Source organism: Macaca nemestrina, chromosome 10 (genome assembly GCF_043159975.1).
Source record: "Macaca nemestrina isolate mMacNem1 chromosome 10, mMacNem.hap1, whole genome shotgun sequence".
NCBI lineage: Eukaryota > Metazoa > Chordata > Mammalia > Primates > Cercopithecidae > Macaca > Macaca nemestrina.
This window is the reverse complement of record NC_092134.1, coordinates 64605446-64670155: the sequence shown is the minus strand read 5'-3', so window position 1 is coordinate 64670155 and position 64710 is coordinate 64605446. Positions and strand designations below refer to the sequence as shown.

The 64710-nt window shown below is 41.4% G+C and overlaps 1 protein-coding gene and 2 pseudogenes across 3 annotated transcripts; 2 read left to right on the top strand and 1 right to left on the bottom strand.

Moving 5' to 3' along the window:
- Positions 1–22633: 22633 nt before the first annotated feature.
- Positions 22634–23839, bottom strand: LOC105473406 (SUZ RNA-binding domain-containing pseudogene; annotated as a pseudogene).
- A 2883-nt stretch (positions 23840–26722) lies between these two features.
- Positions 26723–62011, top strand: LOC105473404 (MDM2 proto-oncogene). 3 transcript variants are annotated; one of them, XM_011727209.2, is made up of 11 exons: positions 26723–27038; positions 27747–27831; positions 32386–32460; positions 34731–34864; positions 38148–38197; positions 41976–42043; positions 42170–42266; positions 46681–46841; positions 53889–54044; positions 54732–54809; positions 57327–62011. In XM_011727209.2, the coding sequence occupies exons 1-11, from the start codon at positions 27025–27027 to the stop codon at positions 57900–57902; spliced, it is 1494 nt and encodes a 497-aa protein (XP_011725511.1). In that variant the 5' UTR covers positions 26723–27024; the 3' UTR covers positions 57903–62011. The 3 variants fall into 3 exon arrangements, with proteins under 3 accessions (XP_011725511.1, XP_011725514.1, XP_070927561.1); XM_011727212.3 differs by lacking the exon at positions 26723–27038 and adding an exon at positions 27362–27619; XM_071071460.1 differs by lacking the exons at positions 26723–27038; positions 27747–27831; positions 34731–34864 and having other exon boundaries at positions 32394–32460.
- Positions 59833–62045, top strand: LOC105473405 (probable ribosome biogenesis protein RLP24 pseudogene; annotated as a pseudogene).
- The last annotated feature ends 2665 nt before the right edge of the window (positions 62046–64710 follow it).

Sequence of the window (64710 nt, the reverse complement as noted above, 5' to 3'; positions counted from 1 at the left end):
AAACTAGCTGGGTGTGTTGGCGCGTGCCTGTAGTCCCAGCTACTTGGGAGGCTGAGGCAGAAGAATTGCTTGAACCCAGGAGGTGAAAGTTGCAATGAGCCACTGCACTCCAGACTGCACTCCAGCCCGGGCGACAGAACAAGACTCTGTCTCAGAAAAAAAAACCCAAAAAAATAAAAACCTGGGTCTTTCTCTGTGGCCGACGCTGGAGTGCAGTGGCTTTTTGCGGGCACAATCATAGTGCACTGCAGCCCTGAACTCCTCAGCTCAAGTAATCCTCCTGCCTCAGCCGCCTGAGTAACTGGGACTACAGGTATACCCCACCATGTGTGGCTGTATTTGGTAGATTTTAAATGAAAAGAGTTTTGTTTTCTGTACATGTATTTAAATGTAAAAAGTATTTAAACCATCTTTAAGAAACTTAATGTTGAGAATGTTCTAGAATTGTAAGTCATTAGATTTCAAAATATTGGTATTGAATCAGATGGTCTTGTGGCTTCAGAGAAGTCTCTGAAATCACTACAGGTGATATTAAAACTACAGTGGTAGGACTAGACTAGCTGACCCAAAATATGTGACTGGAACCAGAAAGGATATAAGCATGGTTTGAGAAGGAAAAAAAAAGCTTAACGGGGGAATTGAGGAAGCCATTTGCAAAACTTCACAGGAAAGTTAAATGAATGAATGAATAAAATGTGATTAATAAATATGGGGGCCAGGTACAGTGGCCTGCATCTGCAATCCCAGATTGGATTGGGAGGCCAAGGCAGGGGGTGCACTTGAGGCCAGAAGTTCAAGACCTGAGCAACACAGCAAGACCCCCATCTCTATTAAAAAAATTTATAAAATTAGCCGGGCATGGTGGTAGACACCTGTAGTCCCAGCTACTTGGAAAGATGAGGTAGAGGATTGCCTGAGCCCAGGAGTTTGAGGTTATAGTGAGCCATGACTGTGCCACTGCACTCCAGCCTGGGCAACAAAGTGAGACCCTGACTCTAAAAGTAAAATTAAATTAAATTAAAAATAAGTAGATAAATATGGGTTATGCTGTGAAGCATAGAGGGAGGGACCAAGAGGGACATTTTAAGTCACTTCTCTGACCCCAGTTCCCATTTTAGAAATGTTATTTCTAAAATGCAGGATATCTGGTTATCCCAGACCGGTTATTCTTTTTATTTACATTTGCTTAAAAATTTTATTTTTAAATCTTAACATTTTCTAAAATCATACTTTTTAATTTATTTTGTATTTTTTTGAGACAGGGTCTCACTTTGTCACCCAGGCTGGAGTGCAGTGGCACGAACATGGCTCACTGCAGCCTCGACCTCCCAGGCTCAAGTGATACTCCTGCCTCAGCCTCCCAAGTAGCTGGGACTACAGGCATGCACCACCATAACTGGCTAATTTTAAAAAATATTTTGTGGCCAGGCGCGGTGGCTCATGCCTGTAATCTCAGCACTTTGAGAGGCCAAGGCGGGCGGATCACGAGGTCAGGAGATCGAGACCATCCTGGCCAACATGGGGAAACCCCGTCTCTACTAAAACTACAAAAAATTAGCCGGGCTTGGTGGCGGACGCCTGTAGTCCCAGCTGCTCGGGAGGCTGAGGCAGGAGAATGGCGTGAATCTGGGAGGTGGAGCTTGCAATGAGCCAAGATCGCGCCACTGCACTCCAGCCTGGGTGACAGAGTGAGACTCCGTCTCAAAAAAAAAAAAATAACAAATATTTTGTTTGTAGAGACGGGGTTTCACCGTATTGTCCTGTCTGGTCTTGAAACCTTGAGCTCAAGAGATCTGCCTGCCTTGGCCTCTCAAAGTGCTGGGATTACAAGCGTGAGCCATCCTGCCTGGCCTACTCACACTTTTTTTTAAGAGACGGAGTTTCACTCTTGTTGCCCAGGCTGGAGTGCAATGGCATGATCTGGGCTCACCGCAATTGATGCCTCATTGGTTCAAGCGATTCTCCTGCCTCGGCCTCCCAAGTAGCTGGGATTATAGGCATGCACCACTATGCCTGGTTAATTTTGTGTTTTTAGTAGAGACAGGTTTCTCCATGTTGGTCAGGCTGGTCTCAAACTCCTGACCTCAGGTGATCTGCCCACCTTGGCCTCCCAGTGTTGGGATTACAGGCATGAGCCACCGTGCCCAGCTAGTCACACTTTTTAGTCAAGGTTTTTAAAAATGTCTGCATGCTTTTCTGAGAGCCTTACCTCTCTTGTGATTTGAAGCATTTTCTCCATCAGGCCTAAGGCTGAAGGAATGTAGTTTGCTGCCCTTCAGTCTATGACAGGGAGGTCTGTTTTCTCCAATGCCTACCTTTTAGACAGAACATTGATTCAGAGGGAACAGAGGCAGACCTGGGGCTGATACTGAATCAATGCTACTCACAGCAGTAAGGGGAAAAGTGGGAAAGCCTTGTTTATTCTGTGGTTGGTGTGGATGCCTTTGGGGAAGAAAAATTCAGGATGAGTTTATTAAGAACATTATTTTTGAAAGTATAAGATTTGTGATTGTAATATAAACTTAAATCACTTTGGGAATAAATAATAAAATCTATGTGACACAAATTAATCATTATTCTCATTGTAAATTTGGCAAATTATTTGTAATTAGGAATATCTGTCATATTGGCACTGGGCAATTAATGCTGAATGTTCTCATGCTGAAGATTCTCTCGAAAAGGGGAAAAGCAAGATCCTTTCTTTGTATAAGTACAGTTTGCTGAATAAAACCTTTATAGCTACTGTTATAACAGGATTGTGTCTACATTTTAGCTTGGAGCCCCCATGACTACTCTGTTTTACTAATAATAAACCAATACTGTGCTACAGAGGTGTTTCTTTCATTAATGTGTTGCCCTGCCTTGCCCTGCCTTGCCCTGCCTTGCCCTGCCTTGCCCTGCCTTGCCCTGCCCTGCCCTGCCTTGCCTTGCCTTGCTTTCTTTTTTTGAGACAGGGTCTCACTCCGTTGCCCAAAATGGGGTGCAGTGGCATGATCTCGGTTCACTGCAACCTCTACCTCCCAGGCTCAAGTGATCCTGCCACCTCAACCTCCCAAGTAGCTGGGACCACAGGCATGCGCCACCATGCCAAGTTAATTTTTTGTATTTTTTTGGTAGAGACGGGGTTTCTCCATGTTGCCTAGGCTCGTCTTGAACTCCTGAGCTCAGGCGATCTGCCTGCCTTGGCCTCCCAAAGTGCTGGGATTATAGAAGTGAATCACCATACCCGGCCTCATTACTGTGTTTTCTAAAGTTGTTTCATTCCTGCCTTTCTCCTCGAAGCCCCTCAGCTTCAGATATTCAACAAACTATGATTCTGACCTCTACTCTTTCTTTATTCTCTTAGTAGCTCCGTGAGAGCAAAATACTAGTCTCTCCCCAGTGGGTAAAACAGTGTGGCACATAGTTTAGACACTGTCTTTATCATCTCTAAGCTGATAATTCTCGTATCCAAATCTTCAGTTCTATGCTCTTGACCATAGTTTACTGCTGTTCTTTCAAGTAAAAATGGTGTCCCATGAAAAAAGCAGTATACTGCAGCACAGAATTCAATCTCTAGAAAGATTATTCTTGAGATAACCAACGTATATACTTTGGTGTGTGGAAGTGCTTATATGTGCTTTCCATTGTATCATACAGAATACTAAAAAGATGTGCACCCAAGGATCAAAACTAAATAAAATTAATAACTGTGACTGCTTCTTCAAGGACATTCTTCAGTGAATTTTAAGAAAAACTGGCTTTATAAACTGTTGAGTACATAGTGATGAACAATGACTGCTAATATAGCTGGTGCCATGGCTCTGATTCATGCTAAGGTAACAACAGTTTTACCTACCATTGCTTTTGTGCCATCATGCAAAGGTCCAAAAAGTGCAAAAAGCAAGTAAAATCTTAGTATTGTTGTAAGAGCTCTGAGCCCACGAGACCTTTTTGGGGGTCCATGAACTACACTTTGGGAATGGCTGCCCTAAGTTTTTAGGATGTCATGGTGAAGAAGATCACAAGGTCCCTGCCCTCATGGAGCTTAAGAAGACAAACATTTAACAAGTAGAGAAGGGACTAAGATGACTTCAGAGTATGATCAGGTCCATGAAGAGAATAAACAAGGGGAATGTGATGGATAAACTCGGGGTTGGGGGGCGGCGGGGGCAGCTTTTGAAAGACTTCCTTAAGGAAGTGACATCTGAGCCCAAAGCTCCCGGATGAAAAACTAGTTCTGCCATGCACAAAACTGGGAAGAAGTTTCTGGAAAGATGACACAGCAAGGAAAAAAGTCTGAGGCAGGAATGATCTTGGCATTTGGGAGACAAGAATGAGAGCAATCAGGCTAGATAACAGCAGTATTTTTATGGCCCTTAAAATGCCTTCAAGGCCGGGCGCTGCGGCTCACGCCTGTAATCTCAGCACTTTGGGAGGCCAAGGCAGTTGGATCATCTGAGGTGAGGAGTTCGAGACCAGCCTGGCCAACATGGTGAAACTCCATCTCTACTAAAAATACAAAATTAGCTGGGCATGGTGGTGCATGCCTGTAATCCTAGCTACTCAGAAGGCTGAGGCAGAGGAATTGCTCGAACCTGGGAGGCGGAGGTTGCAGTGAGCTGAGATCGCGCCACTGCACTCCATCCTGGGCAACAAAGCGAGACTCCGTTTCAGAAAAACAAACAAACAAAAAGAACAACAAAAAAAAACTGCCTTCAGTGAGGATTCCATGTTATTATCATTAAAAATGATATTAACATGTTTAATCCTTGCAACAACCCATTTTACAGATGCAGAAACTGGTGTCAGAGCTAGAATACTAAGGCAGTGTGGCCACAGAACCTACACTCATAATCTTTAAAGCCTCTTTCAGAGAAAATCACTCAATGAATTAAAACTGCCTTGTTAATGCATATAAAAGTGTGTGTGTGTGTGTGTGTGTGTGTGACCTTATTTATCCCTCTTTGCCTTAGGTCTGGGGAACTGGAAGCTATCAAAGCCATTCTGACACCTTGATGGAATCTATCACTTGAGGGAGGAACAGTAGCCATAAGCTCAGTGAAAAGGAGTTTGTGAATAATTCCCCTGAAAAGTTTCTCTCTCAATTTGAGCAGTCATAGATGCATTGCTTCTTTTTGAAGCTCTGTCTTATTCTAATTGAGTTATAAACAAAAAACAATGAACTGTGGAACTGAACAGTCCACTCTGTGACAAGTTCCTCTGTATAGGTTGGTCATTGTGTGACTTTTCTAATTTCCATAATGGTCCCAAAAGGGGGTTACAAGGGTATGATGGCTATGGTCAGATCTACATGGAGAGGCAAGGAGGATGTAATTCCCTCTCTAGGAACAAACATCAATCACCCTCAGGGGTGAGGGAACCCAGCTGTCAGCTTTAGTAGGAAAACACAACCTTCTCCCAAACAAGGGCAGTGAGACCACCCACCACGTCACATTCTTGAGGTGTTTGTGCTGATCCTTCCCTTTAATCTTAACATTGTGGAATCGCCACGGCTTTGCTTCCTCTCAGCCCGCTCTCACCCACTCCACTCATTCCAATCCACAGGCACTGGGTGAAGGATGGAATTTAGCTCAAAAGGTTCCCATCGCTTGAGGTCGGGCTTGCTCCTTCGTAGTAGGCATTCCATCATCTGGATTGCAACAGAACTGCAAACCACATTGCTTTCCAAGAGACTAAACCCAAGAGACTAACCCCAGTCCAGGGCGTAGCCACCTGCATCTCAGCCCTAATTACAGACTGTACCTTCTGCTCATGAAGGAGCCCTGCTCTGAACTTCTGGGAATTATATGGTTGCATTAAGGTATGGACACATTCCTTTTCTCTCTCGACAACAAGAAGGGTGCTATATCTGCTTGATCAGTAGTCTACCTCTGACTTTAAAGTCCTTACTAGAGTATAAGCTCCACAAGGGCAGGATCTTGTCTGTTTCTATTTACCTTTGTATCCCCAGTACTGGCACAATGCCTGGTTCTTAGTATGTGTTCAATAATTATCTGTTGAATAAATGATTAAATGAGTGATTTAACCGGACACGAAAACAGGCATATCAGCTGGGCACAGTGGCTCACACCTGTAATCCCAGCACTCTGGGAGGCTAAAATGCGAAGGTCACTTAAGCCCAAAAGTTCAAGGCCAGCCTGGGCAACATGGCAAAAAATACAAAAATTAACTGGGCATGGTGGCATGCACTTGTGGTCCCAGCTACTCAGGAGTTTGAGGTGGGAGGATCACCTGAGCCTGGGGAGGTCAAGGATGCAGTGAGCCATGATTGTGCCACTGTACTACAGCCTGGCTGACACAGTAAGACCTCATCTCAAATAAAATAAAATAAAATAAAATAGGTGTATCAGTATAGTGAAAAAATTAATCATCCATTTGGTCTTTTGTTCACTATTCCACAGATATTTATTGAGCACTGATTATGTCAGGCACTATTTTTCTTTTTCTTTTTTTAAATAGAGTCTTGCTCAGGCTGGAGTGCAGTGGTGTGATCTCAACTCACTGCTACCTCCGCCTCCTGGGTTCAAGTGATTCTCCTGTCTCAGCCTCCCAAGTAGCTGGGATTACAGGTACCTACAACCACGCCCGGCTACTTTTTGTATTTTTAATAGAGACAGGGTTTCACCATGTTGGCCAGGCTGGTCTCAAACTTCTGATGATCTGCCCGCCTTAGCCTCCCAAAGGGCTGGGATTACAGGCATGAGCCACTGCACCCGGCTGTCAGGCACTCTGAGATGCTAGGATACAAAATTCTTAGGCAAAGCAATCTAAGCAAGGGGACTTTCCCAACTAATGAGACTCAAAAAAAATAGCCCTTCATTCAGTCAGGAGCATGAGTTAAGGGCCCCCTGCATAAAGCACCCTGTATTATACTCTGAAAAGTAGGAAGAAGTGGAAAATAGTGCCTTTTACCACAGAACTCTCAATTTACAGGCCAAAGAGCATGGCCAAATTTTAAAAGGTTATGCAAGGACACAGATATGAACAAGAAAATATTAATATACCACCAACTGTACCAAAATGCTGCAGTTCTCTGAGTAATCAAGTGATCATTACTCACGGTATCTCAGTCAGATTTCAGACTAGCAAGATCAGCCTTGCTAGTCTGTCTTTTAGGAACCCAGTTCTTTTCCTTCTAATGCCTCATCCCAGTTTGCAGTTATATATTTATTGGCTTCTTGTATTTCTCCTTTACTATACTGCAAGCTCAAAAAAGGCGAAGGTTATGTATGTTTTAATCAGGCTGTATTTTAAACGCCTTGCACTGTGCCAGTAAATATTCGTTAAATATATGAATTGCTGGGTATGATGGTGTGAGCCTGTGGTGCCAGCTACTTGAAAGGCTGAGGTAGGAGGATCACTTCAGCCCAGGAAGAGTTCAAGGTTGTAGTGCACTACGGTCATGCCTCGAATAGACATTGCACTCCAACCTAGCCAACATAGTGAGACCCCATCTCTACAAGAAAATGAATGAATTAATTAATTAAGGGTCACAGCCAAATTCATGCTTAAAATATTTTGATACTTGGCCAAGAGGATAGTGGTGGTAAATCAATCAACTGGTTGATGGTGACCTTTTTGTTGTTGTTGTGGGGTTTGTTTTTTATTTTCTGAGACAGGGTCTCTGATCACCAGATTGGAGTGCAGTGGCACAATCACAGCTCATTGCAGTTTCAAGCCGCCCTCCTGGGCTCCAGCAATCCTCCTGCCTCAGCCTTCCAAAGCACTGGGATTACAGGCATGAGCCGTCCCGCCTGGCAATGATGTGTGTACTTGTGACATGACGCATAGGATTTACCTTTCCACACTCAGCTAAATAACTGTTTTCAATTTTGCTAGAAAAGTTCTGGTCTAGTTTGGCCTGGTCTTTAGTTTACTTTTCTTTCTTTCTTTTTAACCTTACTTACTTTTTATTTATTTATTTATTTATTTATTTATTTATTTATTTATTTATTTTTTGAGACGGAGTCTTGCTCTGTCGCCCAGGCCAGAGTGCAGTGGCACGATCTCGGCTCACTGCAAGCTCCGCCTCCCGGGTTCAAGTGATTTTCTGCCTCAGCCTCGCGAGCAGCTGGGACTACAGGTGCCCGCCACCACGCCCGGCTAAGTTTTGTATTTTTAGTAGAGATGGGGTTTCACCATATTGGCCAGGCTGGTCTCAAAGTCCTGACCTCGTGATCCATCCACCTCGGCCTCCCAAAGTGCTGGGATTACAGGCATGAGCCACCGCACCCAGCCTAACCTTACTTACTTTTTAACTGTGGCAAAGACTCTAGTCTTCTTTTAAGAATAACTGCAATTTACTTTTTAAAATTACTCTATTAATTTTCTATCATATTTTTATGTGCTGTGTTTTATGGATTATGTGTTTTATGTGCTGAATTTATGTTTTTAAATCACTTTTTAAGTTATCTGCATCACTTTTAAGTAAGGTGGTGAGAGATAAAAACCATGTCGCTTTACTTTTAAAGTGAACGACCGCCTCTAAGCTTGAAAACATCACAGTTAGACTGTGTCATTTTCTGGTCATTAGGTGGAGCCACTGCTATTGCAGGTTTCCTAACCCTAACCCTATTTATAGAGAAATTCCTCTTCAGTCATTTTATAACCAAAGCCTCTTGTAAGTATTTAACATTACATTTTAGCTCAATGAATTTCACTAAATAGGTAAGATCCTGAGAGAATGAAACATATAAAATATGTAGCCAATTCATACACATTTTAACATTCAGAAATGCTGCTTATTAGAATTTGAATTTGTTTCTCAGACTTTTCTGAGAGGTTAGAAGGGCCCTGTTGTGTTTAATCTAAAGACCAGTTCAAACACTAGGGAGGGAACTGTTTATGAGGAAGGAATGACTAACGTCTGAAGGTCAGAGGACTAAAATCCTGGTGATTGAACATGTTGCAACACATGGGTTTTCCCTGTAAAAAAACAAAACAAGCCGGGCAAACAAAACAAAACAAAAAACATTATGTGCTGGCCCCAGTAATTACTTGTACCCTTGCTCTTTCATTTCCTCTTCTAATGATAAAGGAAGCTGCAGTTGCTCAACTTGTGAACTGAAAACACCAGACAGCAATGACATAGGAAAATGGGCAAGTTCAGGCAAAAGCCCGTGTGGCGGCTGGAGTCCAGGCCCCTCTGCTCTCTCATCATTTTCCTTTCCTATGTTTGTTCTTTTCACCTTGATCTCTTATCATGTTCCTCTTTTTTTTTTTTTTTTTTTGAGATGGAGTCTCGCTCTGTCACCCAGACTGTAATGCAGTGGCACAATCTTGGCTCACTGTAAACTCCTCCTCCTGGGTTCAAGCAATTCTTCTGCCCCAGCCTCCCAAGTAGCTGGGATTACAGGCGCGTGTCACCAAGCCCGACTGATTTTTGTATTTTTAGTTAGCACGGGGTTTCACCATGTTGGCCAGGCTGGTCTCGAACTCCTGACCTCATGTGATCCACCTGCCTCGGCCTCCCAAAGTACTGGGATTACAGGAGTGAGCCATTACAACCAGCCTGTTATGTTTTTAAAAAAAATATTTCCCACCACCCCTTTTTCCTTGTATCACACCTCTCCATTAAGCCCACAAGTTAAAGCATTGATAAACACTTCTACTTCAACTCAGGAATATTAATACAAAAAAAAGACCCAGCACTTACTGATATACAACACAGAGCAAATTCCTTTTTCTACAGCACTTTCCAATGGATTGAAATGGTTCTTAAGTGAAATTTCTAAACTTATAAAATTGGGGAACATTTTAATAGAGACCTATAAATCCATGTTTTCCCAAATTTAGTCCTCTCAAGGGTATGGGAAAACAAGTACCCTCTCACATTCATCATGAGACCATAAATTGTGTAGCCACAAAAATGCTCATGCCCTGTAACCCAGAAAACCCATTTTCAGGAGTTTATCCTAAGAAAGCAAAGATGTGCAAGAAGATTTTCTTTTTAGATGGGGTCTCACTGTCACACTGGCTGGAGTGCAGTGGCAAGATCACAGCTCACTGCAGCCTCAAACTTCCATGGTCAAGCCATCTTCCCACCTCAGCCTCCTGAGCAGCTGAGACTACAGGCTTATGATACTGAGTCTGGCTAAGTTTTTAAAATTTTTTTGTAAAGACAAAGTCTCTCTTTGTTGCCCAGGCTAGTCTTGAGCTCTTGGCCTCATGTGATTCTCCAGCCTCGGCCACCTGTAGTACTGGGATTACAGGTGTAAGCCACCACGTCCAGCCCTGCATAAAGATTTTTGTGCAGAGAAGTTTATCACAGCATTATTATTATCATTTTTAGAGACAGGGTCTTGCTCTGTTGCCCAGGCTGGAGTGCAGTGGTGCGAGTATAGCTCACTGCAACCTCCAACTCCTGGGCTAAAGCAATCCTTTTGACTCAGTCTCCTGAGTAGGTTTGCACCATCATGCCGAAAAACAACATTATTGATAACAGCAAAAAAATGGGAAAGCAATTAAATGTCCAACAGTTCTTGGTCCACCCATCTGTGTGACTCCCCAGTCTTCTGGAAAGGCCTGGGATTTTTAACCTTATGCTTGCCACCTAAACCTCTGCTGGATAAGTGAGGCCCTAGAGACCAATAGACCTCTCTAGTTAATGATTACTAGTCTTCTCCCATTTCTAAGTACACACCGCTTGGTTTCCCCACCTTTATCAATATGCGCTTAGAACATCTAACTATTTTCAACTGGAACTTCTTTCACCTTCCACTGTAAGAACTATAGTGTTTGGGCCGGGCGTGGTGACTCACGCCTGCAATCCCAGCACTTCGGGAGGTCAAAGTGGGTGGATCACCTGAAGTCAAGAGTGTGAGACTAGCCTGATCAATATGGTGCAACCTCATCTCTGCTAAAAATACAAAAAAAAAAAATTAGTCGAGCGCAGTGGCGTGTGCCAGGGTGACAGAGCAAGACTCCGTCTCAAAAAAAAAAAAAAAAAAAAGGAACTATGGTTTTTGTTTTGTTTTGTTTTGATTTTTGAAACAAGGTCTTGCTCTGTCAACCGAGGCTGGAGTGCAATGGCACCATCACGGCTCACTACAACCTTGAACTCCCTGGCTCAAGTGATCTTCCTACATCAGCCTCCTGAGTAGCCGGGACAGTTTCTTTTAAAAATTATGATTATTGGCTGGGTGCGGTGGCTCATGCCTGTAATCCCAGCACTTTAGGAGGCTGAGGCAAGCAGATCACGAGGTCAGGAGATCGAGACCATCCTGGCTAACATGGTGAAACCCCGTCTGTACTAAAAATACAAAAAATTAGCCAGGTGTGGTGGTGGGCGCCTGTGGTCCTAGCTACTCAGGAGGCTGAGGCAGGAGAATGGCGTGAACCCAGGAGGCAGAGCTTGCAGTGAGCCAAGATCACACCATTGTACTCCAGCCTAGGCAACAGAGCAAGACTCCATCTCAAAAATATATATATAAAAAATTTAAAAATTATGATTATTGTATTCCCCAGGGCAGAGCATCCAAGTTAGTAGGCACTTAGCAAGTTTTTACTGAATGAGTGAATAAATGAATGAGATGTTTAAAATCTGCCTTGCATATAATTAGCTCTACTTCAAACTGTCTGCCTATAACTCTCTGCAGAAACAAATCATTTACATAGTAATATTATGGGGAAGAAAATGACCGTGATTCATAACATCTAAAATTTTAAACTAACAAAACTCACAGAGCAAAGGAAACAGGATTAGACTTTATTACTGGGGACTGGGCTTGAACCTCCGGGCTGCAGCATCAGAGGCTAACAGAATGGAGAGTAAAAGGGTGGATAAAAGACTTGGGGCTGGAAAGCAGTAGATGTGAGCAGAATTGACAGGACAGCACATGGCCAGAAGGTCCCTCCCCGCTAAAATACTAGGATACTGACTTAGAAAAGCAGAGGGTCGGGCCGGGCGCGGTGGCTCAAGCCTGTAATCCCAGCACTTTGGGAGGCCGAGATGGGTGGATCACGAGGTCAGGAGATTGAGACCATCCTGGCTAACACGGTGAAACCCCGTCTCTACTAAAAAATACAAAAAACATTAGCCGGGCGAGGTGGCGGGCGCCTGTAGTCCCAGCTACTCGGGAGGTTGAGGCAGGAGAATGGCATAAACCCGGGAGGCGGAGCTTGCAGTGAGCTGAGATCCGGCCACTGCACTCCAGCCTGGGCGACAGAGCGAGACTCCGTCTCAAAAAAAAAAAAAAAAAAAAAAAAAAAAAAAAAAAGAAAAGAAAAGAAAAGCAGAGGGTCAGGGAAATCTTAAAGAAAAAAGACTGACATTTCTATTTAAGAGACACTGCCTAAATTGCTGATTAAATAAACAGATCCATCCAGATTTAAATAATATTGGACATTTAATTAGTTTTTCCTATTACACTGCAGGTACAGCCTCAGGAACACTTATAGGCAAAATTAAAGTGCGACTTTTCTATCTGCCTCTCTGAGCTGGAGTGAGTTAAATGTGCAACCCCCACTCTGTATATAATAATCTCTTACACTTTTGTTCATAGTGCCACCTATGGTCACGACCAATTAGGGCTGGTAAGGCAGCTGCACTGTTTGCCGCAGCCAATGAGGGTAAATGTACTATGTTGCTAAGACTCTCAGCCAATGAGTACTCAGGAGAGTACTCAGCCAGGCATGCCCTGCAAAACGGGTCATTTGTGCTTCTTTGGCTTAACTTTCTGCCATTGACTTTGGGTTCTAGGGAACAGATTGACCCCAAACATCTGACATAGGTCACATAATCACATTGGATTGACTTCATCTTAATTGCATCTGTAACAATCTAAATACGGTCACATTCTGAGATACGAGGGGTTAGGACAACATAAGAATTTTGGGGTTCACGGTTCAACCCGTAACACCGACCTTGTATGCTTTAGGGAGAAAATGTATTTAAATGATATTGACTTAAAGAACTATTGGAAAGGCTGAAGCAGCAGCTTGGAAAATGAGCAGGTACGGCGGAGGCTGGGTGCAGCTGTTTCCTCAAATCATGCCCCCAAGCAGCCCAGTGAGGACATCCTGACCTCTGCAGGACACTGGGCACCACAGCTTGGACTATTCCAGTATCGCTGACCTGCTATGCTGCAACTCCCAACTACCTTCAGGCACCCATCCCCCCGACAAGAATGGAGCTACTAGATCTTGGCTTTTATACCACTAGTTCCCAATTTTAAGTCTAGGTAACAGCCCCTCCCTCAAGGGAGGCTGGGAAAGTAAGTACAGTCATGTGTCACTTAAAACAGGAATATGTTCTGCTTAGGTGATTTCATTGTTATGTGAACATGATAGAGGTGTCCTTACACAAACTGAGATGGTAGAGCCTACACATTTGGAATATGTGGTGTAGCCTATTGTTCTAGGCTACTATCTGTACAGCATGTTACTGTACTGAATACTATAGGCAACTGTAACACAACGGTAAGTATGTGTGTCTAAACATATCTAAACATAGAAAAGGTACAGCAGAAATGCAGTATAAGAGAAACAAATGGCACACGTGTATAAAGCACTTACTCTGAATGGAGCCTGCAGACTGGAAATTGCTCTCGGTGAGTCAGTGAGTGAGAGGTGAATCAATATGAAGGCCTAAGGCATGACTGGACACTACTGTAGACTTTAGAAACACTGTACACTTAGGCTACATTTATTTAAAATTTTTTTTTCTTCAATGATAAATTAGACTTAGCTTACTGTAACTATTTTTTTTTTTTTTTTTTTGAGACAGGGTCTGGCTCTGTTGCCCAGGCTGGATGGAGTGCAGTGGCACTATCTTGGCTCACTACAAACCTCTGTCTCCTGGGCTTAAGCCAACCTCTCACTTCAGCCTCCTGAGTAGCTGGGATTACAGGCACACGCCACCACACCCAGCTAAGTTTTGCATTTTTTGTAGAGATGGGGTTTTGCCATATTGCCTAGGCTGGTCTTGATCTCCTAAACTCAAGCAGCCTCCCAAAGTGCTAGGAATACGGGCGTGAGCCACAATGCCTGGCCAACATTTTTACTTTACAAGCTTTAAAAAATTTTTTAAACTTTTTGTAATAACATTTAGCTTAAAACATGAATACACTGTACAAAAATATTTTCTTTCTTTATATCCTTATTCTATAAGCTTTTTCTATTATTTATTTACATTTTTAAAACAGAGTCTCGCTCTGTCGCCCAGGGCAGAATGTATTGGTGTGATCTCCATTCACTGCAACCTCCACCTCCCGGGTTCAAGCAATTCTCCTGCCTCAATCTCCCAAGTAGCTGGGATTACAGACATGTGCCATTATGCCCAGCTAATTTTTTTTAGTGGAGACAGGGTTTCACCATGTTGGCCAGGCTGGTCTCGAACTCCTGACCTCAGGTGATCCACCCACCTCGGACTCCCAAAGTGCTGGGATTACAGGTGTAAGCCACCACGCCTGGCCTACTTTTTTTTTCTTTTTAAACATTTTTGTTAAAAACTAAAACACAAATGCACACCTATGCCTATGCCAGGTCAGGATCACCAGTATCACTGTCTTCCATCTCCATGTCTGGTTCCACTGGAATGTCCTCATGGGCAATTCCACTCATGCAGTTGCCTTCCTCTGGAATACCTTTTTTTTTTTTAATAAGTAGAAAGAGTACACTCTAAAACAACAATAAATAGTATAGTAAATACATAAGCTGGTAACAGTGGCTTCTTCTTATCATTATCAAGTATGTGTACTGCACATAATTGAATGTGCTTTTTTTTTTTTTTTTTTTTTTTTAGATGGAGTCTTGCTCTGTCGTCCAGGTTGAAGTGCAGTGGTGTGATTTCAGCTCACTGCAAGCTCTGCCTCCCGGGTTCACGCCATTCTCCTGCCTCAGCCTCCCAAGTAGCTGGGACTACAGGCGCCCGCCACCACGCCCAGCTAATTTTTTGTATTTTTAGTAAAGACGGGGTTTCAGCGTGTTAGCCAGGATGGTCTTGATCTCCCAACTTCGTGATCTGCCCGCCTCGGCCTCCCAGAGTGCTGGGATTGCAGGCCTGAGCCACCGCACCTGGACTGTATGTGCTATTTTTTTATACAGCTGGCAGCACAATAGGTTTGTTTACAGCAGCATCACCACAAATGCATGAGTAATGCCTTTTGTTACCGTATCAAGACAGCTACAATGGCAACAGGTGATAGGAATTTTCAGCTCCATTATAATCTCATGGGACCACTGTTGTATATGTGGTCCACACTGACTGAACTGTTGTTAGGTGGTGCATGATTGTATTTGGGCCATAAATATCTCTCCATATTGCTGGGAATAGGCCTCCATTAGGACTATGATCACCCACTCACTCTAGCTTATTAGAACACATCCCTATTATTATTATTATTATTCTGAGACAGAGTCTCACTCTGTCACCCTGGCTGGAGTGCAGTGGTGTGATCTCGGCTCACTGCTACCTCTGCCTCCTGGGTTCAAGTTATTCTCGTGCCTCAGCCACCCGAGTAGCTGGGATTACAGGCATAAGCCACCATGCCTGGCTGACATCCCTAATATTAAATGACATATAGTAAGATTGAAAAGGACAACATAGTTACAGATATAGTAGACACATACATCAAAAGATCGTATCTAAAAAATAGAAAGTTGTGATAAATAATTTTCTAGAAAAAACATAAAATTGACTTCAAGAGAAACAAATCTAAACAATAATAATAATTATTATAGTTATTATTATTTTGAGACAGTCTCACTCTGTTGCCCAAGCTGGAGTGCTGTGGCGCTATCTCTCCTTACTGCAACCTCCGCCTCCTGACTTCAAGTGATTCTCCTGCCTCAGCCTCCTAAGTAGCTGGGATTATAGGCGCCCACCACCATGCCTGGCTAATTTTTTCTTTTTCTTTTTTTTGAGATGGAGTCTTGCTCTGTTGCCCACGTTGGAGTAAAATGGCACAATCCCGGCTCACTGCAACCTCTGCCTCCTGGGTTCAAGTGATTCTCATGCTTGTAATCCTGAGTAGCTGGGATTATGGGCGCCCGCCACCACGCCTGGCTAACTTTTGTATTTTTAGTAGAGATGGGGTTTCACCATGTTGGCCAGGCTGGTCTTGAACTCCTGACCTCAGGTGATCTGCCTGCCTTGGCCTCTCTAAGTGCTGGGATTACAGGTGTGAGGCACTGTGCCCGGCCCAGCAGTTAATTTTTCAAAAACATTGTTCGTAGAGACAGGGTTTCACCATGTTGGCCAGGCTGGTCTCAAACTCCTGACCTCAAGTGATCCGCTTGCCTCAGCCTCCCAAAGTGCTGGGATTACAAGCGTGAACCACCATGCCTGGCCCTAAACAATAATTATTTAAAAAATTAAAAATGGTAGTCAAAAATCTCTAATACCAAGACATCTTCAAGCTTAGTTTCATCAAACCTGCAATGAACAGATCATTCCAGTTTTATACAAACTGTTTTGGAAAATAGAAAAAGCTACTCAACTCATTTTATGATACTATTAAAACCTTGATCTCAAAACTGGACAAGAGTATATAAGGAAAGAACAATATAGATCAATCTCTAAAACCCACACAAAAAAGCCCTAATTTAAAAAGATCAATATAAAGGGTTCCTTATTGGAGTTTTACTGCAATCAAATGTGTTTTGGTGACTGTACCATGTAATACCCTTTTTCACTGGGAAGCAGCCTCCCACAATGACATCTAATCCAAATCCATAATCTTTCACTTCTTTTAGTTAGTTAGTTTTTTTGAGACGGAGTCTCACTCTTTCGCCCAGGCTGGAGTGCAGTGGCATGATCTCGGCTTACTGCAAGCTCTGCCTCTCAGGTTTATGCCATTCTCCTGCCTCAGCCTCCCAAGTAGCTGGGACTACAGGCGCCCACCACCAAGCCCGGCTAATTTTCTTGTATCTTTTTATTAGAGACGGGGTTTCACCGTGTTAGCCAGGATGGTCTTGATCTCCTGACCTCGTGATCCACCTGCCTCAGCCTCCCAAAGTGCTGAGATTACAGGTGTGAGCCACCGCGCCCAGCCAGTTCTTTTAGTTTTTAAAGCAGTCTCATTTCAGTAATTAATATTGACTTCTTCATTTTGAAACTTCAAGTAATATTTGGTTCAAAGCTTTCCTCCTCTCACCAGAGCAGGCTGGACTTGTGGCCCTGGTGACCTGGAACTGGGAATGGGGGTGTGGGATGTAGGGCATAGGTCTTCTTGTCACATCCCATTCTGTCTTCCCAATTATTACTTGTACTCAGAATTCCAAGAATGACTCCCAGTGACCTTGCCTATGGATGATCCCCTCCCCTTTAAGTGTGGGAGGAACCTGTGACTATGAGGAGATATTACTCCCATGATTCTGTTACATTACATGGCAAAAGGGAGATGATCTGGGTTGGCCTCATCAAATCACATGAGCCTTTAAAGTCAGAGTTTTTTCTGGCTGGTAGCAGGAGAGTAAGTCAGGTTCGAAGCACAAGGGCGATTCAACACCCTGTTGCTGGCATGAAGATGGAGGGGAGTATGTGGCAAGGAATGCAGGAAGCCTTCAGGAGCTGAGAGTGGTCCTCACTGCCAGCAAGACAAAGGGGACTACCATCCTACAACCACAAGGAACTGAATTTGGCTAACAACTTGAATAAGCTAGAAAGCAGGTTCTTCCCTAGATCCTCTAGCTAAGAGCCCAAGCTGGCCCACACCTTGATTTAGGCTTTATGACACCTGGAGCAGAGGAACCAGGTGAGCCTACCTGGATTTCTGATATATGGACTGTGAGCTAATAATTTGTGTTGCTTTAAGCTACTACATTTATGGTAATTTGTTACATAGCAATAGAAAACCACACATGACTCCTGCCATCCTAATACCAGTTGGGGTGGCAAGGAGGAAGGAGAGGAAAATTACATTTCTTTACATAATTGCCCTTCAAAATTAGTTGCCCTTTTATTAGCAGGACATAACTGTGGTTCATTGTATGAACAACCTCAGCTAGATGATGGGAAACATTTCTGCCCCTTTCTACTGGTTGTCCCAGTTTCTCTGATTATTACCAATTGGCCATCAGTTCCCTCCATCTGGCAGGTGTCCAAATGATATTTCTCCAAAGACTTGTGGCATGGTCCCAGTAGGAAGTTGAGCAAGGGTATGTGAATGAAGCTCAACTTCTTTTGCCCTAGTCCAGCACATACTACCAATAGATATCCTATGTCTTTTGTTTCCAGGGTTCTATTACCCAGGTAGTGGCCATCTTAGGAGTTACCAGCAGAACTGCTTATACTCCTTCCATCTTCTCCAGGAACCACTTAATCTGGGGGAAACTCCAACAACCTTTTCACCCCAAAGAGTGGGGATGCTGCTCAACCTCACTACCTTTTTTCTGCCAGCTGAGTGGCTCTGTAACTATCAGACAAGATATGATCACAGATCTCAGATTTCGGTCAGCTGGGAGATTATAAACGCTTCATTCCACCAAAGGATGACTTCTATTGTTACTTGTCCTTTCTTAAAACTTTCAGTCATGGCTGGGTGCAGTGGCACACGCCTATAATCTCAGCACTTTGGGAGGCTGAGGTGGGTGGATCACTTGAGGTCAGGAGTTCACGACCAGCCTAATATAGTGAAACATGTCTCTACTAAATACAAAAAAAATTAGCTGGGTATGGTGGCACATGCCTGTAATCCGAGCTATTTGGGAGGCTGAGACAGGAGAATCGCTTAGTACCTGGGAGGCGGAGGTTGCAGTGAGCCGAGATCGCGCCACTGCACTCCAGCCTGGGCAGTAAGAGCAAAACTCCGTCTCAAAAAAAAAAAAAAAAGCTCTCAGTGGTAAAAGTTATCAAACCAGTTCAGCCTGTATTGCCTCTGTGGGAACCAGAGTCTCAGGCCAAGAACTGGGCCTTATTTGAACTTAGCTTTAGAGAACTGAATGTTCTTAATGGGGCAATATTCTTACTAAAATCTCTGAAATACTTTTTATCTTCTAAGAGCAGGAACTCAATTATGCCCCCATATCATCATGTAATACTTTTCCTGTTAAAAATTCAGTTCATAGGCCGGGCGCGGTGGCTCAAGCCTGTAATCCCAGCACTTTGGGAGGCCGAGACGGGAGGATCACGAGGTCAGGAGATCGAGACCATCCTGGCTAACACAGTGAAACCCCGTCTCTACTAAAAATACAAAAACTTAGCCGGGCGAGGTGGCAGGCGCCTGTAGTCCCAGCTACTCGGGAGGCTGAGGCAGGAGAATGGCGTGAACCCGGGAGGCGGAGCTTGCAGTGAGCTGAGATCCGGCCACTGCACTCCAGCCTGGGTGACAGAGCGAGACTCCGTCTCAAAAAAAAAAAAAAAAAAAAAAAAAAATTCAGTTCATAAATGTCCAAAAAAAGAGATCTTTTGTAACTAAGTGGAATTTTATCTGGGTAAAACAAGGAAGGTCAGTATTAGAAATCTATCAATATAATCTCACCACATAGACAGATTAAAGGAGAAAAGCCACATGGTGATTTCTAGATGCATAAAAAAGCAGTGTACAAAACTGAACACTCATTCATACTTTTTTATAACCTCAAAAAACCAGGAATAGAAGGAAACTTTTATGTAACAAAGAGCATCTACCTAAAATTTACAGCAAACATCACATTTTAAAAGCATTTTTACTAATGTCATGAATAAGATGAGAATGTCCACTATCATTGCTACTATTCCATTCTAATGGTTGTAAGAAAATGAAAAAGAGGTTTAAGGAAGAGACAAGTTAGTGATTTTTGCAAATGATGTTACCTACAAAGAAAACCCAAGAGTATCTACTGAAAAACTAATAGTACTGTATAATAAAAGAAAATGCAGCCTGTAATCCCAGCACTTTGGGAGGCCGAGGTGAGTGGATCATGAGGTCAGGAGTTTGAGACCAGCCTGGCCAACATGGCAACACCCCATCTGTAGTAAAAATACAAAAATTAGACAGGCATGGTGTCACGTGCCTGTGGTCCCAGCTACTCAGGAGGCTGAGGCAGAAGAATTCTTTGAACCAGGGAGGCAGACACTGTAGTGAGCGGAGATTATGTTACTGCACTCCCATCTGGGTGATAGAGTGAGACTCCGTCTCAAAAAAAAAAAAAGTAGTATTGCTGGCTGGCTATAAGATCAAAACACAAAAATGAGTAATTGTTTCATATGTCAGCAATAACCAAATAGAAAATAAAATTTTAAAAGGTATAAACAGCAATAAAACTTAAGCACCTCAGAAAAAAGCTAGCCAAACATACAAGAGCTTTAAGGAGGAAACGATAAAGCATTATTAAAGGATGTTAAGAGAGACCTAAAAAATGGAGTGATATATCATGTTCTTATCTGGGAAGAATTCATACTGAAAAGAAGTCAAATTAGTCTAACAATCCAATGCAACGCAAAGCAAAATCCCAAGAGGATTTTTTTTGTGAATTAGACAAACTGGTTCTAAAAGTTAACATCCAGGAAGAGCCAAAACAATACTGAAAAAGATAAGGAGAGCTTTTCCTGTTACATATTGAAACTTACTCTAAGGCTGACTATTCTCTTATAGGTATGCAGTCTACTGTCCCTGTTGTTTATGGATTCATACATTTACAGTGAATGTATAAAACACAGACTTAGTGGACAGGCATCAAATTGATCATTATCAAGAGGAGGGGAATGGGATAAAGAATAACAGTGAAATTTTAATTTTTTAAGCAGTTTCATTGAAAAAATATATTTAGGCCAGGCTCAGTGACTCACACCTGTAATCCCAGCATTTTGGGAGGCCAAGGCAGGTGGATTGCTTGAGGCCAGGAGTTCGAGACCAGCCTGGCCAACATGGTAAAACCCCGTCTCTACTAAAAAATACTAAAAATTAGCCAGGCATGGTGGCACAATCTCGGCTCACTTCATTCCAGCATGGGCAACAGAACAAGACTCTGTTTCAAAAATAAATAAATAAAAATGAAAAAAATATGTTTGATGCAGGAATGACAAATGTGAATTCTGGGTAGTGGTTTCTTTTTTTCTTTTTTTTTTCTTAAGAGCAGAACTTGAGGTGGTGGTTTCTTTTGTTGAATATTGTTCTGTGAATGTTTCTGCATGTTTCAGTCAAATTAAACAAAAAGTTGATTAATTTTCAAAGTAAAAACAAAAAGTCTTTGTATCCACTATTTGCTGGGATTTTGCTTTTTGTTTATTTATTTATTTATTTATTGAGATGGAGTCTCGTTCTCGTTCTGTCTTCCAGGTTGGAGTGCAGTGGCACGATCTCTGCCTCCCAGGTTTAAGCAATTCTCCTGCCTCAGCCTCCAGAGTAGCTGGGATTACAGGCGTGCACCACCATACCCGGCTAATTTTTTGTATTTTTAGTAGAGACAGGGTTTCACCATGCTGGCCAGGCTGGTCTCGAACTCCTGACCTCGTGATCCACACGCCTCAGCCTCCCAAAGTGCTGGGATTATAGACGTGAGCCACCACACCTGGCCTATTTTTTACTTTTTTATTTTCCAGGACAGAGTCTTGCTCTGTTGCCCAGGCTCGAGTGCAGTGGCACAATCTCGGCTCACTGCAACATCTGCCTCCCAGGTTCAAGCGATTCTGCTGCCGCAGACTCCCAAGTAGCTGGGATTACAGGCTTGTACCACCACGCCTGGCTAATTTTTGTATTTTTAGCATGGACGGGGTTTCACATGCTGGTCTCAAACTCCTGACCTTCAGTGATCTGCCTGTCTTGGCCTCCCAAAGTACTGGGATTACAGGCATGAGCCACTGTGCCCAGCCCAGATTTTGCCTTTTAAATAACACTATTCAGTTCCAGATGTTTGGAAAGACATATGGAATTTGAACTACTTCTGTAATTTTAGATAGTCTCATAAATATTGTGAAACTCAGCATTCTAAACACGGTTTCTGAGCTAAATCTTGTTTCGTTTTCACCATGCTTTAAAGATTAGTAGTGGCCAGGCACAGTGGGTCACGCCTGTAATCCCAGCACTTTGGGAGGGCGAGGTGGGTGAATCACCTGAGGCTAGGAGTTCGAGACCAGCTTGGCCAACATGCTGAAACCCTGCCTCTACTAAAAATACAAAAAGTAGCCGGGTATGGTGGTGCAAGCTTGTAATCCCAGCTACTCAGGAGGCTGAGGCAGGAGAATCACTTGAACCCAGGAGGTGGAGGCTGCAATGAGCTGAGATCGTGCTACCACTCCAACCTGGGTGACAGAGTAAGACTCCATCTCAAAAAAAACAAGAAAGAAAAAAGATTAGTTGTGACTAATAAAGTATGAAATGGCCCTTGGGTCAAGATAAGTCTATTGTAGACTTTTTTTTTTTCCTTTGAGACATGGTCTCACTCTGTCACACAGGCTGGAGTGCAGTGGCAGGATCACACACAACCTATCCAGGCTCAAGCCATCCTTCCATCTCTGGCTTCCAAGTAGCTAGGACTACAGGTGAGTGCCACCATGCCTGGCTAATTTTTTTGCATTTTGTAGAGACAGGGTTTTGCCATGTTGCTCAGGCTGGTCTCAAACCCTTGGCCTTAATAGATCCTCCCACCTTGGCCTCCCAAAATGCTGGGATTACAGGTGTGAGCCTTGTTTTGCAGAGTTTATGTCCCAAAGAATATAAAGACACTCGAAGTATCTCAACCTCTTGAAACACCTCTTGGGCATCAAGAACAATGCTACTAAAAATAAGCAGTTTGCCTCTAGAGAAACTTCAAGTAAGCACAACAAAGGGCAAAGTGACACAGGATAACTGTGGAATGCAAGCAAACAGCAGCAGCTGGTCTGTATTTTTTTAAATGGTAAAGTCATAAACAATAGCAACTGCTTTTAGAGTGAGCAGATGGTTTGCTTTCTTTTTTTTTTCAAAGGGAACTCACTTTTTAAGTGATGAAGACATGCACTTGGGGTGGATAGGTGTGAGTTCATTTGTGTTTTGAAATCCCAAATTAATGAGCATGATAAACCGTTATTTCTGGCCCTGTCTGACTCTCTGAGTACTTGGTGGGTTCCCCCTAACCTTCTCCTAACCCCCACCCTTTCCCTTTCCATTGACTTGGGACAGTCCTTGTCGAAGTGCCAATCACAGTGGGAAGGGGAGAAGGGGGGAGGTCACAGTGCATGGGGTTCAAGGTCACAGTGGCGGAGCAACGGGGATCACCGGGCAAGTAAGTCAGGTTCCCGCTGCTCAAGTCCAGCTGTCCGCCACGAAAGTGCAACCCTTGGCGGACGACGCAGGAAGCGTTGACGCGGCAGTCGCGCCATATCTTTTTGCCTGCATTTATCTGCGCTGTTTGAAGTCTTGTGACCCATCAGGACCCAGAGGCTGTCTGATCACATTATTGGGCTGCCTGCTGTCTTCGGGTTGGGAGATCCTGGTTAGCCTGAAGGGAAAAAGATCAGAGAAAGGCCTATCGAGGATGGGTTTCTCCTGCTTCTCCTCCGGGCCGGCGCTGCCCAGGATCCGCTTCCGAGTCTCGGCGTACTCGGCCTCCCGCTGTGCCATGGACTTGTCTGGAAGGGCGGGTCTGCTAGCGGACCTGGGGCTGTTAACCACACCCTTGCTGGTGGGCCTCTTGAGGATGCGGTGGAGGGGGTACCTGGGGAAAACTATCGTCCTGAATCACCATGGGCACTTTGGGAGATTTGGATTTCCTGCTGTTTTTGTGTGATCTTCAGTTTTTTTTTTCCAGACGTCTATTTCCCCGCTGTCTACCGCCTCCTCCCAGCTCTCAGCGACCTCCTCATATTCCATCTTACTCGCCACTTTCCAGATCGCTTGCTTTCTTATTCCGCATTTTCTCTGACTTTTGCAGTATTCAATATTATTACTTGATTCTGATTTTTCAGACATCACTATATGGCCCTTGGCTTTTTGGTCGTTCCTCTCATTTCTTTGCTGTTTCAAGCTCTGTTCCCAGCCTAAGCTTTTTACCACTGAATTCTGTTCTGTGACGCATCACTTAAAACTAACCCAACTTTTCATTCCCTCCATACTTTTTTTGGTAAGCAGTATTATCATGCTTTAGGTGGACACTGAGTCATACCGCTGTGGTAGTGCTGGTACACATAGTTTTGAATACCAGGTTCTTGAGTGAATCCTTTTTGCTTCTCTCTCCCCCACCCCCGCTTCTCCCTTCTGCCTTCATTTCTGCCCCTTCTTTTCTGGTTCCATTAGAAAAGGACTAATCTTATCAGTTCTGCCTTTTGTTTCTACTCTAATAACTTTGTGAAGAGAATTTTTTCAAAGCACAAGGCCAATGAGAAGGGGGAAAGTCGGTCCAGAAGGCAGCTGGCCCGACTATTCTGAGTTTGAATCAACTCCTGGTGGTCCTGTTAAAATACAGTTTGAAGCAAATCACCTGTTTTTATGCTCCTAATATCTACTCTGTCTAAAGCCCAAATTTCCTTGCTTGGCATTTAAGAAGACTCCAAGTTCTTAAAACTTCTTCTTGACTTTCATGCAAGTCAAACTGATTTATTGTAACTCAAACAGCCCTCTTTATATTTTCCTTTCTGTATTTTTTGATAGTTTTCTTGTGCCTGGAATATTTTCTGCGTTTATTTAAGTCTCACCATCTTTCTTTTTTTTTTTTTTTTTTTTTTTTTTTTTTTTTTTTTTTGAGACGGAGTCTTGCTCTGTCGCCCAGGCTGGGGTGCAGTGGCCGGATCTCAGCTCACTGCAAGCTCCACCTCCCGGGTTTACGCCATTCTCCTGCCTCAGCCTCCTGAGTAGCTGGGACTACAGGCGCCCGCCACCTCGCCCAGCTAGTTTTTTTTTTGTATTTTTTAGTAGAGATGGGGTTTCACCGTGTTAGCCAGGATGGTCTCGATCTCCTGACCTCGTGATCCACCCGTCTCGGCCTCCCAAAGTGCTGGGATTACAGGCTTGAGCCACCGCGCCCGGCCCTCACCATCTTTCAAGACACAAAATATGTGTGATCTTCTCTGAGGCCTTTGTGAACTGCCTCCAGCGTTCACTAAGCAATTAATTATGTCTCTTAACTTTTATAGCACAAACCTATTCGCTCACTTGATATTTAACAAATATCAACCTCTATCACTTATCTTTTTCTTTTTCTTCCAAGATGGAGTCTTGCTGTCCACCCAGGCTGGACTGCAGTGGCACGATCTCGGCTCACTGCAACCTCCGCCTCCCAGGATCTAGCGATTCTTCTGCCTCAGCCTCCCGAGTAGCTAGGATTACAGGTGCCCACCACTGGGCCCGGCTAATTTTTGCGTTTTTAGTAGAGACAGGGTTTCACCATGTTGGCCAGGCTGGTCTTGAACTACTAACCTTGTGATCTGCTCACCTCAGCCTCCCAAAGTACTGGGATTACAGGCGAGAGCCACCGTGCCCAGCGTTATCACTTATCTTTCTTTTCATGCTAACATTTTCTCACTGCTTGAGATTTTCTTTCATCCAATTTCAAGCACTGAGTCTAACAATTAGAAACCCCACTGTATTTGATCTGATGGAGATTACCTTTTTAAAAGCCACATATTAAATCTCTTAAGTTAATAATATTGACAATCAACTTCAATCAACTGAGTGACCACTATGTTTAAGGAAGGTTACTTTCTGGTAGGCTGGGAAGCAGGAGAAGGGAAGGATATAACTTTATAAAAAAAGCTGCAGAAGGGAAGGATATAACTTTATTAAAAAAGGCCCTTGTTTACAAAGAGCTAATCACCCTACTGGCCAAAGAAAGGTGTTCCTTCTTTGCAACGGCTGTGTTTTTGGGTTTAGCTAACTCAATTCTTTATGTCCTCAACTTATGAGACTGCATCAAAAACGTTTTTGCCACACCTCTGTGGGCAAGTAGGTGAGTCAGAATGAGTGCATAACATATAAATATATATTTTAATGATAATGAATGTGTAGATTAACAAACCCAAACTTTTTTTTTTTTTTTGAGAAACAGTCTTGCCCTGTCGCCCAGGCTGGAGTGCAGTGGCATGATCTTGGCTCGCTGCAGCCTCCGCCTCCTGGGTTCACGGGATTCTCCTGCCTCAGCCTCCCGAGTAGCTGGGATTATAGGTGCCCGCCACCATGCCCGGCTAATTTTTGTAGTTTTTAGTAGAGACAGCGTTTCCCATGTTGGCCATGGCTGGTCTTGAACTCCTGACCTCAAGTGATCCACCGGCCTCGGCCTACCTAAAGTGATGGGATTACAAGCGGGAGCCACCGCGCCTGGCCAAACCCAAACATTCTAAAAGTAACCGCTCCCCTCCCCACCAACGGTAACCAGCGTCTTTGTTCTCCAACCATAGCAGCTGTATGCACCGGTGTATAAGCCTGCCTTAAGTGCTATTTTAAATCTTTATTAAAAACAAGCCTTGACTCATTTGTGTACAACTCCAGCGGCTAGTGCAGTGGGCTTAACGTATTAAACAGCTGTTAATTTTGGTTTCTTTTTGGTAACAGCGACACGGAGATCCGCATTTGTCGCAGTTTCCACCACGGGCGGGAAGCGTAAATACAAGAAATATAAAAATAGCGCAACGGCTAAAGGAGTGTTCCCAGTGCCAAGCCAGGCAGGCGCCGCGCCCGGGCCGAGCCCCACCCGCCCAGTTCGCGTCCAAGACTCCCACCCCGCCTCAGAGTACGCCGCGCCCGCGGGGCGACACTCCCAACTCCATCTTCCCGGAGGCGGTGCGGCCCAGCCCCTGACCCAATTGGCGGAAGCGGGGCCGGGTGTGTGCGCGCGCACAAATGCCCGGATGCGCCGCGACGCCCCGCACGCTCCCCTCCGGCGGTAGGGGGCGCGCACCGCGGCACCGCGGCTAGCTTGGCTGCTCGTGGGGCCTTTCCGGCCCTGTGTGTCGGGAAGATGGAGCAAGAAGCCGAGCCCGAGGGGCGGCGTCGACCCCTCTGACCGAGATCCTGCTGCTTTCGCAGCCAGGAGCCCCGTCCCTCCCCGGATTAGTGCATTCGAGCGCCCAGTGCCCTGGCCCCGAGAGTGGAATGGTTCCCAAGGCCCAGGACGTCGTGCTTCCGCGGGCCCCGTGAAGGAAACTGGGGAGTCTCGAGGGACCCCCGACTCCAAGCGCGAAAACCCCGGATGGTGAGGAGCAGGTACTGGCCCGGCAGCGACCGGTCACTTCTGGTTCTGGGCTGTGACGGTGTCCCCTGCATCGCTGGTTCCCAGCCTCTGCCCGCTCGCAGCCTTTGTGCGGTTTGTGGCTGGGGGCTCGGGGCGCGGGGCACGTGGCTTTGCGGAGGTTTTGTTGGACTGGGGCTAGGCAGTAGCCGCCAGGGAGGAGGGCGGGGTTTCGGACGGCTCTCGCGGCGGCGGGGGGCGGGAGTGGTTCGGAGGTCTCCGCGGGAGTCCAGGGTAAAGGTCACGTGGGCTGGGGGCTGCGGGGCCGCCTCGGTGGCGGGGTCCCGGTAATCGCAGGGGCCTGTCGGGTCGGTCTTGTGAATGCTGCGCATAGTCTGGGCGGGATTGGGCCAGTTCCATGGGCAGGTTGACTCAGCTTTTCCTCTTGAGCTGGTCAAGTTCAGACACGTTCCGAAACTGCAGTAAAAGGAGTTAAGTCCTGACTTGTCTCCAGCTGGGGCTATTTAAACCATGCATTTTCCCAGCTGTGTTCAGTGGCGATTGGAGGGTAGACCTGTGGGCACAGACGCACACCACTTTTTCTCTGCTGATCCAGGTAAGCACCGACTTGCTTGTAGCTTTAGTTTTAACAAAGGCGTTGTTTATGTTCTTTATATATGATTAATTTTTCGCAGATGTTTCATGATTTCCAGTTTTCATCGTCTTTTTTTTCCTTCTTGTAGGCAAATGTGCAATACCAACATGTCTGTACCTACTGATGGTGCTGTAACCACCTCACAGATTCCAGCTTCTGAACAAGAGACCCTGGTTAGTATTTTTGTCTCGTGTAATTTTAATAATTTATTTTATGAAGTGATAAACTAAATTTCATATACCTCAATTATGGCATGGCTCTGTAAATGACATTGTATGTGCATAACTTAAAGTGTGCTACCTCGGGCATGACTGCGTGGAGTTAAAAACTGTTAAGAACTGGTCAGTATTTTCTTAGCCCTTTGCCACATAGGCTTTAAAAATTAGTTCCATTACATTGTTAAGCGTGGTTGAAGTTATGTTTGTTATGTGACTGATTTTTTTTTTCCTTTTTGACCTCCCAGTATTTAATTTTTAAAAATGATTTCTAAAAGTCACAAAAATTATTCATGCTTGTTTTAAAGATTTTTGTCATTAGAGAAATTTTAAAGTAAAACCTGAAAATTCCAGTCTTTTTGCTGCATGTTCCCTTTTAGATTTTTTCTGTGTGCATACCCACATATATTTACATTTGAATTTAAATCTATGTTATTGTCCTGTTTGTTGTACTAACAAGATGAAACTATAGTTGTTCTGTGACTTGCATCCTTGTCAATAAAGTCTACAGAATTCTTTTTAATGGCTGCATGGTATTCCATAGCATGATAAAAATTATGACTTTACTGACAGCTTTTTAAAAATTGCCTCCTGTTTTTGAGTATTACAGATAGTGCTGCTTTGTACATCCATCCCGTGTGACTATTTCTGTAAGAAAGATTTTATGGAATTATAGGCTGGATGCGGTGGCTCACCCTTGTAATCCTAGCACTTTGGAAGGTCAAGGCGGGCCGATCACCTGAGATGAGGAGTTCAAGACTAGCCTGGCCAACATGGTGAAACCCTGTCTCTACTAAAAATACAAAAATTACTCGGGCATGGTGGTGCGTGCCTATAATCCCAGCTGCTGAGGAGGCTGAGGCAGGAGAATCACTTGAACCTGGGAGGCAGAGGTTGCGGTGAGCCAAGATTGTGCCATTTAGGCCGGGCGCGGTGGCTTACGCCTGTAATCCCAGCACTTTGGGAGGCCGAGGCGGGCGGATCACGAGGTCAGGAGATCGAGACCATCCTGGCTAACACGGTGAAACCCCGTCTCTACTAAAAAATACAAAAAACTAGCCGGGCGGTGGCAGGCGCCTGTAGTCCCAGCTACTCGGGAGGCTGAGGCAGGAGAATGGCGTGAACCCGGGAGGCGGAGCTTGCAGTGAGCTGAGATCCGGCCACTGCACTCCAGCCTGGGTGACAGAGCGAGACTCTGTCTCAAAAAAAAAAAATAAATAAATAAATAAATAAATAAAAATAAAAATTAAAAAAAGATTGCGCCATTTTACTCCAGCCTGGGCGATAAGAGTGAAACTGTATTAAAAAAAAGAAAAAAGAAAAATATTTTATAGAATTAGAACTCCTGAGTCCTAAATTTTTTTTTTTTTTTTTTGAGACGGAGTCTTGCTCTGTTGCCCAGGCTGGAGTGCAGTGGCCGGATCTCAGCTCACTGCAAGCTCCGCCTCCCGGGTTTACGCCATTCTCCTCCCTCAGCCTCCCGAGTAGCTGGGACTACAGGCGCCCGCCACCTCGCCTGGCTAGTTTTTTGTATTTTTTTGGTAGAGACGGGGTTTCACCGTGTTAGCCAGGCTGGTCTCGATCTCCTGACCTCGTGATCCGCCCGTCTCGGCCTCCCAAAGTGCTGGGATTACAGGCTTGATGAGTCCTAAATTTTACTCATATTTGATTGCTGCTGGTAACTTGCTCACCAAAAGGCTCTAACAGTTTCACTCCTGCCAACACTGAATATTACCAATCTTTAATTATTATTACTTTTTTTTTTGATAAAAGGTACTGTGCCATTGTTTAAATTCATTTTTCCCTAGTTTCTTGGTGAGGCTGGGCACCTTTCCTTTTGTTTTGAGACAGAGTTTCACTCTTGTTGCCCAGGCTGGAGTGCAATGGCGAGATCTTGGCTCACTGCAACCTCTGCCTCCCAGGTTCAAGCGATTCTCCTGCCTTAGCCTCCCAAGTAGCTGGGGTTACAGGCACGCGCAATCATGCTCAGCTAATTTTGTATTTTTAGTAGAGATGGGGTTTTTCCACGTTGGTCATGCTGGTCTTGAACTCCCAACTTCATGTGATCTGCCTGCCTCGGCCTCCCAAAGTGCTGGGATTACAGGCGTGAGTCACTGCAGCAGGCCTCCATTTTGTTGTCATTTGTTTCTTCTGGGATTTGCCTCGTCTTCTCTGGCCATTTTCCTTTTGGTTCTTTAAAATTTTTCTTAGTAATTGGAGTAGCTCTATGTGTTTCAAGTATATTTAACTTTTGTTGCTTACTAATGTAGCATTTGCTTTTATGTTGTCTTTTCCCCATTGAGAACAATTCTTTGAAGTAAAATTTGTTGGCTTTTGAATTTCTTATCATGCTTTGGAAGAACTCTCCTATCTTGCAAATATATTCCTATATTTTCTTCTAGATTTAAATTTTTTAGATATTTAGATCTTTACCTATAATTTATCTTCCTGTTCTTCAATGTAAGATTACGAATGCTATTATCTTTTATAGCCATTTCTCACTAATACATGTCTTTTAAGTCACTAATATACTGATGGCTTTCCATTACAGAATTTTTTTTTTTTTTTTTTTTTTTTTTGTGAGACTGAGTCTTGATCTGTTGCCCAGACTGGAGTGCAGTGGCATGATCTCAGCTCACTACAACATCTGCCTCCTGAGTTCAAGCAGTTCTGCTGCAGCCTCCTGAGTAGCTGGGATTACAGGCACCCACCACCACACCCGGCTAATTTTTGTATTTTTAGTAGAAATAGGGTTTCACCATGTTGTCCAGGCTGGTCTTGAACTTCTGACCTCGTGATCCACCTGTCTTGGCCTCCCAAAGCGCTGAGATTACAGGTGTGAGCCACTGTGCCTGGCCTACACCTAAGTAATTTTTGTGTATTTAATAGAGACAGAGTTTCGCTGTGTTGGCCAGGCTGGTCTCGAACTTCTGACTTCAGGTGATCTGCCTGCCTCAGCCTCCCAAAGTGCTGGGATTACAGGCCTGAGCCACCACACCCATCTTCCATTACAGATTTTTACTTAGAGTTATTTTATCTAATTTGAAGCTAATATAGCATATATTAAAAATTCAGAAGAAAAAAGATAATTTTTAAATCTTTTTTGAGAGAATTCATTATTTTGCCTGAAAGTAAAGTGCATATATACGCACAGTTAAAAAAAAGTGCAATCAGAAAAATTAATAATTCAATATGTATTTTAAATTTTTCAGTTGTTTAATATTTGTTTTATTGATTAGCTGGAAATAGGCAATTTTTTAAAAATCTGTTTTTAAGACACTCCCAGTGGGGGTGCTGTCAGATTTTAAACAGCTGTCAGATTTAGACACAGGACTGGGGCATATCAAAGAGAGGTGCAGAGGTACCAGTTTGTGTGGGTGGTGGCAAGCTGTAAAGATACTGAGTTTTGCAGATTTTGATAAAAGGAAGAGAGAAAATGCATGTAAGTACATTACATTCCCCTCCCCCATGGCAGTTATTTTTCTCAATACCATTTGTAAAACTTCTAGATAAGTGGCAGGCAAACTTTAGCCTGTTGGCCAGCTTTGCCCTGTTGCCTGTTTTTGTTTTAATTTTAAAATTTTTTTGTAGAGGTGGGGTCTCTCAGTATGGCCCAGGCTGGTCTTGAACACCTAGCCTTAAGCGAACCTCTAGCACTCAGTCTCCCGAAGTGCTGGGGTTATAGGCATGAGCCACCTCGCCCAGCCAGCTTCCTTTCTTTCTGTAAAGAAAATTTTACTGGAATGCAACCATGCCTGTTGGTTTACATAGTAACTATACTTTTTACTTGGATAGAACCATTTGTATGAAAAGCTTAAAATATTTAACAGTCTGGCTCTTTACAGAAAAAAATTGACCTGTAATCTAGTTGGCAGGCTCCTTGAATATAGGTCATATGTCTTATTTGTAATTTTTTTTGCAGTACCTACTACTGTCCAGTGCATAGTATTAGCTCAGTAAATGTTTGTCAAGTAGATATTTGAAATGTAGACCAACTAAGAGGCAGCATGATATAGTAGGAAGAAAATGGTGAGTTGTAGTTGAGGGACCTGGGTTGGTATGTCTGATCTGTTCTTAATTACTCTTGTCAGCTTGGGTTAGTTAGTTAAGTTCTCTAGCTTTCAGGAACCTAATCTTTAGAGAAGATTGATAACAGGATCCACTCTAAAGATTTATTCATTTCTCTTTGATTCTCTAAGTTAGCTTGCAAGAAGCTCATTGGATCAGTACCGTAAGCTCATTGGATCTTAAGAATTTATGGTTGTTTGTAAGGCAGTAAGCAGGTAATATAAATAGCTGAAGGAAAAAGTAATTTTTCCTGTCTTGGATTGGATGCTATCTGTGATCACAACTAATGATACTTGATGATTCCATGATACTTGCATAATAATTAGATCCTCCCCAGCATTTTTTCCAAACCCCCTTTATTGAAGTTGATCGATATGTTTGCTGCAGGGCCTATAGTTCTGGGATAATTTTGGAAGTATAATAACAGCTCTTTTCTCTTTATAGGTTAGACCAAAGCCATTGCTTTTGAAGTTATTAAAGTCTGTTGGTGCACAAAAAGACACTTATACTATGAAAGAGGTAAGCTGAATCAAGAGATAACTAGCATCTTACTAGTTACATGTAGCCATACTTAAAGTTTTCAAGACTGTGGGGAGAAATTGGCCATATAGAAGGATTTTTCATTAAGCAGCAACATTTAATTTTGTGGTCATTTGGACTATATTTTAAAGCTGAAAATTCTAATTATACTCGAGTTTCATTTCTCAGCTAGGAACTCAGATAAGCAGAAGCCCTGTAGGGGCGCTTGACCATTTTATGCTGTGAACCCTTTGGTAGACTGGTGAAAGCCTTCTTAGACTGGTAACTCCTTCTAAGAATCATGTTTTTAAATATATGAAATAAAATGTATAGAATTACAAAGGAAACATACTAAAATACGGTTACCAAAATAGTATTTGTGATATATGTGCTTTTTTTATTAACACAATAAGTACTAAGATTTAGAAGCAGCTATAATAAATATAGTGTTTTGTTGTTTTTTTTTTTTTGAGATGGAGTCTCGCTCTGTCACCCAAGCTGGAGTGCAGTGGCGGGATCTTGGCTCACTGCAACCTCCACCTCCTAGATTTAAGCCACTCTTCTGCCTCACCCTCCCACGCAGCTGGGATTACAGGCACCTGCCACCATGCCTGGCTAATCCTTTGTATTTTTAGTAGAGACAGGCTTTTGCCATGTTGGCCAGGCTGGTCTTGAACTCCTAGCCTCAGGTGATCCACCTGCCTTGGTCTCCCAAAATGCTGGGATTATAGGCATAAGCCACCATACATGGCCAATAAATATAATTTTGATTTAGTGAGGAATATAAGTCATATTTTGAAATGTTTGCCATAAGCACAGTATGATATGAAAACACCTGTGATTTTTGTTGGTGATGAAATCACAGGTATTAATACTGTTGTGATTTGTTGCCTACATTTATAATCGAAGGAAAAGCTAAATTCTAGTTAGAAGTTTGTGAAAATAAAGATAGAATTTTTTTCCCATCCAAATTAATGGACCCCCTGAATTCTATCCAAGGACTTCCTGGGCATCCCTGGATCCCAGGTTAAGAACTTCTGCACTAGAGATACATGAGTACAGTATACTGACCTTTCTGGGATAGAGGTGAGCTGATTCATGACCATATATTCTATTTAATGGATCTAGCATTTTAGTGCATTCCCCAGCTTTAAATTTGTGCACAGAAGCATGATTTTCATGCTTTTCAGTGAGAGATTGAGCCACCTTAGGCAAAATTTCAGTGTGATTGAAATATGCCTGTTCTCTCTCCTACTTAGTTTGTGGGACTCAGATTACTTAAAACATTAAAGTTTTTTTCCTACAACAGTATAGTGGGGCAGGAAGAGCTTCCGTATCCTTTTCCTCTCCAGCTATGCTTTTAGAAACTTCCTTAAGGGATATTTGGTGGAATAAATCTAAGTTCTCTTCCTTTTTCCTTTCCCACTGCTGGACAACAATCTGTCCAGTCACATAAGAATATTCCTTTAAGACTGATGCCTGCTTAGCCAGTTAAATCCAAAGACAGTGCTTGTAGGGAAGTGCCAGGTTAAATGGTATTTTTAGGGCTAATTTGGGATTGACCTTACTATCATTGTATAATCAGTTAAGGAAACAAAAAAGTATGGATTTAGCAGTAGATAGAAATGAGAAAATTGGCCAAGGCCATCATAAAGACTTAGAATGCTTATGCTAAACTGTGTAACAGTAATGTATGTATTGTCTGATGTAGTTCTCAGTTATAGGATCTTTGTTCTGGGGCACACAGGAAGGTAGAGAAAGCTAGTATGGGTAGTAAAAAGAGCATTGGATTAAGAGTCAGAAGAGCTGGGGCCAGTTTCTTCTTCTTTTTTATTTTTATTTTTTTTTGAGAGAAGTCTCTCTGTCGCTCAGGCTGGAGTGCAGTGGCGCAATCTCGGCTCACTGCAGCCTCCACCACCTCCTGGGTTCAAGCATTCTCCTGCCTCAGCCTCCGGAATAGCTGGGATTACAGGTGTCTGCCACCATGCCCGGCTAATTTTTGTATTTTTAATAGAGATGGGACCAGGGTGGTCTTTATCGCCTCACCTGGTGATCCATCCGCTTCGGCCTCCCAAAGTGCTGGGATCACAGGTGTGAGCCACTGCGCCCAGCCAAAAGTAGCTTCTAAGTACAAAATGGTGGTTGTTCTACATAGTTGTGGATATGGTTGCTGGTTGTTTACCCCATTCAGATTAATAGTATATTATTAAATGTATTTAAAACTAACATTTAGTTTTCTTTAATGCTCAGAAATCATATTTCTATTTCAGGTTCTTTTTTATCTTGGCCAGTATATTATGACTAAACGATTATATGATGAGAAGCAACAACATATTGTATATTGTTCAAATGATCTTCTAGGAGATTTGTTTGGTGTGCCAAGCTTCTCTGTGAAAGAGCACAGGTAATTCTTCAGTTTAGTCCATTGTAAAAAGCCTGTTGGGCTAACATTTCAGTTCACCTCTACCCTCATTCACTTTTGTCAGAGAAAAACTGGTAAAACATATAAAAGACATGCTGAAATTTAATTTTTTAGCTCTGTGGCATATTATTTGAAAACCTGAGCTCTGGCATCTTATAAACCAGTGTTTGAAACCTAGCCCAGTCATTTACTACTTTTGTGACTAGGTAGATTAACCTCTATAAACCTGTTTCCCCATTTATAAAATAGGGATAATTAAATACTTCATGTGGAGGTTAAAGCTCTTGAAAAGAGACGTTGTATAAAAAAAGCATAGTTTTTGGCACATACCAAGCATTCAAGTATTAGTCGTAGCTATTATAAATTTTTATTCCAGTCACTCCCAGAAACAGTATACCACCAAGTAGTAAAGGCTTAAATTTGAGCCTTAGATATTTTGGAGATCATTTTCGTGGTCACTTATCATTATGGCACTTAACCAGCAGAATTTAACCCAGGTATTCTAGAATTAGGCCTGGCGCAGTGGCTTACACCTGTAATCCCAGCACTTTGGGAGGCCGAGGCGGGTGGATCATCTGAAGTCAGGAGTTCGAGACCAGCCTGACCAACATGGAGAAACCCCATCGCTACTAAAAATAAAAAATTAGCCAGGCGTTGTGGTGCATGCCTGTAATCCCAGCTACTCGGGAGGCTGAGGCAGGAGAATTGCTTGAACCCAGGAGGTGGAGGTTGTGGTGAGCCGAGATCGCGCCATTGCACTCCAACCTGGGCAACAAGAGTAACACTCCATCTCAATTACTCTCTTTTTTGTTTTGTTTTTGAGAGGGAGTCTTGCTCTGTGGCCTAGGCTGGAGTGTAGTGGCGCAATCTTGGCTCACCGCAACCTCCGCCTCCTGAGTTCAAGATTCTCCTGCCTCGGCTTCCCGAGTAGCTGGGATTACAGGTGCCCGCCACCACGCCTGGCTAATTTTTGTATTTTTAGTAGAGACAGGGTTTCGCGATGTTGAGCAGGCTGGTCTTGAGCTCCCACCCTCAGGTGATCCACCCGCCTTGGCCTCCCAAAGTGCTGGGATTACAGGTGTGAGCCACCACACCCGGCCTACATTTGGAATTCTTTGTCACATTTGGTTTAGCACAGGCAATCGGTATTGAGCCTTAGCATTCATTCTGTTAATTAATAGAATGAATGCTTTCACCTGGAACAGTTAACTAGCTTCTGCTAGTATTTAATGCTCAATAGTATAGCTGAAAAGATGATAATTAAATGGGATTTTATTTTATTAAAATAGATAACTTCCTCAACTGAGCAAGGGATTTTATAATTTTAAAACAACCTCATTATTGTAAACATAGTATATATTATATTATTGAACATTAGGAAATGACAGAAAACTAAGAAAAGTAGAGAATAAAAGGACTATAGTTTGTTACCAAAAGTTATTTTTACCAGTCGTTTGTATATTATGTGCAACTGTGTTTTAACCTAGTTATATAGTACTGTATTTAATTTCATCTAGCTTTTAAATATTATATATTATAATTTTTATATAATATAATTAATATATATTATAAATAATTATTTTTTCATTGATGAATCACTTTGTTTAATATCCATATATGTTGTCATTTTAAACTTGGCCTTGGGATATATGATTTAATTTTATAAATTTAAAAAATATATGGGTATATTGGTGAATTTTTCAGCTATTGAATATTGAATCTTCTTTTTTTTTTTTTTTTTTTTTTTTTGAGATGTCTTGCTCTGTTACCCAGGCTGCAACCTCTGCCTCCCAGGTTCAAGTGATTCTCTTGCCTCAGCCTCCTGAGTAGCTGGGGTTACAGGTGCATGCTACTATGTCCAGCTAATTTTTTGTATTTTTAGTAGAGATGAGGTTTTGCCATGTTGGCCAGGCTGGTTTCGAACTCCTGACCTCACGTGATCTGCCTGCCTCAGCCTCCCAAAGTGCTGGGATTACAGACGTGAGCCACTGTGCCTGGTCTGAATATTGAATCTTCGGATAGTGTTTGGAAGTATGATTTCCTTGGATTTGAATTCTAAATGTTGAGAGATAAGAAATAGGAGAAATTACTTACTTGAAAAGGATATGAATTTAAAATGTTGTGGGTTTAGGTTGCCGTATCCTTATTCCCAAGGGTGAAAAAAGATAGTTGGGATCATATTTCCTCTTAATATTGAGTGAGGAGCAATATTTTGTGACTAACACTCTCTCAAATCCTTAGTTTAAAAAGAAAAGGAAAAATCCATTGTGACATCAACGAATACTGGGGTAAATGAATTATCCTCCTGTTAGGATATAAACTTCATCAGGGCATATACATTTCTGTTTGATTCTTTGTTTTCCCCAGTGTCTGGTACATGGTTGGTTTTCAGTCTGTATTTATTGAATGAATGAGTGCTGCTTTATCTGTTAATAAGTTTTTTTTTTTTTTTTTTTTCCTGAGTTGGAGTTTTGCTCTTGTTGCCCAGGCTGGAGTGCAATGGCATGATCTCGGCTCACCGCAACCCCTGCCTCCCGGGTTTAAGTGATTCTCCTGCCTCAGCCTCCCAAGTAGCTGGGATTACAGGCATGCGCCACCACGCCCAGCTAATTTTGTATTTTTAGTAGAGATGGGGTTTCTCCATGTTAGTCAGACTGATCTTGAACTCCGGGCCTCAGGTGATCCACCCTACTTGGCCTTCCGGAGTGCTGAGATTACAGGTGTGAGCCACCACGCCCAGCCTCTGTTAATAAGTGTTAAGATCAAGAAAGGAAGTTGAAGCTTGATGAAAGTCAAGATTATAATCAAATTCCTATTTAATGGATTTTGCATAACTCGATACTTTTTTGGGCAGTTTGTGTTTAATGGATTTTGCATAACTCAATACTTTTTTTTTTGGCAGTTTGCTACTAAGCACATAGCTAAAAACATTCCTGTTTGAAAATAAGTACGTTAAACTGCTTCCTGCTTGCACACCCATTTTTTGAGGTTTGGTAAAGTCCAAACAAAGCACATTTCAGGAATTGGCAGTGTGAAATCTTTCAACTAGAGAGACTTTAATAATTATTAAAAGTAGCTGTACGTAATCATTGTGCTACTAATTATTGTGCTTTTATGTGCCTACAAGCTTGCCAATGATAAATTTGGTTTTGAATGTGTGCAGTAGTTCATACTAAGTATGTATGTAAAAGTCTGGTTAAATCCAGCTTAATACAAATTATTTTAAAATATACATCTCTTGTTATTTTTTTTTTCTGTCTACAAGGAAAATATATACCATGATCTACAGAAACTTGGTAGTAGTCAATCAGCAGGGTAAGTTAATTTTGAGCATCATGAATAAATACCATAAAAAGATTTTAAAGACATTTTTGTTCATGTGCATGTTTTGTAATTGATTCTCTTTAAAAGTTGCTTTAATATTGTAATAAAAATATGATAAATTTATTAGAAGTACATATGAACTAAAACCACATTATACTGAGGTTCTAATGTAAGGTTAAATACCTTGTTACATTAATTTAAGACTTGGGATATCAGAGTTAGGATTTGTTTTGAAAGGTCCATAATTTCAGAAGCTCCTATTTAGGAGTGATCTACCTTGAAAATGTATTGAAAGGCTTTGGGAAATAATACAGTTACCTACGTAGGACATTGTGTGAGGATGAAGGATGGGTCTTTTTCTTTGATTATAGACAAAATTTTGTTTACCAATTTGTGGAAGTGGAATTTTATGTTCCTACTTCTGATTCTTAACTGGTTATTTTTGGGTCACATCTCTCTTAAATAAGCTGATAAAAGCATTGGGTTCTTGTTCCAGAAAGATGCACGTGGGTACATATACATGGATAAGTCAATAAGTGTTTTACAACCTTCTTTCCATGAGAAAAGCCCTGATTTATGTGCTTGCTGACTCCCATAGTATAATACTCTCATTTGAAGGCTAAAAACATGGAGTTGGGAAGAGATGTACACAGTTTGGTTTTTTTTTTTGAGAAGGAATCTTGCTCTGTCACCCAGGCTGGAGTGCAGTGGCACGATCTTGGTTCACTGCAACCTCTGCCTCCCACGTTCAAGCAATTCTTCTCTCTCAGCCTCCCGAGTAGCTGGGACTAAAGGCTTATGCCACCATGCCTGGCTAATTTTTGTATTTTTAGTAGAGACAGGGTTTCAGCTTATTGGCCAGGCTGGTCTCGAACTCCTGACCTTGCAATCTGCCTGCCTCGGCCTTCCAAAGTGCTGGGATTACAGGTGTGAGCCACTGCACCCGGCCCCACAGTTTGCTTTTGAACACACTACACCCTTCCTAAAGCCCATCCTCGAACTACAGTTAAGAAATGCTGTTAGGCCAGGTGTGATGGCTCATGCCTATAATTCCAGCGCTTTAGGAGGCTAAGGCAGGAGGATCACTTGACCCTGGAGTTCAAGACCAGCCTGGGCAGCATGGCAAAATCCTGCCTCTGCAAAAACTACAAAAATCGGCTGGGTATAGTGGTGCATGCCTGTAGTCCTAGCTACTGAGGAGTCTGAGGCAGGAGGATTGTTTGAGCCCGGGAGGTCAGGACTGCAGTGAACTGTGCTCATGCCATTCCAGTCTGGGTGACGGAGCAAGACCTCATTTCTTAAAAAGACAAAAACAAAAAAACACCTGTCAGGAGCTTATATAGTTCCTAGAATGAAATGACCACTCCCTTGTACTTCCTCTATTCCATATTCAGATTTTATTGTAAAATTGCTTTGTTACACGTGTGGGTTTTTTGTTTTTGAGAGGGACTCTTACTCTGTCACCCTGCTTGAAGTGCAGTGGTGTGGTCTTGGCTCACTGCATCCTCCACCTCCAGGGCTCAAATGATCCTCCCCCTCAGCCTCCCAAGTTGCTGGGACTACAGATACGCTCCACCATGCCTGGCTAATTTTTCTGTATGTTTGGTAGAAATGGTGTTTTGCTCTGTTGCCCAGGCTAGTCTCAACCTGAGCTCAAGAGATACTCTCACCTCGGCCTCCCAAAGTATAGGGATTACAGGCGTGAGCCACCGCGCCTGGCTGTTATACTTGTTTATATTTTTGTTACCTATGTCCTATTCAGGTTTGCATTCTGCATCACACAGTATAGTGTTTTATTAATGTGGTATTTAATAAATGTGTTGAATACTTATTCTTCCAAAGTTAGGATTTAAAGCCCAGAAAAGTACCTCCATTTTATCCCAGAATAAAAGTAGTTACTAGGCTGATGATTTGGCATTTTATTGTTTTAAAGCTCTTTAAGAAATTGTATGATAGCTAAATATACAATTATAGTATTTGTAGTAGTATTTTGAATTTTCTGAAGTATGTATCCCTGATGTATTAATTCCTTCATTTGTTTAAATAAACTTTGGCACATTACTAGAAAAATTATATTACTGAGATGGAAACTTACAAATTATTTGCAGTCTGAGTTTGATTTAGATACCAGTAGATTTAACTTCAGAACTCCTATTCCATGTTCTCAACTTTGTCACTTTTTTTTTGAGATGGAGTCTCTTCTGTTACTCAAATTAGAATGCAGTGGCATGATCTCGAATCACTGCAATCTCTGCTTCCCGGGTTTAAGCGATTCTCCTTCCTTAGCCTCCTGAGTAGGTGGGGTTACAGGTGCCTACCACCACGCCTGGTTAATTTTTGTATTTTTAGTAGAGAAAGGGTTTCACCATGTTGACCAGGCTGGTCTCAAACTCCTGACCTCAGGTGATCCTCCCACCTTGGCCTCCCAAAGTTCTGGGATTACAGGCGTGAGCTGCTGTGCCTGGCCTAGGGCTTCCTTTTTATTACATCTTTTTTGTAGCATCTGTTTATACTAATCCAAACTTCCTGGACAATATAACCTATTATGTACAACTTAAGAAAATTAGTGTAATACCTTACCCGTAGTATAAAGAGAAAATTAACATATGATAATGCATAATTTCAAAATGTTAATGTCCAGGCATAAGTTCACTGTTAAGATGAAAATGTTTCCAAGGGGGTAGTAAAGAGTATTTGATGATGATTGTCTGTATATCCCAAATCTGAAACTTTGACTTTTGAGCTCCAAGTCTGTATATCCCACTACAAATGAAACCTATGTGTCTGAATAACTCAGTTTTTTATCTTCCCATCCGGTCTGTTTATCTTTAAAGTTTCTCTTTTCGTGAATGGTGCCACTCATTTATTCACCCAAGGCAGAGTCTTGGAATCATCTTAACTCCTTTCTTCTTTGCCTTCTATTATTAAATACCAGGTCTTGTTGGTTTTTACCTATTTAATTTCTCTGGAATTTGTCTTCCATGCCTTAGTTTAGGCTTTAATCGTTTTTAGTTTGTATTGCAATTGTCTAATACTGGTTTTCCTGCCTCTGCCCTATTTTTCTTATATTTTGCCAGAGTGATTTGTCACTCTCTGCTTAAAATTACCATTTAGGAGTTCATTATTGCTCTCTGGATGTAATATTTTCTGTGAGCTAGAAATCAGTTTTCTTTCTTGGATTAAATCCTTTTTAATGGTGAGTGGCTGCAACATCGCATTAGGGAAGATTCTGAAGTATCTGCTGGGAAGAATGCAGTGATAAGGGAATGACAGCCTGAGTCCTGCTTTGGCTAGACGCACAGGATCCTTTACAATCTGAACCTGCCTACATTCCAGTAATAATGAACTGCTTGTGGTGTCCTGCAACAGAAACTGTTAGTTTGCTTTTGGATACTTTTTCACATGGCGTTTTCTTGGTCTGGAATGGCCTTTCCTAGCCCTATTTTCACATTGTCCTACAAAATATTTCCTGATTTTTTGCTCCTCAGACACTCCCTGTCCCTACCAAATAATGACTGTCCTGTCTCTCTGCTAATTTATCTTACAATCTTTTAATGTCTTGATTATACTTTGCTCTTCTACATTAAAGTTGAATTATTTTACTTACATCTGCAACATTTAGTATGAGGGTGCCACCTGGAAAATACATGTTTAATGTTTATTGAAAGGTTAAATTGCATAAGGGTTTGTGTTAGACTGATCACATATCTACTGAATAGCCGCCCTCCCCCCACCCACCAAGTTTCTGATTCTTTTTCTTTTCTCTCAGAATCATCAGACTCAGGTACATCTGTGAGTGAGAACAGGTGTCACCTTGAAGGTGGGAGTGATCAAAAGGTAATCTTTAAGTAAATTTCTCATTCTAATGTAATATTATTTGCCAGTTGGAAAGGTTATTTACAACAAATTAGCTTACTGGTTATGTTAAGTTTGTTGTATTTTATTTTTTTCCTGAATGCTTAGGACCTTGTGCAAGAGCTTCAGGAAGAGAAACCTTCGTCTTCACATTTGGTTTCTAGACCATCTACCTCATCTAGAAGGAGAGCGATTAGTGAGACAGGTATATATGAGTATTTGACACATTCACACAGCTTTTTGATGTTCTTTCTTTAATTAAATTAGTGCTTTTAGACTTAATTAAATTGTTCCCTTTTTTTGGTTGAGATGAATTAACCTCTGAGTTTTTTCATCCTTGATTTTATTAGATTTACAAATTGCTTATTTAGCAATATTTTTCTGGCTGACTACAGCAGGCATAGTTTACTGTGCCCCACCTGGAGTTTATAGTTAGCCAACTCTCTGTTAAGCTAATAGGAGGTGGCCGGGTGTGATGGCTCACGCCTGTAATCCCAGCACTTTGGGAGGCTGAGGCCGGCGGATCACGAAGTAAGGAGTTCAAGATCAGACTGACCAACATGGTGAAACCCCTTCTCTACTAAAAAACAAACAAACAAACAAAAAGTAGCTGGGCCTGGTGTCGCACACTTGTAATCGAGCTACTCAGGAGGTTGAGGAAGGAGAATTGCTTCAACCCGGGAGGTGGAAGTTTCAGTGAACCAAAATTGCGCCACTGCACTCCAGCCTGGGTAACTGAGCAAGACTTTGTCTAAAAAAAAGATAATAGGAGGCAGGCATATAAACTCCATTTTCGCCTTTATTCTTAGTCACCTTAACAGTTAAAATTTTAAATTGTTGTTTTTAATAAATGATAGTACATACCTATGAGTTTTAAAACAGAAAGTAAATAGCATTTTAGAAATGAAGAGATAAGGGCCAGGTGCGGTGGCTCACACCTGTAATCCCAGCACTTTGGGAGGCCAAGACAGGCAGATCACAAGGTCAGGAGATCGAGACCATCCTGGCTAACACGGTGAAACCCCGTGTCTACTAAAATACAAAAAATTAGCCAGGCGTGGTGTTGGGTGCCTGTAGTCCCAACTACTCAGGAGGCTGAGGCAGGAGAATGGCATGAACTGGGGAGGCAGAGCTTGCAGTGAGCTGAGATCATACTACTGCACTCCAGCCTGGGTGACAGAGCGAGACTCTCGTCTCAAGAAAAGAAAAAAAAGACAGAGAAAATAGTTGAGAACAGTTAGTAGAGGAGAAGACTGTAGCCTGAGGAAGTCACAGTAACTAAGACCGTATGATTCAGATGAAAGAGAATGTCAGATCAGTGAAACAGAGTAAATGAACCCAGACCAGAATCTTGTACATGCGGGCAGAAGACAGGAAGGGCAGAGGTGTCTAGGCAGAGGTGGAACTAGAACAAATGGTAGTTACTTGGGAAAAAGGTGAAGTTACATCTGTACCTTATGCCAAAATGAATTTCAAATGAGTTTAAAAGATAAAAATAGAATGCAACATATTTGAAAGATAGTCACTTTAAATTTGACTGTTAATATCTGTATTACGTAAAAGTCTCCCCAAATCAATAAGGAAAACATTGAAACTTCAAATAGCAAAAAGGGCAGACAGTTCACAGAAATTTCCCACAGTAAATACAAATGACTAATAAATAGGGGGAAAGGGTGAATTTTGGTGATTTTAGCTTTACAGATACTAAAAAATGCCTAAAGGGTGTCCTTTTGGTCTATCAAATTAGCAAAAATAAATTTTTTACTCATCCTTACAACTTGTGTATTAGCACTGATAAACTGTTGGTCTACAAGTTGGTATAAGTTGGTAAAAATTGATTAAATTTTTCAGATTATAAAAAAGCTTAAATGGCCTGGTGCTGCAGTGGCTCACACCTGTAATCCCAGCACTTTGGAAGGCTGAGGCGGGTGGATCTCTTGAGGTTGGGAGTTCGAGACCAACTTGGCAAACATGGTGAAACTCCGTCTCTATTAAAAATACAAAAATTAGCCGGGTGTGGTGGCAGGCGCCTGTAATCCCAGCTACTCGAGAGGCTGAGGCAGGAGAATCACTTAAACCTAGGGGGTGGAGGTTGCAGTGAACCAAATCGTGCCATTGCACTCCAGCCTGGGTTACAGAATGAGACTCTTATCTCAAAAAAAAAAAAAAAAGGTTTAGAGTTCTTAACATTATCCTCGTAACTCCATTTCTAGGAATCTATCTTAAGGATGTAGTTAAAAATTCAAAGATTTATATGTAGAGATATTAATTACAGCATTATTTATAATTTGCAGCCCGGCCAAGATCACCTTTTTTAAGATAGAGAATACAAACAGGATTAAGAGCTCATGTGAAGAACTTGTGATCTAGTTGTGGAGATAAAACATAAAAATTCTTAGTGGGATGTAAGAGTATTTTGGGAATTGAGAGGAAGAGGAGATGACTTTTGGTTAGATAGGCCAAGAGAGGGAAATGAAATGAGCAAAGGTGTGAGAGTTGTACCTGTTTCAGGGATATGGATTTTATTTCACTTAATACCATAAGCCTATTAAATACTTACATATAAGGCTGCAGTGAACACCTTTGCACATATATTCTTAAATTATTATGGAGCTATTTCTCTAGGATAGAGAATATATTTCTAGTATAGAATATATTTCTCTAGGATAGAGAAATTGCCTGCAAAATGATGGACGATTTAATATTCTTACTAACTGTATAAAAATGTCCTTTCTTGGCTGGGCGCGGTGGCTCACGCCTGTAATCCCTGCACTTTGGGAGGCTGAGGCGGGCAGATTACCTGAGGTCAGTTCGAGACCAACCTGGCCAACATGGTGAAACCCTATCTCTACTAAAAATACAAAAATTAGCCAGGTGTGGTGGCAAGCACCTGTAATCCCAGCTACTCAGGAGGCTGAGGCAGGAGATTCTCTTGAACCTGGGAGGTAGAGGTTGCAGTGAGCCAAGATCGCGCCATTATACTCCAGCCTGGGGGACAAGAGTGAGACTTTGTCTCAAATAAATAAATAAATAAGTAAATCCTTTCTCAAATCATTGATATTGTCTCATTTTAATTTTTGTCATTCTCATGAGTGAAAAATGAGATCATTTCCCTTTGCATTTCTTTGATCCCTAGGAGGTAGGAGATTTCTTTTTTCCATTACTCAAGTATATGACTCAAGATTTTTCATGTGTTTATTAGTCATGTGTATTTCTTCTGTGACCTGCTTTTTCCTGTTTCCTTAAAAAAAAATCCAGTCTATCTTGATATGGTAGGACTTTGTATAATATGTATGATATGGGTATTTTTTTATTATATATGTTGCAGATATTATCTTTGAATTTGACCTTGGCCTTTTAACTTTTGTTTGGTATGTTATTTTGCCATGTAAACCTTGACGTGATCTAATCTTGATAGTCTTTTTTTTTGAGGGCTTTGCAGTATTATGAAATACTTTTCCACCCCAGCGTTATAAGAATATTTTGTTATAGGTACTTTCATGGTTTTGTTCTTTATATTTAGATCTTTAATCCACCTGGAATTCATTTTTATGTCTAGTGTAAGGTAGGATTCTCATGTCTAACAGATTTGTCTAACATTCTGACCCATTCAGAGATAATTTATTATTTAAAATAAAATGGAAAATTTTTACTGGTTTTGATTTCTGTTTAAAATACAGGATACTGAAGAGCCAGGTTTAGTGGCTTAGGCCTGTAATCCCAGCACTTTGGGAGGCTGAGGCACTGGGATCACTTGAGGCCAGGAGTTTGAGACCAGTGTGGCCAACATGGTGAAACGATCTCTACCAAAAACACAAAAATTATCCAGGCATGGTGGTGCGCGCCTGTAATTCCAGCTACTTGGAGGCTGAAGTCACAAGAATCACTTGAACCTGGGAGGCAGAGGCTGCAGTGAGCCGAGAATGTACCACTGCACTCCAGCCTGGATGGTCGAGTGTGACTCTGTCTCAAAAGAAAAAATGTAGGGTACTGAAGAAATTGAAACATTAAGAATACCTTATAAGTAAATTAACCACTTTGGCTCTTTTCAGAAAAAAAAAAAAGAACTCTTATATTTTAAAGTTTGGTTTTGGCAGAAAATAAAATTCCTAGATTGTTTGGTTAATAAAAACTTTATTAGATGGATTAAATTGTGATGTATGGAGATAGAGTTCTGAAAGAAGAATAGAAACCTTTAAAAAAATAGTATTCTCAGCCTAGGCAACATGGTGAAACCCTGTCTATACAAAATATAGAAAAATTAGTGAGCTGTGGTGGTGCGTTCCTATGGTACCAGCTACTTGGGAGGCTGAGGTTGAGGTGGGAGGATCGCTGAAGTCCATGAGACAGAGGTTGCAGTGAGCTGAGATTGCACCTCTGTACTCCAGCCTGGGCGACAGAGCAAGACCCTGTCTCAGAAAATAAATAAACAAACAAACAAATACACATATACAGCTAGTGTTCTGTTGTAACTCGTAGTTGGACAGATTCAATAAAACAGTGTTAACTTTTGAAGCTAATTTTATTGGAACTAAGTTTCTGTACAGATAGGTACTCAAAACAGCTCAATTTTCTAAATCACAGTACAGCAATTTATTTTTTTTCCCTTACATATCCAGAAGAAAATTCAGATGAATTATCTGGTGAACGACAAAGAAAACGCCACAAATCTGATAGTATTTCCCTTTCCTTTGATGAAAGCCTGGCTCTGTGTGTAATAAGGGAGATATGTTGTGAAAGAAGCAGTAGCAGTGAATCTACAGGGACGCCGTCGAATCCGGTAATGTTCTCATTTTTAAGTAAGGCGAGACTCTTACTGTTAAACTCTAGTCCTGGCAGTCCTAATAAGCATACTGATCGAATGTACATGTGTCTTATGAGATTGATGCAAAACACGGTGCTAAATTTTACTTTAAAATAAAACCACTGTATTGATCTCTGCCTTCAACCCAAGGTATTGTGAGAAATGTGGAAAATAGTGGAGTAACACTAGTATTGGTAAAATTAGTAGTAGTATTAGTAATTATCGGTGTCACTGTATGTATTAGAGAATATTTGTGGACCACTGCACCAATAGTACATTCAAATAAATTGGAGCATAGAGTTGTTTGAGAATTTTGAAATAAAGGAACAAAACCCAAAATTTGGTTCAGTTAAATATTTTAGCATTTTAAGGCAAATTTGACTATTTAGAGTAAAAATATCTTCTATTACAGCCATCAGCAAAAAAGTCAACATAGTCTGAACTTAACATTTGCCAGATAGGTCTAGACATCAGGTAAGTTCTATTTACTTATGCTGTAAAATACAGGTTTATACTGGGCTGGGTGTGGTGGCTCACGCCTGTAATCGCAGTACTTTGGAAGACTGAGGCGGGTGGATCACCTGAGGTCAGGAGTTCAAGACCAAGCTGGCCAACAAGATGAAACCATGTCTGTACTGAAAATACAAAAATTAGCCAGGCATGGTGGCACACGCTTGCAGTCCCAGCTACTCGAGAGGCTGAGGCAGGAGGATCACTTGAACTCAGGAGGTGGAGGTTGCAGTGAGTCGAGATTGTGCCACTGCACTCCAACCTGGGTGACAGAAAGACTCAGTCTCAAAAAAAAAAAAAGAAAAAAGAAAAATGCAGATTTATTGCATGGATGACTGGAGAGTATCAGTACTTTTTAATTATTAATACAGACTTCCAAAATAATAGCGAGCAGCATTTCTTAAGAGATGTCACTGAAAGACGTTTGGTAAAATCTTTTTTTGTTAACAAGAATGCTTGACAAATGGAATATTTTGTTTTGTATGTCTTTAAACAAGCTTGTCCAACCCATGCCCTGTGGGCCATATGCCAAGATGGCTTTGAATGTGGCCTAACACAAATTCATAAACTTTCTTGAAATATTATGAGATTTTTTTTTTATTTTTGTTTTTTTTACAATTTTTTCCCTGCTCATCAGCTATTGTTAGTGTATTTTACGTGTAGCCCAAGACAATTCTTCCAATGTGGTCCAGGGAAATCAAAGGATTGGATATAGTTTTTGGTAATATGGCAGTGTTGATGGTCATTATTCTGGATATTAGTAATCCTTGTAATCCTTGTATAGTTCTCTAGAAGATGTAGGAGATGGAACCAATTGTGGTAGTAATCCTAGTCTTTTACCTGTTCTTGTTAATTCCTGTATTTTTATTTTTCTCTTCCAAAGTAGTGATTGTTTGAACACATACCTGCCCTCTAGAATTACTGTACTTAATGGAGCTGTTACTCATGTAGACCACTAGATGGCATAATGAGCTCTTGCTCGGTCTGAGAGCAGGTTCTTCATTCGTAGATAATTTAAGTTTATACCAGATTCCATACATTTGAGATGGCACTGCAGATACAGTAGTAGTCAAGGTAGATATGATTCTTGTCTTCATGGGGAGATAGATCATTAATGACAAAAATGAAGAAATTTAATAAATCCAGTGAAAAAACAGGTGCTTGAGAGGAAATATGTGTGATAAAATTGAATCCAATTAAAACTTGATGAGTACACAACCTACAAGTTGGTTAAAAAGAGGATTATCATATCCTATTTATTTATTTATTTATTTATTGAAATTGAGTCTCTATTGCCCAGGCTGGAGTGCAGTGGTGCAATCTTGGCTCACTGAAACCTCCGCCTCCCAGGTTCAAGCAATTCTCATGTCTCAGCCTCCTGGGTAGCTGGGATTACAGGCTTCCACCACCACACCCAGCTAATTTTTGTATTTTTAGTAGAGACAGGGTTTCACTATGTTGGCCAGGCTGGTTTTGAACTCCTGACCTCAAGTGATGTGCCTGCCTTGGCCTCCCAAGGTGCTGGGATTACAGACGTTGAGCCACAACACCCGGACCCCCATTAAATGTATAGTTTTTGTTAAAGTTATATCAGAATTCTAGCTGAATGGAGTCCTTGTTCTTGCTTTGTGCCTGGGACACTGCCTTGTTACTGATACGGCTTTGAGGAGTAGAGGAACATCAGATTTTTTGTTTTGAGTTGAGTTAGGTAAAACGACATGGACACACGTGGAGTGGTTTTAAGGAGCAGAGAGTTTAATAGGCAAGAAGGGAGAAGGCAGAAGGAAGAAGCTCCCCCTTACAGAGCCGGGGTGGGGGTGCTCTAAAGCTGAAAGAGGAGACCTCACATACTAGCTGGTTTTATGTGATGGCTGGAGGGAGTGGTGTCTTATTTGCATAGGGCTCAGAGGGTTGGTTTAACCAGGCATGTCATTTAGCCCTCGAGAAAACTAGCCCTCCCACTCTAGTCCTTTAATACTGCAAATGCAGCGTGCCATGACATTTTACACACGTGGGGTTATGTGGGGGCGGCCATGCTGTTAGGTACCTGTTGGGGCAAGGGCAAGATGATGACAGTGGGAATTGCCATGTTGGGTGGACCCTCTTGCATTTGCATCTTAAAGGTTGCCGGCCTTTAAGAGCCAGGGTTTTATGCTAGACAAGAAATGTTTCTGGAGCTACGAAAAACCTTCCAAGGACCACTTTCCCTTTCTATTTGCCTAAAATAATTTCTTAGTAACTCCCACCACATTATCAAAGTGTGCAGTAGAGGGGTATTTCTTTTTTTCTTTTTGTTAGTCCTGTCCTGCATTCTCTTAAAAAACCCTATCTATTAAAAAATCTCAGCTGGGCACAGTGGCTCATGCTTGTAATCCCAGCACTTTGGGAGGTCCAGGCGGGTGGATCACTTGAGGTCAGGAGTTCAAGATCAGCCTGGCCAACATGGTGAAACCCCATCTCTACCAAAAATACCAAAAATTAGCTGGGTGTAGTGGCGGGCACCTGTAATCCTAGCTGCTCGGGAGACTGAGACAGGAGAATCGCTTGAACCCAGGAGGTGGAGGTTGCAGTGAGCTGAGATCACACCATTGCAAGGGCAACAAGAGCGAAACTCCATCTTAAACAACAACAACAACAAAATCTCGTTTTTCAGGTTAAGTCCCTAGTTGTGAAAGCTTTTGGTAGGGCCCGTTTTTTTTTCTCTTCTGCATTTTAATTTCCCTCATTTGAGAATGTTATAGTCATCACTGGGTGTCATCATTCACCAGTTTGTGAAGGGAGTTAAAGGTAAGTGCATTCCTCTCCCATCTTTTCTTTTTTTTTTTTTTTTTTTTTTTTTTTGAGACGGAGTCTTGCTCTGTCACCCAGGCTGGAGTGCAGTGGCCGGATCTCAGCTCACTGCAAGCTCCGCCTCCCGGGTTCACGCCATTCTCCTGCCTCAGCCTCCCGAGTAGCTGGGACTACAGGCGCCTGCCACCTCGCCCGGCTAAGTTTTTGTATATTTAGTAGAGACGGAGTTTCACTGTGTTAGCCAGGATGGTCTCGATCTCCTGACCTCGTGATCCGCCCGTCTCGGCCTCCCAAAGTGCTGGGATTACAGGCTTGAGCCACCGCGCCCGGCCTCCTCTCCCATCTTTTCTTTGGGGTTTAGTAAATTGTGGGAAACTAAGACTGTGTTCTAGACTGTACACCACACAGTTTATATTATGATCTTCTGTCATTTTTGCAGCCTTAGATTCCATTTTTAGCCAAGACTGGGGTTTTAAATAACTTGTTTAAGGTTCCTACAACTGTCGCAATTGGAATTCAAACAATTCTAGGTATTTCTGACTGCAAAAATCTAAGATCTTTGCAGAGCAAGCCTATCTGATGCTTTAAAAACTTTTTTTTTTTTTTAAATTTTTGAGATAGTCTCTCACTCCATTGCCCAGGCTGGAGTACAGTGGCATGATCATGGCTTACTACAACCTCAACCTCCTGGGTTCAAGCGATCCTTCCTCCTCAGCCTTGAGAGTTAGCTGGGACTACAGGTGTGTAGCACCACACCTGACTAATTTTTTTTACTCTTTTTTTTCAGAGATGAGGTCTCGGCCTGTTGCCCAGGCTGGTCTCAAACCACTGGGCTTATGTGATTCTCCTGCTTTGGCTCCCAGAGTATTGGTATTACAGGCATGAGCCACCACCCGCAGCCTGATGCTTTTAAAATATATAGTATTTAGGCCTGGTGTGGTGGCTCACACCTGTAATCCCAGCACCTTGGGAGGCTGAGACAGGCGGATCACAAGGTCAGGAGATCGAGACCATCCTGACTAACACAGTGAAACCCTGTCTCTACTAAAAATACAAAAAATTAGCCGAGCGTGGTGGCGGGCACCTGTAGTTCCAGCTACTGGGGAGGCTGAGGTGGGAGAATGGTGTGAACTGGGAGGCGGAGATTGCAGTGAGCCGAGATCATGCCAGTGTACTCCAGCCTGGGCGACAGAGCGAGACTCTGTCTCAAAAAAAAAAAAATATATATATATATATATATATATGTTTAAATAATACATATTTATATGTTAAATTTACATATAAATTTATATTTATATAATTATATAAAATATATAATTATATAAAAACATATTTTAAATATATATTTTTATATAAATATTTAAAAAATATATATAGAGAGAATTTAATAGTTTCTGGGGCATTCTTTTATGAACATTAGCCAAAACTTTTAAAAACCACTCCCAATATTGCATTTTTTTTAATAGTATCCTAGGACAGGAATTGGCAAACTTTCTGTAAAGAGCCAGATAGTTAATTATTTGGGCTCTGCAGGGCCGTGGTTTCTGTCACAGCTACTCAGCTCCACTCTTGTAATGCAGGAGCAACCATAGACAACAAGTCAACAAATAGGCATGGCTGTGTTCAATAAAACTTTATTTATAAAAGTAGATGGGTGATGGGCCACAGTTTGCACACCCCCTACCATAGAGTATGTTTTCTGAGACTTAATGTTTCTTGTAATTTACCCCCTTATTCTAAAATTAGTGCACTTTAGTTAGTTGAAGTATTTGGTTTGTGGGGTTGCTTTGTTAGAGTGTTAATTGTGTCCTAACTTGACTTGTGATTCTAATCTGATTGGTAGTAGAGCCCCGTTAGGAATTAGAGCTGCAACTTGATGAATGTTGCTTTTACTCTCCTTCTTAACACTACTCTTTTAAAAAAGTCTTTTGACATCAGAGGCCTAAAAATAATATACTTTGTTTCCGTTTTTAGAACTGATGCAGATATGGATATCATTTAATCTAAGCTCCTTTTCTAGATGAAGTAGCTACAGCCTTTAGAAGTTAAATGATATGGGCTGGGCGCGGTGGCTCACGGGTGTAATCCCAGCACTTTGGGAGGCCAAGGTGTTGGATCACTTAGAGATCAGGAGTTCGAGCAGCCCAGCCAACATGGTGAAACCCTGTCTCTACTAAAAATATAAAAAGTAGCCAGTTGTGGTAGTGGATGCCTGTAATCCCAGCTACTTGGGAGGCTGAGGCAGGAGAATAGCTTGAACCTGGGAGGCGGAGGTTGCAATGAGCCGAGATCATGCCACTGCATTTCAGCTTGGGCGATAGAGCAAAAAAAAGGGCCAGGCACGGTGGCTCACACCTGTAATCCTAACACTTTGGGAGGCCGAAGCGGTTGAATTGCTTGAGGTCAGGAATTCAAGACCAGCCTGACCAACATGGTGAAGCCCCACCTCTACTAAAAATACAAGAATTAGCCAGGCATGGTGACACACGCCTGTAGTCCCAGCTACTTGGTAGACTGAGGCAGGAGAATCGCTTGAACTTGGGAGGTGGAGGTTGCAGTGAGCCGAGATCAGGCCACTGCACTCCAGTCTGGGCAACAGAGCAAGATTCCGTCTCAAAATAAATAAATAGATAAAATAAGTTAAGTGGTGTGTCTAAGGTTAAATTAGCTACTTAGTGGCAAGTGTAGAATAAGTCATATCCTGACTGCTAGACTTTTTCCACTTGTAGCCTTCTGCTTAATATATGCTCCTACCCTTAGCCACTAACAGCAAATGTTATTGGCCTGAAGGTCTTATTAGGTTCGTACACAATTTATTGAAGTCTTGAAATGAGGAATCAGGTGAGCAGCTACAGATTTTCTTTTTTAATTTTCTAAAGGCTCTTTAAAAGAAAATCTCAAAGTTTATTAAAAAACGTAAGTATCTATGACTCAAGAGACATTTTTCTAAGAAAAAAAACCCATAAGTATTATAAGTGTTGTGTCTTGTTACTTGTATTCTACCAATTTGGACATATAAAGTTGAGTAAAGACAGGTCTTAGCCCAAAGTGGATATATTTCAGATGAGAATCATGCCTGCAAAGTTATGTTTTCCATAATTTATTTGTGAGACTATATAATTCATTATTATACAAGTAGTAAGGATAATTAAAGGTGGAAGAGCCTTTTCAGTTACGGTATTGACAAAGGCTTAGTCAAAGAAGGATGAATAGGATTTTGAAACTGAAATTATTCTAGTTAGAGGGGGAAAGTGTGGAAGTTGAAATGCCAAGATTAGTTGAGGAAGCAATCTAGATCTGGCAGGATTGTCCATATTTAGTAAGGGAGAAAGGGTGTCTAGTTGAAGACAGACAAAGATGTTAATACAGTCACACTGTATGTACTTTCAATGCCAAGAGACTTTGGCATTTTTCCTTTATGCAGTGGGGTTTTGAACAGGGAAAATAACATAGTAATAACCTTGAAATCTTAATCTAGTTTAAGTGTGCAGCATGGATCTGAGGAGGAAATGTGCGTGGCAACCAGCTCCAGGATGACTGGGGTGGGGGGGCCAGTCCTCCCACCACCGATTTCCCTCGGGACGTCCCGGATCGGAGTAGCAGGCCCATCCCCCAAGTGTTACACCCCACTAGCAGCAGCAGAGGCACAGGGATGAGTTAGGAAACTGTTACAGAGGTCAAGAGCTGATGTTTATTAAGTTATATATTTTTTTCTTGTTTTAGGATCTTGATGCTGGTGTAAGTGAACATTCAGGTGATTGGTTGGATCAGGATTCAGTTTCAGATCAGTTTAGTGTAGAATTTGAAGTTGAATCTCTCGACTCAGAAGATTATAGCCTTAGTGAAGAAGCACAAGAACTCTCAGATGAAGATGATGAGGTAGTATTTTTTTTCCCCTCTAATTATATTGGAAAATTATTAAATATTTTCCATGTTCATTGACTTTGAGATTGGAATAATAATAAATTCAGATTTCACTTGAAATCTTTACCTCTTGATTTGTTCAGACTAACACATTGGTTTGTGGACTTGAGGATTTCATAGTTTTTTATCATCTGATTTATATTATTATATTACTACTAATGCCAAGAAATCAATAGACCTCAATGAACATGCTTATTATAATGGTCTGTTCACTTTTAAAAAATATAATTCAATTACTGTTTTAATATTAACTTACTTGTTATAAAAGTAAAACATGCATACAGTTAAAGTCAAATAGTACCCTCAGAGATCTGTCTCCCAGAAGTGACTGCCTTTAACATTTCTAGCTATTTCCCTATTATTTAATATATCCATATTATTTATTTATAAAGTAAAACCACTTAGCTGAATGTTTTGTTTTATTCATCCGAAACATCCTTTGTATTGACTTTTACCATTGTAGGTAAGGATTTCTCTCTCCTGCATTTTTCCCCCCTTTACACTCACTCACTCTATTTGAAATTGTCTAAGACTTTCTCATATATTGTAGTACATGATGCTTGTTTAGGACTTATTACTAGGAAGCCTTCTGATTGAAGGAAAAAGGGTGATGAATTGATGCTAACGAATGTGTTTTATTAGGTATATCGAGTTACTGTGTATCAGGCAGGGGAGAGTGATACAGATTCATTTGAAGAAGATCCTGAAATTTCCTTAGCTGTAAGTATATATCTACTTTTTTAAGAAATAAAAAAAATTTCATTAAGGTCAAGATTAGGAAAATATGTCTAGCCTACTTTCTGAAATGAGCTGATTTTTATAAAGTTAAAATGTTTTTGTAAAGTCTGAATAAAGCATTTTTCTTTTATTTGTTGTGATGAGACATGTAGCTATAATTTTTATTTTTAGGTGCTGGAATTGAACTTTTTTTTTTTTTTTTTTTTTAAAAAAAAACAAGGTCTTACCCTTCTCCCAGGCTGGAGTGCAGTGGTGCAATCTCAGTGCACTGCAGCCTTCACCTCCCAGGTTCAAGCGATTCTCATGCCTCAGTCTCCCGAGTAGCTGGGATTACAGGCATGCACTACCATACCCCATTAATTTTTTTGTTTTTAGTAGAGATGGGGTTTCACCATGTTGGCCAGGCTGGTCATGAACTCCTGACCTCAAGTGATCTGCCCACCTTGGCCTCCCAAAGTGCTGGGATTACAGGCATGAGCCACTGTGCCCAGCTGAATTTGCACTTTTTGATGTTATTTTGGAAAATGTCAACGTATCTCCAGTATACTCATCACCCAGCTTTAACTATTACCAACATTTTGCCAACCTTGTCAAATGTAAACTATTTTTTTTTTTCGATTGAGATAGGGTCCCGCCCTGTCATCCCGGCTGGAGTGCAGTGACACGATCATGGCTCACTGCAGCCCCCACCTCCCAGGCTCAAGTGATCCTCCCACCTCAGCCTCCTGAGTAGCTTGAGACTACAGTTGCATGCCATCACACCCAGCTAATTTTTGTATTTTTTGTAGAGATGTCACCATGTTGCCCAGGTTGGTCTCGAACTCCTGGGCTCAAGTGGTCCACCTGCCTCAGTCTCCCAAAGTGCCAGGATTACAGGTGTGAGCCATCACACCCAGTCAAATGTAAACATTTTTATTATTGATTTGTATTATAAAATGTGGTAGGATTTGCCATTAAAGAAATTAAGGCTTAAATGTTTACATCTCATGCATACTTCACTGACTTCCTGGGGTATTATAGGTGTTTTTAAAACTATTGTGCTTTAGTTTTTGTTCTTAATATTGCCTTCATTATATTTAAATAGGAAATAAATTCCATTTTTTCTGAGTTATAAACAGTTACTAAGTATTCAAATGCAAAAAAGGATGAAAATTCAAGAGTTTCCAAAGTTTTTAGTGTATTAGAAAATAATTTAAATAACTAGTTGAATCATTTGATGTTGAGTAAAATATTTTAGATACTTTTAATTTTTTAAATTTATTTTAAGACTCAAAGACTCAAATTATTTTAGATATTGATCTTGCAATTTATTGGACTTTTTGATGTACTTTTACTCCATATTGCAAGACCTTTTTCTTTGGTTTTATGACCTGTGAAAAACCCCCTTGTATAACTTGAAAAAAGAAGAATGAATAATCTATTTTTATTGCCCCTGTCTTAAGGTCATTTGTGAAGCAATCTCAAAATGGTTGTGGAAAGACCTCTTACCAGTTTTCACTTGTTAAATGTCCTCAGGCAAGAACCATGCTTCAGCTAAGGCAAAAAGATAGGTTATGTAAAAAGGCTGGGGATGTGGGAGAGTTTGTTATCCAAATCGCACGGTGGAAAGGTTTGCGGGCTGAAACGTTGGGAAAAGGAAGAAGCATTGAGCAGTTACAGAGATGAGAACACAGGAAAGGATAGACAAGTAAAGGGCATATATTATGGTTATTGACCAAGGATGATAGGTTTTAGCGGCAATGCTTGCTGTGAAAAATGTTTTAGCATTTCTCTTGTGGATAGGGTTAGGGAATACTCAGTTAAGCCATGGTTTTAGAGCACTTCTAAGGTACTTCTAGTCACTGGTGGATTGGGAAGTCTTTCTCTAGGAGGCAGGTTTCATCTAGATTGGTTGGATGGACTCTTGGAATAGCGTCTAGGGTGGGCGTGGATATAGGCTGCATGACAGAGTAAAAGATCCCATAGACTTGCTTCAACTAAAGGAAGCAACTGCATTTGTGTCCTGAAACAGAGAACTTTATAGGTACATGATTAATATCACATCACAGTTAATACATTTTTAGTTTAGAAGTTTTCAGGATGGTATGAGTGAAAAAAATGGGTGTACTTACTCTACTTCAGGAGAGACTGTTACATATTGACCTTTTAAAAATCTGTTTTGTGTATAATTGAGACATATGATGTTTGACACACTTGTAAATAGTGAAATGATCACTACAGTCAAGCAAATTAATGTAATCCATTATCTTGAATAGTTAACCTTTCTTGTGTGCGTGGTAAAAATACCTAAAATCTACTCTTTTAGTAAATTTCCAGTATACCAATATATAACTAGCTATAGTCCTCATGCTGTTCACGGTGACTATTTTATATAAAACATGAAACACTGAATACTGAGTTGTATGATATATTTTACCTTAGACATAGCAAAGTTGCTAGCATTCCTGTGACTAGTAGTTAAAGGGTTACAGCAACTGACTCTGTCTTATTTCATTGAAGGACTATTGGAAATGCACTTCATGCAATGAAATGAATCCCCCTCTTCCATCACATTGCAACAGATGTTGGGCCCTTCGTGAGAATTGGCTTCCTGAAGATAAAGGGAAAGATAAAGGGGAAATCTCTGAGAAAGCCAAACTGGAAAACTCAACACAAGCTGAAGAGGGCTTTGATGTTCCTGATTGTAAAAAAACTATAGTGAATGATTCCAAAGAGTCGTGTGTTGAGGAAAATGATGATAAAATCACACAAGCCTCACAATCACAAGAAAGTGAGGACTATTCTCAGCCATCAACTTCTAGTAGCATTATTTATAGCAGCCAAGAAGACGTGAAAGAGTTTGAAAGGGAAGAAACACAAGACAAAGAAGAAAGTGTGGAATCTAGTTTGCCCCTTAATGCCATTGAACCTTGTGTGATTTGTCAGGGTCGACCTAAAAATGGTTGCATTGTCCATGGCAAAACAGGACATCTTATGGCCTGCTTTACATGTGCAAAGAAGCTAAAGAAAAGGAATAAGCCCTGCCCAGTGTGTAGACAACCAATTCAAATGATTGTGCTAACTTATTTCCCCTAGTTGACCTGTCTGTAAGAGAATTATATATTTCTAACTAACCCTAAGAATTTAGACAACATGAAAATTATTTACATATATCAAAGTGAGAAAATGCTTCAGTCCACATAGATGTCTTCTCTTTGGTATAATTGACCTACTTTGGTAGCAGAATAGTGAATACTTACTATAATTTGCGTTGAATATGTAGCTCATCCTTTACCCCAACCCCTAATTTTAAATAATTTCTATTCTGTCTTAAATGAGAAGTGTCTTTTTTTTTTTTTTTAAATATATGTATATGGCATTTAAATGTAACTTATTAATTTTTTTTTGAGATGGATTCTCGCTGTGTCGCCCAGGCTGGAGTGCAGTGGCGCAATCTCGACTCACTGCAAGCTCCGCCTCCCAGGTTCACACCATTCTCCTGCCTCAGTCTCCGGAGTGGCTTGGACTACAGGCACCCGCCACCACGCCCGGCTAATTTTTTGTACTTTTATTGTAAGAGACAGGGTTTCGCCGTGTTAGCCAGGATGGTCTCGATCACCTGACCTCATGATCTGCCCACCTCAGCCTCCCGAAGTGCTGTGATTACAGGCATGAGCCACCGCGCCCGGCCTAAATGTAATTGATTTAGTACCTTTGATGTAAAGAGAAAATGTGTGAAAGATTTAGGTTTTTTTTTTTTTTTTTTTTTGAGATGAGTCTGTTACCCAGGCTGGAGTGCAATGTCATGATCTTGCAGTCTCTGCTTCCCGGGTTCAAGCCGTTCTCCTGCCTCAGCCTCTGGAGCAGCTGGGATTACAGGCATGCACCACCACGGCCAGCTAATTTTTGTATTTTTAGTAGAGACAGGGTTTTGCCATGTTGGCCAGGCTGGTCACGAACTCCAGACCTCATGTGAGCCACCATGTCCAGCCAAGAGTTAGTATTTAAATTTTAGACGCTCTTTTTTTTTTTTTTTCTTTTTCAGACGGAGTCTTGCTCTGTCACCCATGCTAGAATGCAGTGGAGTGAAATCGGCTCACTGCAACCTCCGCCTTCTGGGTTCAAGCTATTCTGCCTCGGCCTCCCAAGTAACTGGATTACATGTGTCACCATAGCAGCTGATTTGTTTGTATTTTTCGTAAAGATGAGGTTTCACCATGTTGGCCAGGCTGATCTTGAACCCCTAAACTCAAGTGATCTACCCACCTCAGCCTCCCAAAATGCTGGGATTACAGGTGTGAGGCACTGCACCTGGCCCCAGATTTTTGATACTCTTAAACCTTCTGATCCTTAGTTTCTTTCTCCAAAATACTCTTTCTAGGTTTAAAAAAACAAAAACAAAAACAAAAAAGGCTCTTATATTTGGTGCTATGTAAGTGAAAATGTTTTTTAGGTTTTCTTGATTTAACAATAGAGACAGAGTCTCCCTATGTTGCCCAGGCTGATCTCGAACTCCTGGGCTCAAGAGATCCTCCTGTGTCAGCCTCCCAAAGTGCTAAGTAAGATTACAGTCGTGAGCCACCACACCCAGCTGTAAAAATGTACTTATTTTCCAGCCTCTTTTGTATAAACCGTAGTAAGGGATGGGAGTATTGATGTTATCTGTGAAAATAGCCACCATTTACCCATAAGATAAAACTTGTTAAAGCATCCTGAGTCTAACTTAGTGCATCAGGCCCTTTTTCACCCAAAAAAATCCTTTTTGGGATTTAATGGAATCTGTTGTTTCCCCCTAAGTTGAAAAACAACTCTAAGACACTTTAAAGCAACTTCTTGGCCTGGGTTACATAGTTCCCAGACTAGGTTTCAGCCTTCTGCTTAAGGCCAGTTTTAGAAACCCGTGAATTCAGAAAAGTTAATTCAGAAATTTGATAAACAGAATTGTTATTTAAAAACTAACTGGAAAGTTCTTTCCGAATTATTCAGAAATGATGCATCATTTTCCTTCAAGAATGACAGGGTCAGAATGTGGAATCCAAGATACCTCTTGACTTCCTCTCAAGCTCTGTGTTTGCTCGGTGGAGGCCCATCCCAGCTCAGCATGTGTACTGAGAAGTGTTGGTTTCTTTGGGCCCCATCTACCCTGACCACATTACGATGTTCATCTGCAGCAGTTGCAAGGTGTTCAGAGTGTGTAAATACAAATGGCATAAACACTTTAAAAGAAGTGCAATCCTCAAAAGGTTAGGTGGACTCAAGCATTCTGTAAAGCAACTATTAATAATGAGCTTACAGTGGATAATTCTTTTGAATTTGAAAAATACAGAAACGAGCCTGTCATACACCAGCAAGAGCTATGGAATAAAACTACTGATGCAATGAAGACAGTTGAAAAGATTAAATGCCAAGCTAAATGTATAATGAACAAATTGAAGAAAAATAAAGGACTACAGAAAGTTCAGGACATCAAAGAAATTAGACAAAACTCATCTTGACCCCTCTTGCAGGCAAAGGAAAGCAGCTGGAAGAAAAGATGATACAGCAGTTACAACAGGATGCAGACATGGCAGAGGTTTCTTAAAAAATCTCATTGTCTATAACCATTTCTATATTTACATTTGTGAAAATCTCCTTTGGAGACTTAGAACCTCTAAATTATTGACTTATTTTTTATATAAGGTCACTCAAATGAAAGGTGATTAAAAAATCATCTACATTGCTGTCTACAGAATGTCAGATAATATGGATGTTTGATTGCATCTCATTGTTAACCCTTTACTGATAGATATGTTTGTAAATACAGAAGTGAAACGTGGACATAAAATAGTTACACTATTTGGTTAATGGTACTAGGCAACATTTATGTAATGACATTCAAAAATTTGTGGCTAGTGATATATATAAAGTAAAATTTTCTTTGCAGTAAAATATGCCCTTTATTATAGAAGGGAGGATATAAGGAGCCAACAGTTTGTATGAAAATAGCTCAAATAATATCTTTTTATTATTTCTTATTTTGGTTTATTAGCATCTTAGAACAAAATGGCCTTATATAATGAAGCCTAGTTATGCTGGACTGTTTCGACCTCTTTTAATTGTTCTGACAGATAGCTGGGGATGAGAGCCAAATAACATTTGCCTGAAATGACTGATACTATGTACTTTCTGCTTGCACAAATACTCAGTTCTAACTTGTGATTCCTGGTAGAACAAGCTTTATTTTTCGAGCCTAGCACTGATTTGGAAGCAGATGTTATCTCGGTGCCTTTTACAATTTGTTGTATGTGTGTTTTTTTTTTTTTTTAAAGGCCACACAATAATTTTGGAATACATATATGGGTAGAACATCTGTTATTTGCACACAAAACCACTTTTAATGGGTACAAAGTTAAATGAGGAATACATTCTAGCTGAAGTATTATCAACTCCAAATAACGCTTTGAGGACCTCCAAAGGTAAAAATACTAATCCCTTTGGCCATTTATTGAGAGAGAGAGAGAGACACAGTAGGGTGACTGTAGTTAATGTATTGAATGTTCTTGCTACAAATAAATGATAAAGGTTTGAGCTGATGGGTATGCTAATTGCACTGATTTGATTGATACACATTGTATGTGAAAGTCATACACCATAAATATTTACAATTACGTATCAGTTTAACATTTTAAAAAACATTTCTAATGTAAAAAGTATCTCTCAAACTGTGGATTAGCTTCTTAATTTATATTTAGATATGAATCTTAAATAAAATAGTGAAAATAACCATCTTGATTTAGTGTTTTTCTCTCGTATGTGAATTGTATATACTTAGGTGAGGACAATAACATCAATTGAACTGTAAGCTTAGAATAGGACTGGGGTAATTTTGCACAGCAGCTTTACTAATGGAACATTGTTGCTTCAAAAAAAATCTCTCTCTCTCTCTCTCTCTCTCTCTCTCTGTCTCTCAATAAATGGCCAAAGGGATTAGTACTTTACCTTTGGAGGTCCTCAAAGCATTATTTGGAGTTCGTAATACTGAAGCCCAGAACCAAGTAGAACCTTTCTTTTTCTGAGGAGTATTGTAGCATAAATGTGATTATAAACAAAGTACACTTGATATATGTATGCAATGACTGCTATTTATACAAAATTTAAATCTGCAAATGGAATCAACATGTTTATAGGTTATTAAAATTATCTCATTTCTTAGGTTCTTTATAGTACACGTGTTGAAAATAAATTAAGTGATTAAGAATTGTTTCAAGAATGTGATTATTTGATCTTAAATTTTTAATGAGTTAAAATAGAAATTGTTTGAATATCATATATTTGGGTAACAAAAGGCACAAGTCCAAATGTTTCTTTTTCTGGAATGGCCATGCCTGCCAACTTTAGAAATACAAATATCACTGGGCAGCTTGAAGCAATTGGGAGCCTCTAGTGAGAGCAACTTGAGAGAATGATGTTGCAAGTTAGTAGGAGTAAGAAATGCTGTGTTCTCCCTGTCTTCACTTAGGTCTCGTGGCAGCCTGGTCTAAGTGATCGTGAATGGTCTATAAGGGAGGTAGCTGGGTCAGGGAGGGGAATTTGGGCTAGCCACTGTGCCACTTGTCAGCATGAAAAGTCAGATTGTAATTGCCTGTTTACTTTTCTGCCTCATCTTTGAAAGTTCCACCAAGCTGGGAACCTCTTGATTGTGATGCACAAATGTAAGTACATCAGAAAAACAAAACTGACTTTAAAGCAGGAGCTTGTGGGCCCCTAAGCCAGATGGGGACTAGCTTTTGGCATCATGTAATTAAGGTTTTTTTAAATCCTTAGTAAGGGTTTTATTTTAATTTTATTTATTTATTTTTTGAGACGGAGTCTAGCTCTGTGGCCCAGGCTGGAGTACAGTTGTGCAATCTTGGCTCACTGCAACCTCCGCCTCCTGGCTGGATTCACGTGGTTCTGCTTCAGCCTCCCAAGTAGCTGGGGTTACAGGACCCCACTAATTTTTGTATTTCTAACAGATGAAGTTTCACTATGTTGCCGGGCTGGTCTCGAACTCCTGACCTAAAGTGATCTGCCCACCTTGGCCCCCCAAAGTGTTGGGATTACAGGCGTGAACCACCGTGCCTAGCCTAATAAGGGTTTTAAAGATAATTAATGTGTAGGTCTGCAGGCTTATGATGGTAACCACAAGTTGTGAATGGCATTGTGAAAAGTTTGTAGTTGCACTTTATGGTTGGATGCTGAATTACATTTTGATTTGATACTTACAAAAAAGTATTCCTTCAGCTTAAGTTGTTTAAAAGTTTGTGATCATATTGTCTACCATGTAGCCAGCTTTCAATTATATATAATAGGGAATTTTTGACATTTACAAATAATACTTTGAGATAGATATCTGAAAGCACCAGCACGTGGAAGGTGTTCAGAAGTAACAGATTATAAAATGAGCTAATGAAAGGCAACATAAAATAAAACAACCGTAAAGCAAGCAGATGGGAGGCGTGTTCAGTTAACTTATTCATAATGCATCTGAAATGATCGCTATACTCAAATATTTAACGTTAGAGTAATAGTATTTTGAATAAAAACCATAATTGATTGTCTTTAGGAGAGGAGTGTCCTGAAACATACTTCAATTCGTATTGCTTTCCTTTAAAGCTCTCCTTTAAAGACTTTTAAAAAATCGATAGGCATTTTCCTCTCACCTGTTTCAATCCTACAGTCCCACATCTCTACTGCCTTCAGAATGCTACAACTTAAATGTCCAGCCAACAACTTAAAGCCAATTTATAAAAATAGCATCTTTCCTAATTCCAAAATTTCACCTTTTGTTTGTTTTGTTTTGAGACGGGGTCTTGCTCTGTCACCCAGGCTGGAATGCAGTGCTGCAAACATGACTCACTATAGCCTCCACCTCCTGGGCTCAGTCCTCCCACCTCAGCCTTCCAAGTAGCTGGGACCATAGCTGCAAGACACCAGGTCCAGCTAATCACCTCCTGCCCGCCGCCACCGGTCCTGAGACAGAGTCTTGCTCTTTCACCCAGACTGGAGTGCAGTGGCGCAATCTCGGCTCATTGCAACCTCCACCGCCCAGGTTCAAGCAATTCTGCCTCAGCCTCCTGAGTAGCTGGAATTACAGGTGCCCACCACCACACCCAACTAATTTTTTTTTTGTATTTTTAGTAGAGATGGGGTTTCAGCATGTTGGCCAGGCTGGTCTCAAACTCCTGACCTCATGATCTGTCCGCCTCGGCCTCCCAAAGTACTGGGATTACAGGTGTGAGCCACCGCACCCGGCCTAATTTTTGTATTTTTTGTAGAGACAGTTTCACCATGTTGCCTAGGCTGCTCTCAAACTCCTGGGGTCATGTGGTCTGCCCATCTTGGCTTCCCAAAGTCCTGAGATTATAGGCGTGAGCCACCACGGCAAGCCCAAAATTTCACCTTTTAAATGTATTCCATTACCATTATGTTCTAGGTGAATTTCATTTATTTCTCAGGGTTAAATTTTAGAGCTTTTGCATATGTCTATTTTTGGTTCACACCTCCCCAGCCCGCTGTCCTGTATTAAGGAGGCCTTCTTTCAAGATCACAGTAATATCTCCCCAAATGGATTTCACTACGTTTGGTCCTATTTTTGGTTCAGTTATAGTTTACAGATATCATCATGTTGCTTTCCTGATTTAAATATTGGGGGGAAACCTTGCTTTTTGGATTTTATCTCTGATGTTCTACTGGATTATTTTAGACTTTTAGAACACCATGAAACAGGTGCTTGATTTTCACTTCTCAAACCATTTTTGCTTCAGCGAAGTTCATAAGCTTATTGTAGTGGGAAGTTAAAAGTCACAGATCTGGTATTTACTTACCGAGTGACCTTAGAGACAGTAAATATATAGAGCCTAGTACGGGGTCTGGCAGGTAGTAA

Coding starts and splice junctions, on each gene's coding strand:
- LOC105473404 (XM_011727209.2), top strand. Junction 32,461..34,730: donor ACACTTATACTATGAAAGAG/GTAAGCTGAATC, acceptor TTTCTATTTCAG/GTTCTTTTTTATCTTGGCCA. Junction 38,198..41,975: donor GGTAGTAGTCAATCAGCAGG/GTAAGTTAATTT, acceptor CTTTTCTCTCAG/AATCATCAGACTCAGGTACA.